The sequence below is a fragment of the Eubalaena glacialis genome, chromosome 12, assembly GCF_028564815.1.
Source record: "Eubalaena glacialis isolate mEubGla1 chromosome 12, mEubGla1.1.hap2.+ XY, whole genome shotgun sequence".
Classification (NCBI taxonomy): Eukaryota; Metazoa; Chordata; class Mammalia; order Artiodactyla; family Balaenidae; genus Eubalaena; species Eubalaena glacialis.
The window spans coordinates 72,233,285-72,305,373 of NC_083727.1; the positions used below are offsets into that span (position 1 = coordinate 72,233,285).

At 40.7% G+C, this 72,089-nt stretch overlaps 1 protein-coding gene across 1 annotated transcript; it reads left to right on the plus strand.

Annotated features, from left to right (window-relative positions):
- The first annotated feature begins 14,198 nt into the window (after nt 1–14,198).
- On the plus strand, nt 14,199–40,849 carry TBX18 (T-box transcription factor 18). Its single transcript, XM_061207338.1, has 8 exons — nt 14,199–14,505; nt 15,722–15,926; nt 18,103–18,204; nt 21,355–21,526; nt 29,236–29,403; nt 32,456–32,520; nt 38,147–38,241; nt 40,096–40,849. Exons 1-8 carry the CDS (start codon nt 14,199–14,201, stop codon nt 40,818–40,820), a joined length of 1,839 nt encoding a protein of 612 aa, XP_061063321.1. The 3' UTR covers nt 40,821–40,849.
- The last annotated feature ends 31,240 nt before the right edge of the window (nt 40,850–72,089 follow it).

Consider the following 72,089-nt stretch of genomic DNA (forward strand, 5'->3'; position numbering starts at 1 on the left):
AAGAGGGGACCTTTAGAAGGAATGGCCAGAGTGCATTAGCTCACTTTTACGGCTGTGTGGGTGAAGGCAGCGAAGGAAGAACCAGGAGAATCCACAGCAAGAAGAAAAGACAAGTGATCTGGACCATCCCAGCCCAACCCCACACAGGCAAGAAGGAAGCACTTTAGCAGGGCCTCCAACATCTAAGACCCAAGCATGTATGCAGGCCCAGCGATGGGAAGTTCGGGTGACTGTGGAGATAGTATCAGTAACCAAGGCAACAGGCAAGTTCAGCAACTTGATGGCAGCAAGCAATAGTAGCAGAAGCTCTAGAAGCACCAGTTTTCCAGGGAGGAAATGCAGGAGTGCTGCACCAGCTGGCCCAGGCTGAGGCTCTGGGTGGGCCACAGCATGAAGGGCTGCTTGGAGGAGCTCCAGTTAAAGGTAAGCGTAGAGGACGAAGGGAGGGGCTGGGCTGTAGGCTCAATGACCCAACTGATAGAGGAAGCAAGGAAATGCCTTATTGTGAGAATTTACTGTATCCTTCTCTCACAGCATTGTTCTAGAAAACAGTCCACTGGTTCTGCCTTCAGCCTTAATTCTGGAATCCATTAAAACCAGCAGAGGAATTCAGATTCATATACTTTAACAGAGTATAGCTGTCTTCTCACTCCTTCTTTCCCTTCCCCTGAGAGAGCTTCAGAGAGTTGGCAAACGTGGCCACGAAATCCATGCCACAGGAACAGGTAGGCCTCTCTAAACCCCTTCCCAGGACCAGGTGGACCCCACTGCTGGCTGCACACCACACTGCTCAATACCCACTATGCACCTAATTAGCTGGGAAAAAATCCATCACAAAAAGCCATCATAAAGCCTGCTTCCCTTCTGCCATATTCTGTGCATCTGCTAAGGAGAGAAGCTGGAGATTTATTCTGGATCATTTGGCCTGTACTCCACAAACAACAAGCACAAGTGTGCTTCTTGGCATCTTAGTCTTGGGGCCACCTCAACCTGAAACAAATGATCTGCTGTTCCAAATTCAGTCAATGCATAAACACCATGACGTTTTTGACCTTGGGATGCTTACAATCTTGTAGAACAGGTCACACATGCACATATACACCTCCATTCTTTTCTAAGATACAACTAACTTGGAAAATATAAAGACTTAGATACACTAGATTGATATTTAACCCATTATCAACCTGCAAGCTTTAGCAGGAGAAAGGTGAGAGTTTAGTGGGTACTGAGCAGGTGAAAGAGGGAAGAGAGACAAAAAGAGAGGACCTCTTGGAGGCCAACTGCCTGGATAGTCTTAGGTGGTGGATCCAGGACAGCGAACCTGTCTCCATAAAACCTAGAGCCACTACTGGATTCTTCACAAGTACTCAGTTTAGAAGCTCTACACAGTAAGAGGCAGGGTGAGGGAGGATGGGGGAAAGGGGAGGGTCACCTTCTATTTAGCTCCTGCCCCAAATCCTCAATACTTACGAGATTACTGACTTTCTATAGTGACCTGCAAAACTGTAGTGCTCTTTTCCCCTCCAAAAAAATACTCAAGAGATCTATCTACCTTCTCCTGGAACTCATTCATGGCATGACTCACCTCATTATCAAGGTCATCCAGACAGCTGCCATCCCCACTGGTGACTAGGAGTGGCGCTGCTGTATAGAACCCACCTGTGGACCTGCAGCCTCAGGGACTGACGCCCTCTTACACTTGCTGGTTTAAGACAAGGTCCATCTTACCAATACCCCTTTCTCTCCCCAGAAAAATACTACAGGTAAGTAGGGAGAGTAAAGGACCTCAGAGACCTTGCTCATATAACTGTACTGACAGGTCTTCAAGTCTAAAGCCTGGCATTCTCATTTGCTCTGAGGCCCAAAGGTAGAAGTGCCATTGAATGCTGTGTAGCTGTGGAAAAGGGGAAAGGAAGCTAACATTTGTGTTATGTGAAGGAAAATAAAAACAGCAACAGCCTCACACAAAGAGTTTCTTAGTGTCAGGATGTAGAAAACCCTCTCCTATAAGCCTATGGGATAAACTGTCTCCACTTTATAAAGAAAAGTGGGTCTGAGAGAGAGAGAGAGAGAGAGAGAGAGATTAAATGCCTTGCCAAGCGTTACAGCAGAACCCTAAGTGCAAAAGCCAGTACTGAATTCAGATGTCTCTGATTCCAAAGTTCCTTCCAGATGCTAAACTGCCTCTATGCAGAGAAGCAGCTTTTAGCCTAACTGTAACAAAGTAAAAACAACCCAAGAAGAGTATCTGAATGTGTTGGAATTTGGAAGGCAGGGAGGGGAAGGGCAGTTGATCTCCCAAATGGAACAGCTGCTGCTGCTAGCATCGTTACTATCATTATCATTATCATTTTAGGGAACTACTGCTTACTATAAGGAACAGATTAGATTTCTCCCTGTGCACTAAAAGGATCTTGTTTTGCTCTTTACTCTTGCTGCTAGGAAGCTCAGAGACAAATCCAAAGTTCCTGTTTAATAACTGTGTAGTACTCCACATGCATATCAGAGTTATAGTCTTCTTATCTTGATCCTGGATTGTGATTTCTATTTTACTTGGTTCTAACCTTTACTTGCCATTTATATATTTATTCATTATATATATTCTCAAGAGACTCCTCGAAACTTTAGTGGAATAAGGTAAGGTAGGCATGACATTAATTTAAAAAATAATTTACCTGGGTACAGCTTTCATCTGTAGCATCACACACATTCTTTAGTCCTTTGAATTCTATTGCTAAAATATCTGAAAAAAAAATCAAGACACCATCTGGTGCCTTTGGAAAGACAGAGGTAATCAGGTCTTTGATCTGCTCTGCACATGGACTGGGAGAGGGAAAGAGGACCAAATCTCCCTGACACAGACAATCATTTGCTTTATTAAACAAGTGTCTTGTATTATACACAGAGTAGTGCACTATTTGGATGCACAAGAAAAAATTATGAAAAGTAGATACTGAGCATACTGAGCACTTTGGGTTTTGAAACATTAACATCACAGCTGTTTCTAATAATTTTTCTCTAACTGCAAGCTTATTTCCACAACATGTACTAATGTAACTGTAACTGCCCCAAAATGTTTTTCATTTTTTCAAATGAAGTCTTCTTAGAAATAACTATGCAACTGAGAGCCCATAGCCATCTTAGCTCACTACCCCCATATACAGGTTATTTTGTATTCATTTTTTCCTCTGCTATATGATTCAAGATGGGACAGTTTGCAACAGTTGACCTACTTACAAACTTGTGAAATGTGCCTTTCTAAACAACAAAACAAACAGCAACAAAAAACCCAAGAGAACCTCACTAATGAGAAAAGTCAAGAAAGTTCATCAGTAGCGTGCCCTGCAGTTATAAATGGAAAATGACAATGAGAAAGAAGCTCATTCCTCGCCCACTATCTGGAGCACTGATAATGGTAACAGGTCACGGGAACTGGCCTGGGAACTACGCGCTAGCAGGCCTAGGGCCTGGAGAAATTTAAGTCCTTTTTTGTTTGAGAGTTAACCTGAACTCAGGTGCAAAGAAAATGTACATTAATATTCCTTTCAAGTTCCTCCTTCTATTTACCTTTTAATTCTCAACTGTTTCCCTCAATCCATGTGGACGCTTCCTTTTCTAGATGGTTTTATAGTTCTGTTAAGAGTTGGTGGGACTTTTTCCTTTGAGTCTCTCCGCGGAGGTCTGACCATCAGAGGCCAATGTCTTCTCTGGGATTGGTTTTCCTGCGAGACTCAGGGTCGCCTCCACTGCGTCCGCAGATCAGGACAACCTACAGGGCTTCCCCTTCTGCCTGGGTTCAGTCGGGGACGCTCAGCTCCAGATCTGGCCAGAAGTTCCGGAGTCTCCTACGGCTGCTGCCCGCGGCGAGACGGTGGAGTCCACGCAGAGCCGAGTACAGGGTGCCGAGAAGGCTGCTCCGCCCCAGGCCGAGCTCGGGACAGTGAGGCCGAAGGTCCCCAAAGGCGCCACGTGCCCCCGCCGGAAGCGTGGCGGGCTCTGCGCAACCTCAACGACCACGAGCCCCTTTCTTCCGGGAGGTCGCAGGCCGGGGGCGAACTACCCCCGCCCTCCACCCTCCAATCTGGGAGGGCTGTGAACGGCCACCCAGCGGAATAGCTGACAGTCTCTGCCAACCCTCCTCACTCCTCCACCGGAATATATTATCCAGCCACCACCTGGCGGGCGAGCCGGCAAGGATTATTATCCCCGTTGTAACGCTGAGGAGGTTAAGGCCGGGACACGGCCAGGGTCCCGAAACAGATTTGTGCGGAATCGCGTCAGGAGGGGAGCTCAGCCCGCCTCCCCCCGCGCCCAGAATCCTCAGAGCCGGGCGGTCCGCGGGCCATGGCGCAGGCCGAAGCCCGAGGCCGCAGTGGATTCGGGTTTATGCCCTCGGGGGAGGAAGCGGTGGGCGGCGCGGCTGCAGAGGTCAGGGGCCCGGGATTGCCGAGCCGAGCTCGAGAGGAGACCTGCGCCGTGGAGTCCAGGAGCCGCGAAGAGGCCCAGGTGCCCCGGGATGCGGCCGCCCGACCTCAGCAGCTGACGCGGTGGGCGACCAACTCCCGTGCGCTAACCCCCGGAACTAGAGCTTCCTCCGGGGGGAGGGGTGGCTTAGGTTTTCACTGACTTTGTTCTTTAACCCATTTTTAAAAGGAGAGTCTTAATTCGAAGCTATAGAAGACAAAAATGGCCTCATCCCCTCTCCTCCAGACACTGCCCGTCTCCCACGGCCACCGGGACTGACGGCCCGCGGCGAATCCGCTCACACACGCACGCTCACGCACGCACACATGCGCACACGCCGCGCACGCTGTGTCCGGGCTCTGCGGCGCAGCTCAGGCTCCCCAGGCAGGGTGGAACGAGGCCCGGGATGTTGTCAGCGTGGTTGTGCGGTCTCCTGGGTCTGGGGACGTCTCTGAGGGTTTTGATGATCCTTATTATTAGTTCCCCTCGGAGGAGCTAGCGCCGCGCCAGGCGAGTGGTGCGCAGTGGCCGGGGCAGCGCGCCCTTCTCAGCCAGCGAGCACAGGCGCAGGCGCGGCACGGCGCGGGCGCCCGCTCTAATCAATAGCCCTCAGCGGGCTCTGAACAGCAGGGGGCTGAGAGGCCTTTCCGAGAGAGCCGCCCCGGGAGGTGATGTATTTATTCTTCGCACTTACTGTGCACTTAGCACCGAGAGGGCTGTTCTTTGCTCTTAGCAACAGAAACCCGCGGCTCCTCAGCCTTGACTCCCTGTGGCCGCTGAGCGCGAGTCCGCCCGGGGGCGCGGGATCTTAGGCTTGGTCTCTCCAACAGGTGGCGAGGGCCGGCGGCAACCGACCCGAACACCTTCCGCCCTGCCTGACCCATGTCTCCTGGGTGTCGCGGCCAGCCGCCTCGCTCTGGAGAAGGGGGCGAGGACTCGGAGTGTGCACTGGGGAGTGAATATGCAGGCGGGCTCCGGACTCCAAGCAGTTACAGCGCTAGCGCAGAGAGCTTTCCAGGCGCCTTCCTTGATTTTCCGTAAAATAGGTTTAATTAATAGCTGAGACGAATCTCCTTTTCAAGTGACTTGAGCAATGAAAGAAGCTCCTCTGGGATCCAGAGACAGTCGGGGGTTGTTACTCCCTGCTCAAGCCCCCACCCCCGAGTTTGCCTTCCTAAGTCCTCTTGACTTCACTCGCACACAACCCACTGGAGAAGTCTCAGTGATAAATTACGGAGTCGCTTAGGCGTGGCCATGCCTTTCTCCCCTAACATGTCCCTTCCTCGGATGACTCTGAACTCGGGGTGGAATCCGATTCCCGCTCGGATCCCCGTGGCCGAGCCTCGCTCACTCAAGCCAGGCGAGCCCAGCGGCTGCTGGAAAATCGCGGCTGCAGCGGGCGCGCGGCTTCAAGCGCGCTGCTTCCCGAAGCTGCCAGGATACTGATTTATGCTCCAGCCGCTCGCGAGAACCCCAACGCTTTGGCTGAGTTAATTTTTGTCAATTGTTCCTCATCACACTGAGATAGTTTGCAGCTTGAGGCGTGTTTTATTTATCACCCTGCACATTTGAAATACAGTCAGACATAAAAATAACTGACTCTGGGACTCTGGCGCAATATTGGAGCCGTCGGGGAATAATTTGGCTAACTGACTTGGACGTTTCACCTTCTAAACAGAAATGCAACTCTCAGTCAAACTGTAAATCAGATTGTCTTTGCAAATGGGGGGGGAAAAAAAAAAAGGCACCAAACCCAGGAGGGAACGGAAACAAAATGAAAGAAAACGCAGGTATTGACCAAAGCAAAACGAGCTTCAGACACCCAGACTGGATTTTAATTTTAGGCGTGGAACCTCATCGAGAATGTGAATTCGTAACTGTTTTACCAGTCGGATCTGCCTTGGGGTTTCTAGGGTACCCCTGGAAACTGGACTGATTTCTTTATTTCTTTTTACCGTTACTGCTGTTTTTGTTATTAAATAACATATGCTATCTTGGGGGGTCCCCTTGAAGAGCTCCAATTGTAAATGTTAACGAGAACCGTCTGGGCAGGACAGGGTGGGAGCTCTGGAAACGACCTAAGACTTGGAGAAGGAAACCAGAAATTTCTCGGCACTTTCCATGTTCCCAAATTTCTGTGAATAAGCAGAAAAGAATCTGATAGTCTTTTCTGCGCCTCAGGCATTCTTCTCCCCCACCTGTCTGGAAGCCCCCAATAATGAAAGCTCGATATCTTACCGCCGCACATAGATCGAATGGTCTATAGCCTGGGCAGGACTGGCCTTCAGTAAGGCAGTATCTGGAAAAGAGAAAACCCACTCAACAATTGATCACTTAGGGGAATTCAAAACGCAACCAAATAAAAGTTCTGCCAGGGTGGAGAGCATCTGCTATTATTTTTGCATTATTTCACACAACCCGCACCCCAGCAAGTAAATTTCATTCTGACACAGCAAAGCGGAGATCAGGCACGAGCGTTTCCCTAGCTTCCACAAGGGGAATCTGAAGACGGTTTTCTTGACGTGAACCCACAGCGACCTTAAATGTAGGCACCTGCCCCAGTCTTAGGGTATTAAACAAGTATATGTTTGTTTAAACGTCTTTTTGACCAAGACCATTCGTATAACATGCTTCTAACATTTCTCCAAATAAAATGGAACAGGAGAGCTGTGACTCTTAAAATCCACAAATTAAAATTAAATTTAAAGATACCAAAGGGGGCTTCAGGTAGAAAGTCGGAGGGATTATTTTCAAATAACTTTGAAGGTTTAAGAGAAGATACCTTGGTAGTTGATAGTGCTTGGTATCCATACCGAATATATAATATTAAATTACGACTTCAAACAAAACGTTTCAAAGGCGTTAAATAAAATAAATTAAATCTAATATTTTGATGGGGAAAAAGATCAGCAAGTAGTTGGAAATTTTTCTCAAAAACAAATATATTGGTGTGGTTTTGACATTTGTGTGATCCAGTTCTTAATCTGGTGTTTTTTATATCGACCCCAAACTGGTTTTGCTGAGGTTGACATCTCTGCTTCTTCAGAGCTGGAACTCAGTAAATGCAGCATGCTCTGCTGACGGGCAACTCCTGTGTTGTGAGTAATCCTTTGCCAATAGATGGTCTGAAGTCCTTTTCAGTGTAACCAACTGGGAAATTAAAAGAAAAATGTTTGCCTCTCCACATGTTTATTTTTATTTGTTGTTTTTTCTTTATTTCTAACACATCAAGACAAGTTCTTTCTCTTAGAATCCCAAACCACAAATTTCTCCTAAAAACATGTATTTCAAAAATTAAATCTACAGGTGTAATACATACTGTGAACCCTATAAAATGCATTTACAATGCTGACTTAAAGAAAGAAATTTATAACTTTCATATGTACCTTCCTTTTGCAACAGGCAACTGCCATATGTTTCCGACTTCCATAATTCAGTTTTTCCTGGACATCTGTAGCAGGTAGTGAGTGCTTCTTAAAGTACATTTTATGTAATTTGAGAAGGAACCTGCACCAAAGAGTAAAGGTTAACAGAAAAAAGCACAAGTCTTCTAGAAATGCTAGTTATTCAAAATTTACATCACCTATTGTGCTTGGCCTGGATAGCTTTTTTCCTCTCCCTCTTTCTTCTTGAGACTGAATTTGGAAATGCAGTGTTTTATATGCTGAGAATTCTTTACAAGCAACATTTCCAAAATTTCTAAATGTTTAGGTAAAGATCCTCTTGTTATTACTATTCTTTTGCTTGACGATTCTAATTTGGCTCTTCCTGAAAACCCAGGTTGGAAGTGTATTCCAGTAAGATTATTTGAGAAAAATTTTAATATTTTTATATCCAAAACGGGGAAAACCTTAAACTCTTTCATTTTTCAGCTATCTTAATTGTTCATCTTACACTCGTTAAAGGATGGAAAAGTTTACACAATTAAAAGTGAAAACAAAGCAAAACCAAAAGTAATGTAGAAAAGTCAAAGCTTGTTCTCAAATTTTTTGCCCATGTGTTTAAATTCAGGGTTCATTCTTAATACTATTTTTCAATAGCTCACTTCTTTTTGTGCAGTTCCAGTGCTAGCCTTAAATTAATCTGTTAAAAGTCTTTTCACTCAGCCAAAACTGAAATGCCTCATCTGTCAGTACAAAAATATGAATAAATTTCAGCCACATTCTTTATTCATACTTTCAGCAGATTATATAAATGCCCACAGAATTTTCACTGTTTAATAACTGTGGATATCTACAGATGTGAAATAGGACAACAGGGCCCAATTTACAGCCAATTAGAGGGTGTAATAATTTGTATAAAAAGCTAAACATCCTACCTAGTTACTGGAGCCTCAGGCACTCAGTTCCCTTTTCAATTCATTTAATTAAACCAGCAGACTCAAGAAAATCTTTGTTTATGGGGGAAAATAGCATTAAATATTTAATTCAAAGAATATGAAGCTGCATATCTTAAATATCAATTTAAACATTTTATAAAGCATAAACTATTAAAATGCCCATTAACTATTTAGAGAATATTATTTAATTTCCCCATTCATTGCCTCAGTTTGATTTATGTCCAAATTGACCTGTTGCAATTCAGCAATGTCCATCTACCCATCTTTGGGTATCCATTTACATCTAGGTGTTAATTTCATTACCTCCTTGAAGCCAGCTTATATTTGGATCAGGTATTAGTGATCGAGACAAGTGTTTCCTTCTTGGACATTTCTGTTACTAACCCGTTACTGTAGTAGTGTCGTCATAGGAGTGTAGGTCAATGAATGAGGAAGTGAAGGGGGCGGTTTTTCACGCACAGGGTGAAAAATAATTCCAGCATCGTCTGGAGGTAGAGCAGATACTGCAGGAAATTGGACATGAGTGGCGAAGCTCATTCGTCCAGCCGAGTGAGTTTTCTTCCGGATACATTACAGGTTCATTACGTCCTCACAGCCCCTCGACTTGGTGGGTCAGAGGCCTCACTTCTCCCTTCCTTTACCTTTCTCTGGAGAACTGGAAGTGGAGGGAGGGAGGGAGTAATGACGACAAGCTTACCATTAGAGTACACGCCTTTTGCTCTCTCCAAACAGCGCACCTCCCCTAAACCTCACCGAGACATGAGCATTGATTGAAAAACCAGCACTAAAAGGAATCTCTCCGGACCCCAAACTGAGTTTGGGCGCTCGGGAGCCCCGAAGAGCACTTCGGTGGGCTGCGCGATTTCTTTGCTATTGAGACTCGGTCTCAGCTGATGAGAATACTTAAAGAGACTTGTTGTTGGAGGAGGAGAATGGTAAACAATCGCCAACATGTTGGATAGTGCTCTGTGTGTGTGTGTGCAAACCCACGACAGAAGCGAGCCGCGAGGAATCGCGGTTCTGGATCGCTTTCTCCACGGGGCCTGGGTTTGCAGCTGCAGCCGGAGACCCGGCAGGAAGGAAGCCCTCGAGAGCGCAGCGGTCCAGCCCCCGGCCGACTGAATTTACTCCCGTAAATTACTCTTTGTAAACTTATACAGGTTATAATTATTGTTTTTATTAACCCAGATCAGAGGGAGAGGCGAGAAGAAGAGCAGGGCAGATAACGAAGAGAGTGGAAGACAGTAAGGGAAGGAAGGGAGGAGAGAGGGAGCCCCAGCCAGCGAGTAAGGTACTGCCTGGTGACTCGGCGGCTCTGACGTCCACGCCCCCAATTAGGCTGTACCTTCTTCCCAAATTGTTACAAATTAAGGCAGCCGAATAAGTACCCCCCTTGGTGCTAGGATTGGGCCCTTGCTCACCCCCACTCTCCCGTCTATTTCTGTACTTCTCGCTAGGTTAATCTTCTAGCTAATAATAAACTTTTTTTTTTTTTTTTTTTAGCGCATGTAAGTCCGGATCCCGCCTGTTTGGAAACTTGGGGACCACCTGAAGCAACTCCCATTCAAGGGCCAAGAACAGACTCTCTTGTAGCCAGGGCTCACCTCCTGTGTCATGTCTTGAGTGTGGGAAATTAATCGTAAGGGTTAGAAACTCTTATGGCCACCGTCAAGTTTAAAAGAAAAAAAAAGTCTATCTAGAGAATGAAATCCTAACGCATAGGATTTTTAAATTTAGAATTTAAAAATAAGTAACTGTTTATAAATACAAGTAGCTACATCAGGTAAGTGGAAATAGCAAGCTCTCTCCAAACATATATATATTACACTATATATAATGTAAACAGTCTCTAGGCTGAGAAAGCACAGCGGGAACCGACAGAATGCGTTTAAAAAAATCTTTCGGAACTGTCCAATTTTAAAATGCACAGAGAAAAATAAGAGGAACTGACTATGCTTTTCAACGCCCACCCCCCTCCCGCGATAGTTTTGCTAACTGGCTGGACACAGATTCCACTAGGTACCATTCGCAAGGCTCTTGTGTCCTTCCCTCTCTCCCCGCCCAAGTTCCTGAGAGAAGCCCACTCTGATAACGTTCTTCCCTGGATGACTTTTATTGGAAATAGAGCCGTGCTATTCTTGCCAGAGGCCTGACAGTTTAATTCAGTTTTAATCGTTTCCTTAACATAGCTCATACTGGGAACAGACATTTTCTCTCTTAAAATGACGAGAGGCACACGCTCCCCGGTACACAGGCCCACCCATGTTTACACCCTCGCAGGTGCACACACGCGCATCCACGTACATACAAGCACGTGCACGCGCGCACCCTGTCGAGTTTTTCTCCCGCCAGTTTGCGCCCTGTCCCCGCTTCCTTTGCTCTCTTGACTGGCAAAGTGCAAGGCCTTGGCTCGACTCTGGCACGCGCGTGCCACGCTTTTGAGAAAACGCCCGATTAGGGTGGTGGCTTCGCCAGCGCTTCGAAGGCCGTGACTCCGCCAGCCTGCCAAACCCGCCTTCCTTCCCTCAGGCTCCTGGAGAAGCTCGGCTTCCCCTCTCGGGAGCGAAGGTCGGGGGTGAGCTGAGGTCTGCGACCTTCTGCTTCGTGGGGTCGGGGGCAGCTGGTCCCGCTGGGTCCTGGGGTCTGAGCCGGATTCCATGCGAGCCCAAGGTGGAGAGCGGCGGTGCGGTTCTATCGCTGTGGTTCCCAAAGGCCAGCCTGGACTTGGACTAAGGAGACCAGAGCCTTGGTCCTGTCCCGGGCGCCCAGGGCACATCTGGATTATTTTTAAGGGCCACGTTCTATCTGACATAGTGGATGTGTGTGAGGCCCGGCTTTCCAGCTTGTCTGTGGGGCCCAAGTCCCCGGTGTCCGCGCGTCCCGAGGGCTGCGCCCCTCGCTGCCCGGGGTAAAGGAGAAAGAAGCGGTGTAGGGATATAGGAGGCCTTGGGGCCCTGCAGGCCCGTGTAGTCCCTTGTAAATCAGTTTGAGCTGCGGGGCCTGTAAACGGACAAGAACCCGTCTACAAAGCAGGCTTCGCGTCTGGAAAACCGCGATCGTCCCTGGCGGCCTGGGGTTTCTCCAGAGGAGCCGTTCCCCCGGAGTAGGCCTCAGGGCCCCGGCGACTCCACCCTTGGGCCTCAGCGCCCCACCTCTCCAAGTCCGCAAGGGCAGCTCAGAGGAGCCTCGGGTCGCTCCTCCTTGGGGCCACTGAAAGCCTGGGCGTGGAGTGGGGCGCTCGGTCCCCGCAGGCTGCGGATGCTGGCTTCAGATGCCCCGGCCGCGCGGAGCTCGGTGCGCAGCCTGCTGCCAGGTCTGCGGCCCTCCCTCCACCGCATCCCCCTCCCCACTCCCTGCCCCAGCCCTCCAGGCGGCCACTGCGCTCTCCCGGGCTTGCGCCCGTCTTCGGGCAGGCTTCAGAAACCAGGTTTGCACTTACTTTTAAGGCTATACTACCCGCCTAGGACGCCGCGGAGTCTGGAGGTCCACCGAGGTCCGGACCGCTCCAGACCTTTCGCAAAGCCTTTTTTTGCAAATGCAAAACACCTCCTCCTGGCTGAGTCTGGTTCTCAATCTTTTAAAAGAGGCCTCCTGCTCAGGTTGTTAGGGAGTCTTGTTTGACCCTGAGGCTGCCGGGCCCGCCGGGCGGCGCGTGCGGAGACGCCTCTGAGCACCGCCTGCTCTGGTTCCCGCTCTTCTGGTTTCCTTGGAGGAACCGCGAGTTCCCCCTGGAGCTACGGTAAAAAGATCGCAGTGGCGAAGCTACTGCCTGAATCACTGTACTGGAAACAAAGAGAGAAGTAAGAGATAATGGGGCAGCCAACAGTGTGGAGGTTAAACAGAGCGAGGGAGAGAAAACAAGCAAAAAACAAACAAAAAAAACCTCAATCCTTTGTCGTGTATTTTATACGAAAGATTTAAGAGTAATATCCATCATGAGTTTTATTCTACTAAGAGACTTGCTCTTTTTGCATCACATCCATTATTTTTGTTAATCCAGAGCAAAAGTCGAGTTGAAACTACAAAACAAACTGAGACATGTTAAGTGTTATTCAATTAAAAAGAGGTTTTTAAAAAAATTGTTTTAAAGAAACATGGTGGCTCTTTAAAAGCCTGAGAAAAGAAGTAGCTAACTGGCAAAAACAGGGCAAACATGAAGTTATGTTAAATCACAGAGACATTTTCTAAAACTGCAATGGAAATTTTATTGCATCTTAAAACTTATTTCACTCTGCGAAGTGTTTAGGGGTCTTAAAGCTAAGTCCTTATCATTAAAGACATAAAAATTAAAATACCAGGTTTAAATTAGCGATCATTGTTCGAAAGAAATGGGAAGCTCCAGAAAGAGCGTGCTTTTTCTGACTGGTTCATATAAAGGACTGAGCAATAATGGGGTAAAATTTTGCTCTCCTAAATATAAAGGATTTAAACGTATCTTGAATTCCCCCTCCCTCCCCAAGAAAAATCCACGGAGTAAAACAAATAAGTCTAGTGCCACGCCCGGCGCAGAGTGGGTGTCACTAAATGCAGGAATGTGTCCATGAGAAAAGACGGGCCTGGTGGCTGTGACTTCTCCCCACTCCTCAAAATGTTCTGAGTTGTAGCAATATTAAGAGATAAGGGAATGGGACTGGAACTTAAGGTTTCTTGAAAGATTCTTGATATTCTAATGTGGTGATCATTTCGGTTTAAAGCCAGGAGCCTCAGCCTTTCCAGGTCCCGGTGGGGAAAGCTGGAGACTCCCGGGCTGGACTGGCTGTGGGAGGCAGGGAGACTGACCCGGTTCAGGGCCCGGGCTGGCACTTCCAAGCCAGACGGCGGCGCTTTCCACTCTAGGTTTTTTGCGACCTTGTAAGGAAGTGGGCGCGGGCGGAGCGGAGTCGGCGCCTCTTGATTGGCTGGCCGTCTCGGTGATTGACAGGGACCCGGACTCCGCCCCCGCCCCTTTATTGACACTAATGAGCAAGTTCTTCCCACCGCTCTCCTGCCTGGAAGTGCTGACAGATCAAGGCAACAAATTTCAATTACAATCCCTAATTTGTGTCCGCAGAGTGTTTTTTACCCATGTTAGTCCTCTCTGGCGCATCAGTCGAGGCAGATCTTGGAGCTGCAGGAAGAGGTGGAGGGGGTGGGAGCGTAAGAGTCCATCACTGAGAGAGCGCGCGAGAGACCGAGGGAAGGAAACTTGGCGGGCGCGTCGCTGGTTCCTGGGATCCCAACACAAGCGCGAGAGAGGAAACGCCAAATTTGTTTTTGCCCGGGCGGGGAAGAGGGCAGATCTGGGCCTGCGGGAGGCCCCGAGAGTCGTTCAGATTTTGGTGGGGGAAGGAGAGCGAGTGTGTGCGTGTGCCTGCGCGTGTGTATATGAGCGAGGGGCGGGCGCCGGGCGGCGGGGATGGCCGAGAAGCGGAGGGGCTCGCCGTGCAGCATGCTAAGCCTTAAGGCGCACGCCTTCTCCGTGGAGGCACTGATCGGCGCCGAGAAGCAGCAACAGCTTCAGAAGAAGAGGCGAAAGCTGGGCGCGGAGGAGGCGGCCGGGGCCTTAGATGACGGAGGCTGCAGCCGCGGCGGCGGCGCCGGAGAAAAGGGCTCCTCTGAGGGAGACGAAGGCACTGCGCTCTCGCCGCCGGCTGGGGCGGCATCCGGGCCCATCCGGAGCTGCGCAGACCTGGAGCGGAGCTGCGGCTCCCGCGGAGCCGCGGGTGAGTCGGCCCCTTCCCGCCTAACTTCTTCCTTAGACGTCCTCTCCCGGTCCCGCGGGCCAGTACCGCCGCGGAGAACCTGAACTACTGCGAGTTGTGGGCGTGCGCGCGCGCGGTGTCCCTGTGCGCCCGGGGCAACTCAGCCATCAGCGCGCTAGCCTAGGTGTCAGGGCGCAAAGCTCGCGCTGCCCTGGACTCTCTCGCCGCGCAACTCGGGTCACCCTCCAGACAGTAAAATGCCGCTTTCAGCCTGGCTTCTCAGGCTGCTGCTGCCGCCGCCGCCCACTCACGCCGCGCCCTCAGCAGCTGAAGTTTGCGGCGCTGGGCGGTGCAGATCTGTGCTTTCCGCATCTGCCTCCCTTGGGCTTCCAGCCCCTGGGTGCTCTTTTTTCTTTCCTAACTTTTAAAAGCATGTGAGTGGGGGGAGCGACGGCATACCCCCACCCCCCGAAACCGAAACGAATGCCTAAACGGTTTGGGCAAACCAGGAAGAGGGCGGCGTATTTGCAAACGTGGTTTCCCGAGGGGGTAGCTGAGAGGTTTCCTTGCCTTCCTCTCTTGATTCCCGCTGCCAAGGCCGACGGCGATCGTGGGCTTGTTTTTCGTGCTCTTCTCTTCCCGCTGCTGCTTTGCTAAGAAGCTCCGGGCGGCCGGGGAGTTTGGCGAGAGCGGTGTTTGAAGAGTTTTCTAGAGGATGCCTCCGGCCGGGCCCGGAGCAAGGCGCCTCGGACGCCTATTGCGAAGGGAGGCCCAAGCGCTTGGGACCAGGAGCCGGGGCGCCAGGCGCTTTTGCTCCGTGCTCTCCATGGCGTGGGGTGTGTCGGGGCCTGCACTGCGGATCTGGACTCGGGAACCCATCTCAGGCTCCGTTGGGCATGCATCCCAGACTCCGGCTTCGGCACAAAACTTATTTTGGGGCCTTGACCGGGCGGAAGCAGGGAGGGTGGGGTGGACGCTGGCCGCACGCCTCTGCGGGACTTGAGACTTGGGGGCCGAGAGGGCCCTCCTTGAGCGTCGGGTGTCCGTCCCTTTGGCTGGCGGAGCGAGTATTTACCCACCCATGGGCCTGTTTGTTGTAAGGACCGGATGGCAAGAAAGCTTCCCCTTTCCTCGCGGTCCTTTTCCTCTCCCCAGCCGCCCTCGGGGGTTCATCTCCCCACCAGGCTTCCCATTTCGAGCCCTCACCGGTTACCCCTCTCTGCCCTTTGCTGCCCAGGAGGCTGTGAGGACGGCTTCCTGCAGGGCGCTTCCCCACTGGCATCCCCAGGAGACTCCCCGAAGGGGTCCCCGGTGCCCGCCCTGGCCCGGCCCGGGACCCCGCTGCCGTCGCCGCAGGCCCCGCGGGTGGATCTGCAGGGAGCTGAGCTCTGGAAGCGCTTTCACGAGATCGGCACGGAGATGATCATCACCAAGGCCGGCAGGTAAAGGGCACGCTGGCGCGAACGGCCCCGGCTCTGGCCTCACCCCACCTCTTGGTGGGTTGGGAAGAAGGACCAGCCAGAGCGGTGGGGTCTCTCGTTAGCAGTTTCTGCAGACAAGGCCCCGGGTAGTGGTTCATTTTTGAGACTGGCTTTGCCTACCTAACCCGGAGTGCAGTCGGCGAGGGGCACAGCCTGGCCGTCCTCTCGTTGGATGCTAAGGAGAAAATCACTGTCGCCGCGGAGGCGGTAACGGTTACTGTTGATAATCCGCATGCAGGGTAGCTATAGATTCGTGATCATACTTAATATCTGTTCAGGCATTTATTTAGGCTTTAGTTATGTTTCTGAAATTAAGGAACAGATTATCCACCCCTCTCGTTTTTAAAAAAACGCAGTTTACTCTTTAGCAAACTATCATTTGCTTTTTTAGATTCGAAACTTCTAGTTGGTTCTTTATCAAAAGATTTGCTGGCAGTATGAGAATGTGATGTGTTATGCTATTTTGATATTAGATTAGGATGAAAATTAGTGGAATCACCAGTAATACATGCTTAATCCCTGCAAAAACAATTGCCCCGATTTTTAAAAAACCATTCTTTTTATAGATTCAGTTACGTGGTTACTTTTTTTTTCTAAATGAAATCCAACAAATTAGCCTAAATTTGCTGAGGAATACCAAAAAAATTTGTAAGTTATATCTATTTTTTTGAAAGTGTGAAATTTGCACATCCGTCAGTTAGTAAAATAAATTGATTTGTTGCACAGATCATGTTAATGTGAGGGAGGGACAGAAATATTTGCGTTTTAAAGTTTTCAGTTCATTTAGTGCAGTGAAATCGGTGAATACTATCTTCCTTAAAAGAAACTTTAAAAAGCACACACAACTCTTTCAGGGAGTACACATGGCAAAAACCTGGATAGCATAAAAGTATCCAAACTTATTAGAAATTACAAAAACATATTTTATTGAATCCATATGCTACCTTCTACATTTTCACAGAGCTTTTTATTAATGATCCAAATTCAGTCTTCAACAGCACAAAGCAACAGTTGTCTTATAAAGGATGTAGTTAAAGACCTTTACTCTTTATCTTACAGGTGCACTGAAATAACACTAAAACAGCCAGCGTATTAAACTGTTCTCATGCCTAGTTAGGAATAATGGACTTTCTTTTCTCTGGAAGTGGTTTTTAATGGCTTTATTGTTATAGGAAACATTTCTGGTAAATAACAGTACTAAAATTTGTGTTATAAGGTTAAATTAGCAAAAATTAGATTAACTGGAAGGGTCCTAGACATAAATCATTAGATGAAAGTTTTTTGTTTTTTTTTTAAAGAGAACTGCTTTATTTGTTTTTTTATATACAATAATTTGCTGTTGTATTCCTTACTACTCTGCCCTTTTTAAAAGATAGGTGCGTTTATTTTAGCATCTCCTTTTATATGCATCTCTGGGAAGCCAAGAGAAATGTGGATTTTCATTTGTTTTAATTAGCAACGTTTTGAGTAAGTGTGGTTAAATAAGAAAGTATTTTCAGGGTATGGTGGGGGAAGGAATGATTTGGTAAATATACACTGTGTTTAGTTTCTGCTTTCAATAAAGAAGTTTTACTATACCTTTCAAATTTAGAGCAACTTTTGCACTTCACCTTTACCATGCTGCAGACAGGAAGTCCTGTCTCAATAAAGAACATATTGTTTGGTTATGGCATGGCACATTGGCTCCTTGTGCTTTTTTTTATAACCGTTTTAAAATTTCACATTATAATATATTTTATCACTTTCAGAAATTCAAATTTTCTATTTCTACCATTTGGAACACTTTATTATTTGTATTATTAAAGTCAATCTGCTTACCGGTTTTTGTTTAAAAAATAAAGTGCTTTCTGTGCCATTATTTCTTCAGTGTACAATTTTTCTTTTTTGCTTTTAGCTATACTGACATTTCAGTAAACATGGAATGCAGGTACAGGGTACAATAAATTACATTTAAATGACTCAGTTTTGATACGTCCTGTGTTCAGATTCTTTGAATTACATTACCAAAGTGAATGTTATAAGTTTTTCCATGTGAAAAATACAGATTCGAGAGTTTTCTTTGCTTATTCATTCTCCAAGCGTAATCATAAACAAAAACAGAACCCAAACTGTCTTTCCTCCCCTCCCTTATACATAGGCGCATGTTTCCAGCAATGAGAGTGAAGATATCAGGATTAGATCCTCACCGGCAATATTACATTGCCATGGATATTGTGCCAGTGGACAACAAAAGATACAGGTACAGTGATCAGATGGGTACAGAGGATAAGAAAACGCTGGGATTTTACAGGATAAACCTATTTAATCTGTGCTGATTATGATATTTGTTTCCAGAAGCCTGTAGAATTATCACATCCATAATCCAAACCCTGTCACTTCCAGTAGTCTAGATGGTGCCTTCTCTTGCAATAAATGTGAAAAAAAAATTTGTTTTGCTTTTAGTAGATACAGAAATGTCTTTAAGTGTTGAGGAATTTTAATAAGGGGTCAGTTTAGTGTTGCTAAACTAAATGTGACTTTAATGTTGATTCACATTTTGATTAGGATTTTGAGACGAAATGTTGAGTCAAGTTTGTAGATATACATAATAGTTAACAAATTGTTCCATTTTCTTCGCAAATTTTTGGACATTTAAATAAATTCCCTTTATTGTGTTACATACAAAATCATAACTCTTCACAGGCTTTTTTCCCTTTAATTTGAGAAAATTATTGAAGACTTTTTACAATTTAGAAAAAAAAATCTCAATTCATTACTATATTAAGACATCTTTAAGCTGGCAATGAATTTGTTACCGTACTGTTGTATTTTTGGCTGGTAGTTAACACAGTAATTTTTTTAAAGTTTTGTAGTGTTTGGATTTTGAGAGAATATATTTATCTAGATATCAAGTAAAGTTGGAAAAGATACTTTCTTCAGTATCAAACCAACCTTTGCTTTTCCTTCTGCAAGTAAGCAAATCAATAGTCGTCAATGGCAATTCTTTTTATTTCCCTGAGGAGCTGAACTGATTCACTTTGTTATAAAGCAGAAACTAACACACCATTGTAAAGCAATTATACTCCAATAAAGATGTTTTTAAAAAAATGCTAACATTTAAAAAAGGAAATTCTGAGTGGAAAATCGGAAGATGCTGCTTTAAATAAACAGCTAGAGCATTTAGTAAGTTTTTAAATGAAATCAGATTTGGTTTTTATTACTCTTTAAGATTTAGGGAGTCGCTTTTTTGAAACAGGTTTATGGTGTCAAAAGTGTACAGATTTTAAAAAAAAGTGTACAGATTTAATTAGTACAGGCACATATGGAATACTAAAAATATGGGTAATAAAAAGGACAGTTTTATTATTTGTGTTTTGTGTATAAGTTGTATCCCTTATTTTAATTAAATAATTCATTAGGGAGCTTTGCTAAAATTATCTACTACATGATAGAAGCTAGAAGGCATTGAAGTTTATTCTTTAAATATACTTGGTTTAAAATCCATATTCTAATTTGGGTTTTGCGCTTAGGAAGACAATGTACTTCTAATGAGCTTAGAAATTATTCCTTTTTCTTTTAAGTTTGTCTTCTATTTCTTTCTCCAAATCTCTTCCATATATTTTGGATGGTTTATTTTACTTAACTGATCCTTATTATTCCCACATAAAGCAAGAAAAATTTCAAGTATTAGTATTAAGATGCCATATTATAAAAGATCAAATTATAAAACATAAATTTGCTTTCACTTATATTGCTTCTCAAGAAAAAAATTGTTTTTAGCATTTGTGTTGAGAATGTTTCACAAAGAATATGTAACATGTAGCATTTATTCTCTTAGTGGGTGTGGATTTTTGAACTATTCAATATGCATACTTTTTCAAGGTTTTGACAGAGCATATTACTCTATTTATTTTGGCAATAGCTCTATATCCATTGTGCTGCTTTTCTTGCATTTCTAAGATTTGCATTTTATTTTCCAACTTTTTCAACAATGGTAGAAACAAATATTTTTGGCTTATTCTCTGCTATCAAAGAATGGTATTTGGTGAAATGAAAGGTGATTGTGATTTATTAGAATGTAAAATTAATATTCATAAAAGGCCATGCATTTAGGAGCTTATTTATTGAAATTGCATTATATCAATTAAGGGGAATTGTTTTTATTAATTTTGTGATAATGTATTTTTTCCCAAGAAAAGGAATTAAAGAATAGAAGGCATATTGAACTCAATAGAGAATGAAATGTGTGACCATATTGAAACAGTGAGCCTCACTGGAGATATTATGAAAATGTTTCATGCTATTTTAAAAAGAAATTTGCCAATAAACTGGTAGAATTCTCTGAGACTATTTGTAAATTGTTGCTTTAAATTGTATGCCATATTTTAAAACAAATGGAAGAAAACCATCCAAGTATATAATTTCATTTTCTACCCTTTTCTAAGTCAATCATCAATATACTAGTTTCTAGTTTTCGAATTAGTGTATTTTAAATTAACATTAATAAATGATGGTCTGAATATAAGATTAAACATTATTGTCTTATATACTACTTGAAACATTGTTATTTAAATGATTATTTTTACAGAGTCAATATAGCTGACATACACAAACAAATAGAATAAGATATTTTGTCTCTTAGAAAGGTAATGTTAATTACATATATCATAATTTTTAAAGTTTGATGTGTATTTTAATTAGTGGTATAAAAAATTTAAAGAATTTTCTTACAATAGTCAAAAAAAAAGAGAAATATAGGAGATAAAGGCCTATGTTTTATGATTTTACAAACTTAAAATTGAACGGAATATCCTCAGTTTATAGTGTAATAGAGTTAGAAAAAATAATTATAAATGATAATAGATGGAACTTTTTTCCCTATGAAAATAAATTTACTGAAAGTTCTGACAATTTCTTCTTGCCTTTCTACCATCTATCTCATCAGTTTGAACATAAGCCTAAAATGGGAAGCGATAAAGAAAGTGGGACACTTTAAGATATAACTCTCAAGTATTTTTGAGATTTCCTTAAAGGGGAGATTGACAACTTAATAGTTTCTTCATGTCAATTGAACATCCAGATGAAAAATGGAAAACATCAGAATACAGACAGAATGTCTAATGTGTTTAAGTGTGATTCATCCAAATTAAAATACTTGCATTTATGGTGCGAATAGTGTGCATATTTTTCACTAAATCCTTAACATACCGCTTTGAGTGGTCAGTAGGTTACCACTGCTTCAGAGAGTTTTAAAAAAGTGCTTGAGTTCTTATTTTATATGCATTGAATGTAAAGAGCAAATCGTCGAATTTTAGACTTTTTAAAGGGTGCACATTTTGTCTGAGTCTACTGAGTTGGAAATTCCAAGAAAGCAACAGTTCACAAACTGAGCCTTGTCATTGTCTTCTAGGTATGTTTACCACAGCTCTAAATGGATGGTGGCGGGCAACGCTGATTCCCCTGTGCCACCCCGGGTGTACATTCATCCGGACTCGCCTGCCTCAGGGGAGACTTGGATGAGACAAGTGATCAGTTTCGACAAGCTGAAGCTCACCAACAACGAACTGGATGACCAAGGCCACGTGAGTACATGGCCTCCCTAAGTTGCCTCCATTGGATGGCATGGGCCGTATCTGTACTGTGCCTGCCTGACGGAAATGAACTTTTCTAAGATCATGAAATTCCTCTCCTGGTTGACTAGCCTGAGCACAGTCTGTGCAAAATCTAGGTTATAGTTGCATCAGAGATTATGCCTGTGGCCGGAGTATTCTATGAAGCATTTAATAGGGAAAACTAGATATTGCATTTGTATTGGAATGGAAGAACCTCAGGCAGCCATTTTTAGCCAAAACATTTGTTTGAAATCCCTTGAGGTGCCAATTATTATACTCTGAATATGAATTCTTGGCAGTTGGGTGAACAGTGATAATAATTTATTGTGTCCTGCCTGCATCCAGTTCTTTCTCCAGCAGAAGCTCATGCTTCTCAATAACGGCCCAGGCTTATGCTGTTTGCATGTTCCACCTGCAAGCTCCCAATTGTTTTGTAATGACATCTAAGGTGTCAAATACGTTGTAATAATTCCTTTTTGTCTTAAAACTGCTGAAAAATGATATATATGCTAAAGCCAGCCATTTCAATAATATAGTCATTTTTAACACCTTATTAATTTTTACACAGTATTGTTCCTAGGCAAGACTACCCTTATTATTTTAATAAATAAGTAACTCTGGATACATGCTGATTTCCACTCAATGCTAGCATTTCTATTAGGTTTCTGTTATTTGAGAGGGTTTTGAATGAAGCAGGATCGAAATGCCTTTTTAAGAGCATATATCGTACATAAAAGGAGTACCAACTAGTTCATTTCTCAAAGGGGTGACATGAATATAGCATATTTATGGGCCAATCTTTTCAAACGAAAATGCAAAGTGTCATAAGCTAGTAATACAGCGATGACAGGATGTGATTTGTAAGATGCTAGATAATATCTTAAGCAAATTGACCTTAATGAAGACATTCAAGTACAAATTTCATTGTGGTACAGATGCAGCATCTGGATTTTTAAGACTCATCTCTCTCAAACTGCCAGTGCTTTTGTTTATTTGTTGCCTTTCATATTCTAAACCAGAATCAGAAAAGTAACAGTGTACAGTTTATTTCTGAATCCAACTTCATGCCCTGTACTTTAGTGCATTACTTTGCTTCTCTTCTTTTTTTTCTGTATATACACAGTCAGGTTGTAACAGTTATTTTTCATTTGATTTCAATGAAAGAACACTAGTTTCTTCTGTCTCATTGAGGGAGCCAACTATGAAATTTTGCCAGTGCATCCATTGAGGAGTCTTTAATTTTTTTTACAGTAAAAATTTTAAAAATAAATGGCACTAAGTGTTACCTGTTTTCAAAGCTTAAACATACCCTGCTTTTCTGAGTTCTATAGTTTGAGAATATATCTTTTAAAGAGATAAGTGGGTCTAAAAACTATACACTGTCATATATAAGGGACAAACTCCTTTAAATAATTTAAATAAATATAGTCATTCTATAATTCAAATTCTTTCAGATCAAATTACTGGCTTTATATCTAATATCTACCATATCTACAAAATTAGATATAGATCTAGTAATTTATCCATCTATCTGATTTTAACTTCATAATTTCACTAGACTTTATTTAAAACAGCATTCTCTAGAGAAACAGAACCAATAGACTATATAGATATAGTTATAGATATATATATAGATATAGATAGAAATAGAGATAGAGATAGAGGAGGGATTTATTTTAGGGAACTGGCTCACACAAATGTGGCGGCTGGTAGGTGTGAAATTTGCAGGGTGGGTGGGCAGGCTGAAGACCCAGGGAAGAGCTGATGTTGCAGCTTGAGCCTCGAGGCAGTTTGGAAGCAGAATTTCCTCTTCCTCAGGGGACCTCCACCTTTTTTCTCTTAAGTCTTTCAACTGATTGGGTAAGGCCCACCCACATTATGGGGGGTATCTGCTTTACTCTACTGATTTAAATGTTAATCTCAACTGAAAAGTACCTTCACAATGACATCCAGACTGGTGTTTGGCCGAACATCTAAGTACCATGGTCTAGCCAAGTTGACATATAACGTTAATTATCACACAGCATTTGTTTAAAATACAAAAGAATAGATTGCAACTTGAGCCACAATTGTTTATACCTAAATAATTATAACATTTCACTCTTAAAAAAAATAAAAACATAGCAGAAAACAGACAAAATCTATAGAAGTGTGTCATCTTCCAGTAAAATTCTTTTAAGGTTGTGACAGGATGTAATACTTTAATAAAGAAAAGTAATTAGTGTGCGCAGGGAATAGGGAGAGAATAATATGTACCTGTGCATGTTGGAAGCAAGGAAATTGCCTTTGCAAATAGTAAAAATGTACGTATTGCTTGATACTAGAGGAGAAGGTAGGAGGGAAAATGCTCTTTTCTGTTCTTTATTTAAAAACAAAGTTTCGAAGACTTTGTAAAATGTAGTAAGAAATAAGAAGCCATAGTCTCTGCCTTCAGTGATCTTCTAGCCTAGATGGGGAGAGAAGACAGGCATACAGGTGATCGTGATGTCAGAGCAGTGCAGCTGCCACATTGTTCCAGCCAGGAGAGATTGGGAAGGCTCCGTGAAGAAGGTGTCTGTTGTGTTTCTTTGCTCAGTTGATGACCCTAAATAAGGTTAGATTAGAGATTAGGAAGTCATTTCTTATTCTATTGCTGATGTGATTCAGCGTCTGAGAAGACAGCAGTACCATTGTGATGGGACTAATTCAGCAGTCCCTTTCCTGATGCAGAGACCTCTCAGGGACTCTCACCTCTCTGCCCTCATACAGTTGAGCCTCCCCGCCCCCTAATTCTAAAGGAAGTGACACTAATCTGTAACCAATCAAGCTGTAGATTCAAATGCGAGGTAATTTTCTAATTTGCTTTCTAAATTAGTTTCCTACTTTTTGTCCTCTCAGTTCCCAGTTTTATTCTGCTAAAGATGTACAAGTGTTCAACATGGTGACTTGAGAACTCCATGTAGACCTGGGACTTTTATTAAACACAGAGAGATTGGAGGAAACAAATTGTCACGGGGCTGTGAGTGGACCTAGGGCAGCACAAAACATGAGATTATGTGCCATTGTGATTTTCCCCAAAGTGATTTTTCATCTTTCCAAACACCAAAAATTGTTTAGAGAGGAATATTGGTGAGAATCTAGAGATGTAGAAACGTCCCACCACTCCACAGCTAATCTTTTTTTTTTTTTCTGTTTAGCATGTCAACTTTTTATTAAAGTTAAGAAAAATTAATCTTATAATTTTTAGGACTACACATGTATGTCTTTTTAACATCTTTATTGGTGTATAATTGCTTTACAATGGTGTGTTAGTTTCTGCTTTATGACAAAGCTATACATATACATATATCCCCATATCTCCTCCCTCTTGTGTCTCCCTCCCACCCTCCCTATCCCACCCCTCTAGGTGGCCACAAAGCACCGAGCTGATCTCCCTGTGCTATGCAGCTGCTTCCCACTAGCTATCTATTTTACATTTGGTAGTGTATATATGTTCATGCCACTCTCTCACTTCGTCCCAGCTTACCCTTCCCCCTCCCCGTGTCCTCAAGTCCATTCTCTACGTCTGCGTCTTTATTCCTGTCCTGCCTCTAGGTTCTTCAGACCATTTTTTTTTTTTTTTAGATTCCATATATATGTGTTAACATATGGTATTTGTTTTTCTCTTTCTGACTTACTTCACTCTCCACAGCTAATCTTGAATGTTGTGAAGACTTTATAATCCCTACTTGCCCTTTGGGGAGACCATAGTCAGCTTTGTCTTGGATTGTATACAAACCAAGACTGGTCCTTGGGTTACCTGGGGGCAGATGGTCAGCATGCTTGGGTGGGGTATTTCCTTCTCATCATGTGCATGTTTCACTTGGAATTTGCTGTCTGGAGGGAAACATTTAGGTGAACATTTCTCTGCACAATTAGAAGACATTTGACAGGTAATGGTGCACCTTAAACCGGGGCAGGACTTGTACCCACAGTGCTGGTGTACTTTGGAAGGAAGCACAGTCAGGCGTCCACAGCCAGGAAACTTGTCGGAGGGTCTGTTCTTCCAGCTGCTGAGGATTCACTGATACAGTCACCCTAGCTCTGAGTTTGTCCTCACCCTCTTCCCATTTCTGCTCGAGAATCAGATGGGGAAGCAAGAGGTCACAGGGGAGATTGCTAGATCTCCCTGATGGAAGGAACTTGCCATGGCTCAGAGGTCTAAGGTTCATAAGCAAAAAACTTTGACTCTCTGGGCCTTGGTTCTCTCATGGGTTATATTGGAACCAGAGAATTCTGAGTGACTCAAATGAGCTGATGAATTTGAAAGTCCATATTTGTAAGGAGTGCTTCATACACAACGTCACACTTGAAACAAAACCCAGGCCACTTTGCTATGGAGCTTGCGACCCTGTGTAACTACCCTGACCCCTACCATTGAAAGCAAGTCCACATCTGGTATCACCAAAAATGCAGGGAGCCAGGTTTTTGTTATCTTCTCCTTCTTGGTCCTTTGCTTGACTTGTTCCAACACTGGCATTTAGGTCATGTAGAAAATTTCCAGAGCCAGCAAGTAGTGTTTCCCTATTGAGCTGTTTTGTAAGGGACAGGTGGTGTATCTGTCAAACTACAGGCACTTTAGGCCCATCAGATCAGAAATACGTAACATCGTGCTTCTTTTGACTCAAACCTAGTATCTTTAATGTGGGAAAAAACTGTATTAACCTTCACATGGGAAAACACCCCGTGTTTATGGACAGAGGTCCATATGACTATCTGTGCTACTAGGTAATGCCCCAAAGAAAAAAACATCCTCCATCTGAACAGAACAGAGAGCGTGGAACATGCAGATCAGATATAATTACTTGAGTTTCAGAAATGGGCATTATCATTGTGGTCTCCTTGTTTATAAGGCCAGTGGCTCTCCTCGTTCTACTTGTTCTATTAAATAAGCAAAATATTCTTGAACACTTGTCATTATAACTTTGATAGTTCATTAAAAAGCAAATAATGCTATTTTATGAGAATAACTAGGGCTCGTTTAGCGTTCTCTTAAAATTTACAGGGATATACTACATTCCTATAGATCATATTGAAAGTATATTATTTTTCTTGAATAATTTTCAGGTTACTATTGGCAGTTACCCTTTAATGTGCAAATATAGGCATGCCTCAGCTATTTCTGTCCCCTACCCCAGTATACCCCACCTTAAGTCATTTTGGAGATTCCGTAAGGATATAAACAAATAAATGAAATTAAAGTGTATATAGCTATATAGAGAAATCTGCTTGAGAGAACAAAGACTTCATAAAACAAGAACCCACTTTTCATTGACTAGTAAACAGAAACCCAAATGAATTTTTGTTTCCTTCACTACAAGCCAGTTCACTCTCGTCTTCTTGGCTATGCACTTTATTTTTGTTTGTTTAATGTAAAGTGGCTTTTTCCAATTTTTCGTCTGCTCTGGAATTTGCGAATCATTAGAATTAAATCTTGCTTTTTCATACTTTTTACCTGACTCACAGCCAGACATACATTTCATGTTAGACTTAGTATACACACACACACACACACACACAGAAAACAGACAATGTTTTGGAAAACAGTACCTATCCTTACTACAAGCAGCACACTCTATTTTTCTGCTTTATTTTCTAATTTTACTTATTTAAAAAATTTCCAGTTGCAACACTTGAAACTGATTTTGTGAGCCATGAATGAGTTAGTTGAAATTCTGTCCTTTTTTAAACCTGGAAAAAGACTTTTCCAGAGGTTGCTGATTTGCGTTGTGTGTCCCTGGGTGATGATGAAGGCTATTGTCCCCTCTTGTCCTTTCCTCAGACTCATGCTGTCGTTCCATCAAGAACGTCTGGTGGGTATCATCATTAGATCTGCTATCCAGGCATTTCCTCCACTGATAGAAAGAAAATTTTAGGGTTTAAAAAACCCCAAAACTGTTGGTTAATAACAGAGTGTAAAGACATCCTTTTGGGGCAGCAAACACACTCTACAGGTAGAGGGCTATTTGTGTTTGGGCTGACCAGTGATTCTGAATTTGGCTTATTAAACTGCGCACATCCTGAAAAACATGAGGCAGGTCAACCAACCACTGTGTTTTTCCCAGACCTTTGTTTAAGCATTTCTCCAAACTCCTAACTCCTCAAAACCTGAATTCAAATTGTATAGTTCAGGAAAGATATAGATTCATTAACTAAACTCATTAGCAAATACCTTAATTTGGATTCCTGGCAGCAAATAGAAAATCCCATGGGATAGGTCTATTTCTTTCTTTTTTTTTTAATCATTGACATATACTATTTTTAATACACAGTCCATATTCAAAATTTTCCAGCTGTCACAATAATGTCTTTTTAGTAATGTTTTTTCCTGTCTGGGTTCCAATCCAGAATCACACATTGTATTTATTTATTTATTTATTAACATCTTTATTGGAGTATAATTGCTTTACAATGTTGTGTTAGTTTCTGCTGCATAACAAAGTGAATCAGCTAAATGTATACATATATACCCATATCCCCTCCCTCTTGCGTCTCCCTCCCACCCTCCCTATCACACCCCTCTAGGTGGTCACAAAGCACCGAGTTGATCTCCAGAAAGTAGGCATAGAGGGTTAGGGCTATTTCTTTACCCCACCTCCTCAAGCTTGACAGTATAAAACATATAAAGAAGAAGAAAACATTCACGCAGAATTCCATCATCCAGAGCTGTGACCACTCTTCATATCTTTGTATGGGTCCTTTTTACTGTCTACTTTTATGTAGTTACGGTAAGTTGAAAACCAACTTGGATCCTTTATTCTAATTTAAGATTTAAAAAGAAGCATTTCATTATGTGGTTAAAAATGTCCTAAAAGCGTTAGTAATGGCTGAATAATGCTGTATCCCACTGTGTGGACTTTCATTTACCTAACCAATCTACTCATGTCAGTGGTTTATAGTTTTTCCACTGTTATAAATGGTGCGCCGCATATCTTTGTATATGAAACGCTTTTCTGGATTTGGAATATTTCCTTAGGATAAATTCTCAGAAGTGGAGTCTTTGGGCAGAAGGCAGTTGAACCATATCATCAGATTCCCCTAGCTGAGTCTGAGAGCTTTTGCATTGCCAGGCATCTGGGTTTTGAAAGCCTTGTTATGATGGGAGCACGGACACTGGGCTCTCCAGGCAAACCAGAGACTTTGTGAGCCACACATAAGTCACACCCCTGGGGTATCCTTAAAATCCCTTTGCCCTTGAATAGACATGTTGTGGTCACCAATAAGGGAAAAATGTTTCTGAAGAAAACCTTGGTGTGCAGACACTTATTTTTAGGGGATGGGTGTGGTAGAATTCAAATAATCATTTCAATCTCATTTTTAGTTTTATTGTTTTGGGCTCTGTGTTCCATTAGGCTCATTATAAATAAAAGGCTTATGAATTTATTCTTGTGTTTTCAAAAACAGAAAATTTGATGTTACATTCGTATGGTTATACACAGGGTTCCGCCAAAATAGTGATTACTTTCTTTTGTTTGTATTTTTATGCACACTTTGCAAACAGCTTCCTAGCAGTCTCAGTCCAATTTTGATATACTTTATTAAATTGGCACTTTCAGAGCCTTGGATATTTTTATTTCCAACTGGGATTCGTTTTGCACGTGTTAAATATTTAGTCAAGGCAGAAGTTGCTGACAAATTTGGCTTTTCTTTCCTTGACATAGATTATTCTTCATTCTATGCACAAATACCAACCACGAGTCCATGTCATCCGTAAAGACTGTGGGGATGATCTTTCTCCCATCAAGCCTGTTCCATCTGGGGAGGGAGTGAAGGCATTCTCCTTTCCAGAAACTGTTTTCACCACTGTCACCGCCTATCAGAATCAGCAGGTACTGTTCTCAGAATTGGGATCTTTCTAGACTTTTAATTTCATGTACAGATTGAAAGCTAGCTCTTCTTTTCACTGTATCTAAATGTTATGAATTTTCATAAAGCATTTGCCATGTATGACATCCAGAATATATATGTATTGTAATAACAATTATTTATCCATTATTCCCCATGTAAAGCTACTCTAGTGAGGATTTCTTTAGACCAGAGTGTGTCTCATGATTGGCAGTGTAGGTTTACTTTCCATTTTGAGACATTGAATCCTGATGTCATAATTAAAATTAGAAAGCATGTGTATTGACTAGGAAATAGACATGTAGGATATGAAAGTGAGTTGTGTCACAGGGCATGGGATTTGACAGCTCACTTTATTTTAAAGCTACCATCCATATATTATGGGAAATATTTCAGAAGCATTTATCCTATGCAGTCATTTTAGTATATATACAAAAGGGCTATTTCTTTCAAGATATGCTTTAATTGTGATAGAGGGTGATGCATATACTTATAGTCCGAGAGATGAGCGATTGTGGAGTAATCCTCTCATAAAATTAGAAATAATTTGAGAAGTGAAATACATCTTTTCTATATGAGTAAGTATATGTACTTCTTTAAGGCTGTCAAGCAGGTGGAGAATTGAATTGAGGCAATTATTTGATCCATGCAATTCTGGCCAGTTTTCATAAGAAATAGCGATGGAGTTGAGGCTGATGTGGTCTGTGGTAGATTTTATTAAAATTTCAATGGTCAGCAGAATTATTTCAGGTTTCCACTTCTCTTTACATTTATATACATCTCAGTTAACAATTTTAGGCTTTATAAACTCTCTGTTGTGTTTTCTGTTGTTTTAAAGCTTCTTAGGAGATTCGGACCCTGTCCTGTGCGTCCTCCTTTAGGGCTGAGAGGCTCATCTGTTCTCGTCCGTGTGGCGACACCTGTCCCACAGCCCAGGCTGTCCTGTCCTCTCATACTCACGTTGTCACACTTCTATACAGGCTTTTGGGAGGGAACATGAAATTAACCTTTAAAAGGGCTGGAGATAATTAGGAAGATATTCTTAAAATATGTCAGGTGTAGAAAATGAGTTTTTTTTTTAAAGGAAAAATATATAATGCATGGGGAGAAAAGAGCAGAGTCATTTGTTACCCAGTCAATCTTTTTTCTCTGTCTGTCTGTCTGTCTGTCAGTCTCTCTCCAACACACCCAATTAACTGTATTAAAAGTGTATTTTCTACTAGCCTCTGTGATACAATAAACGAGCTGCAGTGGGCTTTTGGTACATGTTGGTGACTAACACCAATTCACAAATGTTGACAAATCAATTAAGAGGATGGAAAAATTAGAAGAAAAGAAAATTGATAATGAAAAACCATGTTCATTTTTTTAAACTTCCTGGCTGCTATTTTGAAGAACTTCTGGAAAATTGGTAAGCAGCCCATGCATGGTGGCTACCGGCGTGGGCTCTAAAGCCTGGGGTGCTAGCCCAGTTCTATGGCCAGTTAACCTTATGATCATAGGAAACTTAACCCAGTATAAAAGAAACATAAAATTGGGATAATAACTACATCTAAGTTGCTATGAGAATTCAATAAAATAATATGCACAAAACTCATATTACAGCATACATGGTATGCACTCAACAGATGTGATGTCAGTAATAAAAATCATTATAATAGTAATTGTGATAAACCTGTATTTAGACAAGGCACCATTATATAAATCTGTACTCTTTTTTAAAATAGTATTTTAAATGAACACTTAAGTTATTAAATGTTCTTTAAACATGATTTAAATGAACAGATAATTGAGCTATAATGAATTATAAAGAATTCTTTCAATGGCAGAGTGGCAGACATGGTGAATTACTTAGCAGACTCTTACATTATCTCATTTATAATGTAGTTTTATCCACAAACTAAGACAGTAGCATATGGAGTACACCTACCTCAGGTGTTGCACGGCTGATTGGCAGATGGTTGAGAGCATGCACAGCATAATACAGGGGGATTGCAGACGACTTTCCAAGGGTGCCTTTCTTTGCCTTAGTGTCGTCCAGCAGTGTTCATTTGTCCTTGGCCAAAATGGCACAATAAGAAAGAAGGATGTTCATTAACTTTGGAGATTCCACTAAACCAGGGAACACAGAAAACAAAGCATGATGTGCTTTTTAGAAAATAGGCTGTTAACTCCTTTGGGCAAAGTGGAGATCTGGTAAGAAACAAATGGGATGTTGTTTATTACTGTCAATTTCAGGATGGTATAACTAAAAAAAGTTGTTTTTAATGGAGAGGATTAGACCACTTGCAAAAATGTTTCCCTCAAATCTTGGGGTCTTCCTGGGCAAAAATCTGGTTGTAAGTCAACAAATTACAACTGTAGTTAAAATGAAGCCATTATTTATTTCTCCTACATATATAAGATTGAATCCCATTAGAACCTTCAAGTCATGGTTACCTCTGGTTAGACATTCACTGTAGTGCTCTGACCAGGTCACGACGACTCCACAGATAAAAGAGGAGATGAGAGCCATAAAGATGATTCAAGGAGAGACAAAGTTAAAGGAATGTATATTGCCTATTTCTGAAGAAGGTTAACAACATTCGAGCGTATAAATGGCTGTTAAATAGAAGCTGGATATTAGCTGTTCCCCATCACCACTACTGCAAGAGAAACAGACACATGTCACAGAGTTAATAAAGGGAAGAACTTTAGTTTAGAGAGATTGTCAAACAAAGGGCAAATTATCAACAGACAATTCAGAATCTCCTTCTCCAGGGATATTAAAAGCAAAGCAAACTTTATTACAGAGCTTGAATAGAGGCGGGGGAATGTCCTTTTCATAGCAAATGAATGTCTAGATGATTTCTGAAATTTTCATGTAGCTTTGCTACTAATATAATAAAATACCTGAGAAATAGGGAAGAAGAACACAGTACATCCTCTGACAGTTAATTTTGGAGTTACTTATAGTTCTTCCATCATTTCCATTTTTAATAACCTTCCTTGACATTTATAATAAGACTTGATGTGATTTTTTTTTCTGCTCTGCAGATTACTCGCCTGAAGATAGATAGGAATCCCTTTGCCAAAGGCTTCCGAGACTCTGGGCGTAACAGGTGAGTCTTAGTGAAAAACATTCTGGCTGTGATAAATATATTTGATTTTTTATTGTGAATTTTCCATTACAAAGTAAACAGTTAAGTTTACTGACATGGTTTTGAAATCACTTCTGATGAGGATTTAAATTTACTAATATCATTGAGCCTTGGATGTAACTTATTTTGGGTGTGGCATTTTGCCCATTTCTAAGGTTAATGTTGATGTGAAATGCTGGGGTGAAAACGGAAGTTCTCAGGGTGTACAGTGCATGCTGCCTCTGAAGGGGCCTTGTGGAAACCTGCCCCTCAAGATCCAGGGGCTTTAATATCCCAAATCAAAATACTCTCTGCATCTGTTCTTGGTTTAGAATTTGCTTAGTGATGTCACAACTATGTATTGATCTGTCTTCGAAATAGGACACAGATTCTTGTTCACTCAGATTTCCAACTAGAATATGAGACTACTCCTCACTGCCAAGACAGCTGATGTTCTTTGGTTTCCAAATTTGTCTTGGCTCTACTGACAGCCACACACTTGTTTATTTTTTCTGTGTCGTGTTTTATGGTGTTTGTACTAAGTGGGAGAGGTACAATAATGAATTCTACTCTATTACTTTTTATCAAAAAGCAGACCACCCTAGTCTGTGTGCCAAGAGTTTTTGAATTTATTGATATGATTCTATCCCAATACAGTTCGGTGCAACATTTTCTAAAATAACTGTTGATAGTAATAATAGACTAACGTTCTCCAGATGCCCTTTCAGGGTAAGACTGTGACTTAAATGTTTTTAAAAGCACTGTGTTTTTAAAAAATATTTGAGATATTTTTTATCACTTTACTCCAGAAATACTTCTTGAAAACTTGGTATTGATGGGCGGTGTCTACATGAGGTCAAAATCCCTGATTATCTTATTTTAGGAACAATTTCACTTAAAATTGTAGAGAGAAAACAATCAAGCAGCAGTGCAGACTTTTAGTTCTTTCAGCTGATTAGCTGGGCAAGGTAGTGTAGACAGAGACCTTTTCTCAGAATAAACTCAAATGCTTGCAGAAAGACTTGATTTCATCTTCATATGCAATGATTCATTTAAACACCATGCAATGTGAGGGCTAAAATGTATGAGAGTGGAGTAGCCTTTAACTTAGCGCAAGCAGATCAACAAGACTGACTAATAACAGGGCTTCACTCTGTAGGAAGATTTGCAGGTATTCCTACTATACATTGTCTGCTGTATTGAGATTATTCTGTCATTTTAGATGTCTCTTTCCATGTGCAGAAAAACTTTGTTTGGCTTTTGTTATGTTGCATTAGTTCCTGGTTAACTTTGCTTTTCAGAGGAGTTTCTGAAAGTTGAATAATCTAGTAACTGGGGTGGTCACTGGTAAGGTGACTGAAGGAAGCCCCTGGGATGACTCCTTTTCTACCTTGCCAAATACTTTGATGGAATATTCTTGTGGTTTTGGTTATAGCAGAAGAGTATTTATCTATTTATAACCCTTGCATTTCTTTCAGTTCTTTTTTTTTTTTTAAGCAGAGAATAAATTTATTAAAACTCACTGAAACTCCAGGAGGGCAGCATTTAGGCTTGAGACTATACAGCCAGGAAATAAGTCCATGCTCTCCCATAGGATGGCTCTGGCAAAGACCTCACCGCTGTTGACATTGGGGGGTCACATGGCTTGTACGCAGTATTTTTTGTTTCTTCCACTTTTATTGAGATGCAGTTGACATACAGCATGCCTAAGTTTAAGGTGTACCGCATGATGATGTGACTTACATACATCATGAAATGATGACCACAATAAGTTTAGTGAATTTAGTGAATCCATCATCTCATATAGATACAAAATTAAAGAAGTAAAAAAACAATTTTTTTCCTTGTGATGAGAACTCTTAAGATTTCCTCTCTTAATAACTTTCCTATATAACATACAGCAGTGTTCATTATATTTATCATGTTGCACGTTACTGTCAGTTCGTTTTTGAAGCAATAACTTTAAACATATTTTTAAAGGTGTATTTTGGGTAGTAGTCATAGTGGATAAGCCTATAAGTAGAAGTGAGATGATAAGATACATATTACAAGGTTTCAGGAAGAATTCTAGATAAGTCAGCACAATGAAAAGACGTTAGTTTTTTAAAATTTGATCAGTGAAAAAAACTCAGAGGCACTGGTGAAAATAAACCACTAAGTCTCTTGTTTGGTACCATGAGGTCAAATGCTAGGTTTGATAGAAATTTTTTCTTCCCTTTGGCTGTTTCAGGAGTATATAAGCATGGCATCCATGGTGCTTGCTACTGTTTATTGCCTGACTCTAAACCTTTTAAAGTTTTTAATGGACATGCAAAAAATAATAAATTATGTTTTAACACTTTTTAAAGGTTGTTAAAATTTTAAATTTTTATTTTACTCCAAATGTTTAAACAATATCTTAGTATAGGAAAAACATGTTGAACTTATACATAGCTTTCTTGTTAGTGAAATGAATAGTTTCACTTTTTTCTCATTTAAATGACTTCTCCTGCTTATCGTAGAAAAGCTCTTCAGTGCCCATTTTGGAATGCTAAATATCTATGAATAAGTATTCCCAGTTTTAAAAAAATCTGATTTTAACATTTTCCACTGATAAATGCAAAAGACACATAATGAAAAGAGAGAATTTGGTCAGCTTTAAAGATTTCTAACTTATGTATTATTTTCCTTTAAAAAAAAAGTTTGTAAGACCAGGAAGGTGCGTTGGTGCTGAGGACTTGGGGGAGGGGGTGATATGTTTTCATATATTAATAGAGAAAAAAGCCCATGAGAAAAAATTCAAAATATTTCTTTAATACCCCCGGTTTTCTTGCACTGTTGTTACTGCTTTTTAATACACATTCTGTTTTTATTTTTCCCTAGACATGAAATAAACAAATTATGCAGGACAAGAAAGAAACTTGGACTTGTGATTTTTTTAAACTTTATAAAACAATTTAATTAAAAATTATACCTTCCTGGCTATTTATGGTTCTGCAGCCTATTTTATAGGAATCAGTAGCTTCAGCCCTTAAAAGCTCTCCTGCAAGACATTTGTTACGTGAAGGAGAATTTATGTGCTGAGAATAGTTTCATTCTTCAGTTAGGCCTTAGGGTTGACCCTATAAAATGTTTTACTCAGGAAGGTACAAAAATTTCTTCTCTTTAAATACTTCAGGAAAAACATAACCATTTTACTAAATAAACTTGGCCATTTGATAGCATAAATTAGCGAGGTGATAAAATGTGGAAATTGTTCAAAAGCATCTTGTATAAATTACCGTCTTGGCTACACTCCTGCAGGAGGTGTCTTTTATCTTTTCTTTAACTAGATGGGAAAAGTCTCCATTACTGGAGAAAATGAAGGTTTTTTTTTTAAAAAAAAGTCCAGATTCAGCTAATAAATATTTTATAACTGTTTCCTGCAAAATATCTGAAATCCTTTCTAGAACTTGCAGTGTGAAACAACAGCTTCAAGAAAAATATCAATAGGTCCAAATCAGATCACATGTAGATCTGTCACCTTCAGAGCATCCCTTTAAAGCTTAGGGTTATATATATGTGAGGATCAATAACTTCTCCCTAAAAATTTGGTCTGTGGGTTTGTATTTGAAGCATCATAAAGTTTACACTGCTAAAGCAAATAATGCACTGATGCTCATCTCTGCAGCTAATAAATTTCTAGGTACCATAGATGCTCATGAATTACCTCTTAGTAAATTCCCCTTGAGATCACTCCAGGATTACTTTGGTATCCTGAATATTTAAAACTACAATTACGAAAACTCATCTATGTGGTTTAACAAAGCACTTTATACAAAACTGTGTCCTAACTTCTTTAGCTTAAAAAAGCTTGTTTCTAGAAAGTCATAAAAATTGAGTATTAGTACAAGCTAAAAACAGAGTAATCAGCTAAACAGCACCCAGCATTCATAAGTTGAGTATTAAATGAAACCTGCAGGTTATGTGGGGCTTTGGGACTGACCAGGCTGCCAAACTTCTCCCCAATCAATACTTTAATGTACATAAAATATTGCTGAGTAGAGTGGTCTTGGATCTGGTTTGTAGTCAGCCACAGATAGCATGTCTCGTTTGGAAAAAAATCACTTAGTGGTAAACAACTTTAGAGCTAGGAGAGGGTTTAAAGCTTTGTATTCCAATCCTCACTGTGTGGGAAACTGCAGTCCAGGGAGCTTCAAACATTTACTCAAGGCTAGTGGGTTGTAGTCACAGCCCAGTTCTCCTGATCTCCAATCCAGTGTTCTTACCGCAAAACAGTCCTCTCTCTGGGGCACACTGATTCCATCCGAAGCCAGACTCTGTCCTTCATGCTCAGGGCAGCCCAGGGCAAGCAGGGGAAGATGGTTTTATCTGCACGCACAGGTCACTTACCATGGGTCTTTAGAGAGCTCTCGCCATGTTGTATAGGGGGTGTGACTCTGTGAGGGGGGTTTTCTCTAGTCTTAGCTCATAGCTCATGACTTGGGGATGGAGGGAAAGTAGCACGTGGAGTCTAAGCTATTAAAGATGGACCCTGTCTTTAATATCAGCATTAAATACAGATTATCTGTATTAAATAAAACTGTATCTGACAATCACAAGAGATGTTCGTGTGCTGTTTGACACTCAGGAATCAGGCATTTCCTACCGTGGAGCTATATATTTCATGAAAAGCACAATGTTACCTAGATTAACAAATTGCTTAGCACGGAGATGGTTGAGGAAATAGTGGTGAGGCCTTGAGAATGTGCTAGTTGAGTGAAGGGCCTCATTTCTATGACCTGGAGGACTTAGTTATCTGATGGATGGAAGTGATATCTGAATCACTTACGGTAGGAGATAGATACATTTATTATGTATTCAGAGTAGTCACCCTTGTTTTAAAATATACATATATCCATGTAAGTAGCCCATAATGAAGTTATCCTGTCTCTCTAAGTGTCCATTCATTAAGTGTATGTAGGGGCTTTAAAATAATGTCTGATGCTGATACTAGCTCCGTATACTGTAGCGCCCTGTGAGATCACCATCCTGTGATCATCCTGCAGGCTGGGCTGAGAAGCCAGGGCTGCCCCCTCTTCCCCAGAGCCCACCCTGGCTGCCCTGGGTGTGGTGATCATGCCTCTGAGAGAGAAGTCAGTTTTCTTTGGATGAGTGCTCTTCTCAGCTGGCTGCCGAGGCACCGAATGATGGATAGAAATGCCTCTTTACAGGGCGTGCTTTTGTGGCAGAGCTCTCCGCATCAGAGGGGGAGTGGTGTAACAGGGAGAGAGGATGAGCTCCAGATCACAGCAAAGCCTTGGACTCACAGCAGCTAGGATGGACTCTCTTCACCCCAACTTCCTAGTACGAGGGGACAGCTCTTTATCCCCTGAGATCAGCTAAGTTTTCTGAGAACGTTAACGGGACATCCTGGGTGGTTTCCATCCTCTTGTGCTCCTGGTGACAGAACGGTAGCTCATCTCTGAACCATTTTTTTTTTCTGTTTGTGCCAAGCTCCTCACCTGCCAATGTGGGGGGCCACTGTCAACACCAGTGGTGTTTTCTGAGCTGCTTATTATGGGTGCAAACTCCAAATGCTCCTAACTGGGCTTCTTGTGTTCACCCCCATCCTGACCCTTCCATTTAGAATGGGTTTGGAAGCCCTTGTGGAGTCATATGCATTCTGGAGACCTTCACTACGGACCCTCACCTTTGAAGATATCCCTGGAATTCCCAAGCAAGGTAAATCACAAAGTCTCCTGGGTCAGGGACTTCTCTGGTGGTCCAGTGGTTAAGACTTCACCTTCCAATGCAGGGGGTGCAGGTTCGATCCCTGGTCTGGGAGCTAAGATCCCACATGCCTCCCGGCCAAAATACCAAAACATAAAACAGAAGCAATAGTGTAACAAATTCAATAAAGACTTTAAAAATGGTCCACATCAAAAAAAGTCTTAAAAACAAAAAACGAAAAAAAAAAAAAGTGTCTCCTGGGTCATGTATACAGCCAGGTCCTGCCTAGATGCTCAGGCACTGAAAAAATGCACACGTCATTGCTTGTCCTCTGTAATGGCGACCTCATTACCAACATCCTCCCATTACAGGATCCCTCTCTTTTCTGTCTGGTATGGGGATGGGCCAGGAAAATGGCCGGTGTGGTCAAAGGTTAAGTCTTGGATTTTTAGTCTGTTTATATATTTCATAACCTTTACTTTACCCTAAACCTCTTCTTAAAATTAGAGGTAGACTCGTTGGCCCTGGTACCAGGCATACTTCACAGATAATTGCCGGGTGCTGGTCTCGGTTCACCCTTTCTTGCCAGCTTCCTCTTCCTTCAGCAGAATTGCCTCTAGGCAGCGTTCTCTTGTATTTATGATGAGAAGGTCAGGCACACTGAGGCAACCTTCCCTGAGCTCCCCTTTGAGTATTTCCTACAAGCACAGGGCTGGTGTTTCCGCAGAGGGAGCAGCACGGAAAGGGATGACACTTCCTTCTCTACTTGGTAGGTAGGACTCGCAGCCCACTCCTGCACTCAGGCATTTTACGCCTGATCCTGCCCAGCACACCGTTGAGAATTTAGCATGGCTGGGTTTTAGATAAATATCATTGGGCAGATTGGGCTTTTAGATTATTTTGAGAAGCTATATAAAACACTGTCACTACAGCAATGAAGGTTTTACAACCTATCCAACCCACTGGAATTCTCTTCTCTCCCTAAGTTCCGTCAAGTTGCAAACATCAATCTGTCAGCAAATCCAGAGCGGGGAGTCAGCCGCCACCACTGTTATTGATTGGATGCAGGGTTAACCCCCCTCTCTATTTCACAGGACTGTTTATTTGCTGGACCTCTGCTCTTGTGTTAGCATGTGATTCACCAAACCATTGTCTGTTTGGAAATGAGATATGTGTACATGTAGCTGATTCACTTCGTTGTACAGCAGAAACTAACACAACATTGGAAAGCAACTATACTCCAATAAAAAAAAAATAAAGTTCTAGACCGTTGCCTTATTTCAGTAGCCCTGAGTGGTACAGTCATTGATGCACACAAGCTTGCAGTGGGAAGTTGCAAGTTTGTTTGAGGCAGGATGTGTCTTTGACCAATTTGGCTCTTTTCTTTGAATTCCTTCTTTTTTCTTGCAAGAAAATATATTGCTCCAGAGGAAGCTCTGCTGAAAGAAAGAGTAAAAGTTGGGTAGAAGTGAGGTGATGGAACTTTTGGAACAAGATACAGAGTAAGATGAAATTTATATTTTCTAAAGTTGCCAGGAAAGTCAGTATTTGTAGTGTTTATTATTAAAAAATGAGAAAACTTTGAGAAAGCTAATTGAGGGAGAAAATGTGAAAATTCTATATGATAGTGTCCTAATATCTTCTGGAAAAAAAAAAAAATCACTCCTTGGGGAGATAGTTTCCTTGAAACTATTGAGAGGATCTGTGTTTAAAATATTTCAGTCTGAATTCAATTAAATTACAATTCCTGAGAGCAGAGACCATCTCCTTTTCGTCTTTGTACCCCCCCTTGTAACAAGTCCGTCTAGCTCGTGCGTACACAATTGAAAGGAAAAGATGCTCTTTACATTTCAATTTCTTTTGTAGGAAATACAGGTTCCTCCACCTTACTCCAAGGTTCTGGGAATGGCGTTGCGGCCACCCACCCTCATCTTCTGTCCGGCTCCCCTTGCTCGTCTCCAGCCTTCCATCTGGGACCCAACACCAGCCAGCTGTGTAGTCTGGCGCCGGCTGACTACTCCGCGTGCGCCCGCTCCAGCCTAACCCTCAACCGGTACAGCACGTCCTTGGCCGAGACCTACAACAGGCTGACCAATCAGACGGGCGAGACCTTCGCCCCGCCCAGGACTCCCTCCTACGTGGGTGTGAGCGGCAGCGCCTCGGTGAACATGTCCGTGGGCGGCACGGATGGGGACACCTTCAGCTGCCCACAGACCAGCTTATCCATGCAGATTTCTGGGATGTCCCCCCAGCTCCAGTACATCATGCCTTCACCCCCCAGCAACGCCTTTGCTGCTAACCAGACACACCAGGGTTCCTATAACACGTTCAGGTTACACAGCCCCTGTGCCTTGTATGGATATAACTTCTCCACATCCCCCAAACTGGCTGCCAGTCCTGAGAAAATTGTTTCTTCCCAAGGAAGTTTCTTGGGGTCCTCACCGAGTGGGACCATGACGGATCGGCAGATGTTGCCCCCCGTGGAAGGAGTGCACCTGCTTAGCAGTGGGGGTCAGCAGAGTTTCTTTGATTCTAGGACCCTAGGAAGCTTAACTCTCTCATCATCTCAAGTGTCTGCACATATGGTCTGATGAAGCCTTTAAGTTAAACTACATTGGAATCTGGCTAATGTATATTCTTTCTTCGTTTTCCTTGTCTTTTCTTTCTGGAAGGAAATATGAAAAGAAACTTATCAGTAGCTTGTAAAATGTACATATAATAGAAAATGAAGGCTCACTGAGTTTTTCTGACTTTCTCATGGTGAGATTGTAATTATCTTTGGTACATATGTATACTGTATATGGCATGTGGAGTTTTGCAGCCTACAAAACCACATCCTCCCTCTATTTTTCCCCCAGTTACACAGAGTATTGGCATAAATGTAGTATGTTTAACCAAAGTTCTCATACTTTTTAAAAAACCAAACAGCAAACTTAAAACTTGGCAATGACACTAACCAGACTAAGACGTATAACTTAATTTATCAGGAAAATGCTCTACACAGTTTCCTACTTGAGGGTTGATAACCAGCAGTAACCAGCACACAGAGTCTTGTGATTTCTGTTATTCTTGGGCACAATTTGAGAACCTAAGTCAGTAGAAGTCTTAGCAATAGTACTGAGGTATTTGTAATCATGAAGGATTCGCTTTTGTGTTCCTACTTGCTCTTATTTATCACAGGTATTAGGTGACTTTGGTCCTATAAAAATTCATAATCCATAATAATTACTTTCTTAAGGAAAATGGAAAGGCTTGTGATTTTTTCATTTTCTATTGGACATGTAAGAGGTATTTATTCATCTGCAGAGAATAAATTTCCAGTATTTTGGATTTTTTGCTCATTTTATTTAGTATCAAGTAGACTATTAAAGAATGTCCTATAGACATTTTTAAATTCCAGTTTTCACCAGGGGAGGAATATATGATATGACTGGAATGGCAAAAAGAAAATAAATCCACCTCAGATTCTTTGATTCCAATGAGAAATGTCTAGCTTTTTAAATCAAGAAGAATAATATTGTTAGCTATCCCTTAGGTTTTTATAGTGGTTTTTCTTTTTTTTAATTCAGGATTTTTTTCCGTCTTGCTTTGTGATTCCTGACCCATGGTCTATAAGTAAGGGAAAAAGGCATTTATGCTACTTATTTATGTCTCATAACTCCTACAAATTGAAACCTTCCCCCCTTCTGAACCTTGTCCCTTTGTCTGAGTCTTTCTCAAAACAGATAGATTCTAGGCCTTCATGGTGTTAAATAACGCTGTAAGGAATTTCAGGGGGTTATCTCCAGCAATCTGTCTTTTGGGGGTTGCAGTGCAAAGGCCAAAGCCCATTACTATAAAGTTCCTCTTGGAAGACTAAGGAGGAAGATACCAATTACGATAAAGGAGCTGTAAAACTTTTAACCTCAACATCATTTTTAACCTCGAAACTGAAAAAAAAAAATGAAAACAGCATTATTTTTTAAAAACCCCTAAAACAATGTATACAGGGTTTTGAAGCATGTAGTAACTTTGATAGCACATAATGAGATGAATAAGAAAGGCTAAGAATGCAAGGTGAAGAGCATTACCATATGTCTATTGAGGATAAAATCATGTGTCTGTCCATTGACTCACTACATTTCATATATTTGCCAAGCGAAAGCAGTGTGTTTCAGTGCTAAACAGAATGGCTTTAACCCATCCCTAGGTTAGATGGGGCTAGGGCGAAGCTCCTCGTTTACTTCTTTACTTTAAAACAACATGGCTGTTACATCTTGAGGGAGATTACTATTTAAACAGTATTTGCACAGAATGTGACTCTGTTTATATATACTGATAAATTTCCTCATGAGTTCTCTAACAGTTTGTCAAATTAGTATTGATCTTTAAATTTAAAATTAGCATGAAGGCACATGACATATATCCAATAGGTAGATCTACATAAGATGTTTGTGTATGGTATTAATAACGACAAAGATTTGGGAAAAGTCCTTATTATGAGTACATCCCAGCCTCAGTGCTTGGTATAATTTAAGGAGAACAAGAGAGTTTTCCATCTGGAGAAAACATAGAAAGTAATGATCTATACCTATATGCATTAATAAGATGAGAATTTTCCTTTTTGCTCTTTGTGATTTGAGATGACACTGCAATACAAGTAGAATTTTTAATTAATCTTTTCTTTTCGATTTAGCAATATTGTACAAATGCTGTTTCCTTTAGATTTTACTGTAAATATTAATCATCATGTCACTTCAAAGACTAGCCTTTTATCATTATATTAAATGACATACAGGCATTGATAATTATAATTATATATCTGTATTTTATTAAAAAATGCTTAAGAAATTATATATTAAAGTGTGTTACTAAACCCTGTTATGGCTTTGGAGGGGAATCATTTGAAGTGTCTATAAATGTTGTTCCAAGAATAGGCCCACACATGCATACTCCAAACACAAATTTTGTAGCTTATGATTACAAGGCATGGGGAAATGGGCCTGGTATTCATTTCTGATGTGTTAAATATAATTTCTTGGTGCCTTGACCATGTCATTGAAGGTGAAGACCTGACAAATGTTGAACACATGAAAATTCAAAAGTGAGAAGAGGAGGGCAGAGTGGGATGTTTTGTTTCAGGTCTGGGGGGGAAGGGCAAGGATATAAGAATGAGCTGCTTGTACCGCTGACCAGTGATGACAGATCACTTTTAGACCCCTTACTCAGAAAACATTCCAAGGGACATTGTGATGAGGTGAGGTTGCTGCTATCACAACCAGTCACATTTTGAAAATTAACACTTGCTTCCATACAAGCTTCCTCCCAGAGGTCACCAGCTTTTCACAAGCAGGGCACCCACTTGCTGACCCCTGATTTCTGGAATGTAGGGGGTCAGGAGACTTTGGTGGCCCCCAGAGAAGGTTGGGGCACAGTGTTGCTGATATAGCAAAGGATCACACTCACTCTATATTAGTGGAATTTTGAGCAAAATGCACCTCACTTTTAAAATGTGAATTCCTCTTGAGACTTCACTCCCTAGATTTAAACCTATTAGCAACTCACACCTTAGTATGAAATAGATAAACAGAAGTTTTAGAGATAGCTGGAGGTTTGATTAAGAGAAGGGAGTAATTTTTGGAGTAGGGAAGTTCTGGGAAAATATGAATGCGAAGGAGAAGGTGCAAGAAAAGTGATCACTAACCAAGCCTGGTGTAAAGCCATTACACCAGCCATTAGATATCTAATTTCATGAGTTTCTTTCAGGAGTCATGGTAGAGTTGGTGGATGCTATGCCAATGCTGTCTTTAATTAGACAGATTTGTAAAGAATCCTTTATTTCAAAGTGTAACTCTGCTGGGTTTCCTCATGGGGAGTTTATTGACTCATCTGCATGGAGATTTTCTTAAGCCTTCCATTGGTAATTAAGTCATCTTATTAAATTATTACCATATTGTGTTTTAATCTCATTGATCATCATTCCTTAAAATATGTGCTCAGATAAATAGTAGGTGAAGTTGAACATGTGAACAGTTAAGTAGACATATGTGATTACGGCCTTCTAGGAGCTTAAAACTTGAAAACAATATCAGTGATGGAAATGAATAAATATATATATGTATATATTTTTTTCAAGTATAGAAACATCCAACAGATGTCTATAAACTTAGTATCCATCTACATGCTGATTGATTTTCAAATGGTGAATTTTCCTTTTTTGGGATTTTGCTATGGTGAGATCATCACTTCCTTGAGAATAGGGAACTTGGTTTCAGACAATGGGTTTCCCAATCATGATTTTGGACAAAACGTAACCACTTTAGATCTCAGTTTTTTTATATGTGAAAGGAGTGTCTGGGATGAGAATCTGTACTATTCCTTTCAGTTTCAAATTCATATGACCTTAGTGCATAAATAATATTCAGCTTGATAGTAGGAAAATAGCTTTATAAAAATATATCTTTGGGAGATATGTACATATATTTGGATATATATATTTCCAAAAGGTATGTTTTTATAAAACTATTTTAGATATATATCTATCTTTATAAAGAACATTACACCACCAGGATTATTTTAAATTTATTGGATTACTTAGAATTTTTTAAAAATGGAACGGTGCTTTATTTAGTTATAATATATAAGACATACGTTTGTATATTAGTATTTGAAGGAAGCCGCCTTAATTATGTATTTGCTACTTTATAGTGAACAGAAAAGGATGTTAATAAAATTTCCTTTTCATGATGCTCTTAATGGCATGGCATAAAATTGTTTCACTTTGGAAATAAGTGAAATAATTATGGCATCTAGTAAAATATTTAGAGATCATTCCAAGCCATTCAAAATTCATTTAAATCTTCACTGAGAAAAAAACCTGAATTTGTCTTTTTGAAGGGTTTTATTCATGCTGAGACTCAGATTAAAAATATTAAAAAGTTGATTACTCTGCAATTCACTGAGTTTACACAAGGCTGGATCAACATACCAATCCTTTGTTCATTTAAAAAATTATATTAATTTTAAAATAATATTTTAAAACTATATTAATTTTAAAATATTTGATAATTTTAAATTTTTAAAATTATATTAATCAGGTCACTAGAATAACTTAATAATAAGCGAAGACATTTTTCTAAATAACAGCTTTATTGAGATATAATTCACAAACCATACAATTCACCTGTTTAAAGTGAACAATTCAGTGGTTTTTAGTGTAATAAGAGTTGTGCAACCATCACCACAATCAATTTTAGAGCATTTTCATCACCCTGCAGAAAACTCCATGCCCATTAAGTCACCCCTTTTCCCTCTACTCTTTCTTTAACCCAAAGTCCTAGGCAACCACTAATCTACTTTCTGTCTATAGATTTGCCTATTTTGGGCTTCTCATGTAAATGGAATCATACAATATGTGGTCATTTGTGACTGGCTTCTTTCACTTAGCATAATGCTTTCAAGGTTCATTCATGTTGTAGCATGTATCGGTACTTAATTTCATTTTCTTGCTGAATAATAGTCCATTGTAGGTATACACTACGTTTTATTTATCCATTCATTGATGGTCATTTGGATTGTTTTCATTTTTTGGCTGTTAAGAATAATGCTGGTAAAAACACTGGCGTACATGTTTTTGTGTGGACATATGTTTTCATTTCTGTTGAGTATATGCCTAGGAATGAAATTGCTGGATCCTGTCGTAATATTTTGTGGAACTTCCAGACTGTCTTCCCAAGCCATTGCACCATTACACATTTTTACCAGCAATGTGTGAAGGTTCTGATTTTTCCATATCCTTACTAACAGTTGTTATTATCAGTCTTTTTGAGTATAGCCATCCTAGTGGGTGTGAGTGATATCTCATTGTGGTTTTGATTTTCATTTCCCTGATGACTGACGATGTTGAGCATCTTTTCCTGTATATCTTCTTTACGGAAATGTCTGTTCAGATCCGTCACCCATCTTTAATTGGGTTGTCCTTTAATTATTGAGGTGTAAGAGTTCTTTATATATTCTGGATACAACTCTCATCAGATATATTTCTTGCAAATATTTTCTCCCATTTGGTGGGCTGTGTTTTAACTTTATTGTTCATGTCCTTTGCCTCACAAAGTTTTTAATTTTGAAGAGACTCAATATATCTATTCTTTCTTTTGTTGCTTGTACTTTTGTTATGTGGGCCAAGACATTTTGATGAACTTTTAAAATCTGCCTTTTCATATTCTTAGTAGAAGTAGTAGTAACAGAACTGCATTTTAGCGTGCTTTTCGGGTGTATAAATTTAATAGTACTTGATAAATTACACCTCCTCCCAACATACCTGAAATGTTGTCCTTGGGTAAATAATTATACATCCTTAAGTGCCTTAAAAGGAAAGTGAAAAGATCCCAAAGCATCATGAAGTTTTTATTACCATAGAAAAAGGCTGGCACATTCAGTATTTATTCAATCAATAAATATTTATTGAGCATCTACATTGGCATTATTTTAGACATTTGAGGTATTGCAGTGAAAAAAAATTTTGGTGTCTTCAAATGCCCTGTAAAAGTTGAAATGCTGGTTTCCTAGGGAAGAAAACTTCATACTGTAACATATCACAGTTGGCAGGAAAAAAGTGTTGCCTCTTGGCTTCTCTGTGAGCTGGTGCCCTCGCCCTTAATATATTACATATTCCAGATGGTCACTGCAAAATGCTTGCTCCTATGCCAAGGTACAACAGGGATGCATTATCGCCTTAATTCTGAGTTTGTTCCGTGGTTTTCTTTGGAAACCCTAACATCATTTAAACGCAATTGTTTCAGTTTGGCTCTGTTTACAGAACTGTAGTAAGATATTTCCCTATTAATAACAGGAAGGGGAAACCTTACTTGTTTAGGGTTTTGGGAAACTCCTGCATATTTTTCTTAAAGGTATTTGGTGAAATGGATTGCAGAGATTTGCAGATTTCTTTTTCTTAATTTGCCTAAATGAATTTCAAGGGAAAATTAGTTGAACCCTATGTTTTTCAAACAATAGAAACTCTTACTCATCAATGATAAAGACAATTTCAAAAGTCATTTCTATCAAGGAATGTTACAAAGTTCCAGTAGTCCCTGGCTTTAGGGACTAAGGAATGAATGAACATCATGGCAGGTCCCTTGCAGCTTCTGCTCGTTTTTTTTTTTTTTTTTCTGAATTTGATGACCTTGGTGTGTGGAGAAGAGAGGAAATAGCAATTGCCTATGTTTAAATGTCTGCTGTCCACTCAATTTTACCTTGGGAGGGCATGATGGGGAGACAGAAATATAAAAATTAGAGCTAGAAGGGCCTGAGTGGTCAAGTAAGAGAGTTGTATGTGGAGAAGCAACTGACCTTCAGAGGTAACAATGTTGACCCATCTACAAGCTTCAGACAAGCTATTCAGAAAATTTCAGTGACAGCCTCCATCAATGACATTAAACACTTTCAAGCTTCCTTGTCTTTCTTCATGGTTTCCCCTCAGCCCTGAATGTCCTTCAAGCCTACATTCTCATTTTTTAAGGAATTACTTACTCTTTCTTCAGTGAAGCCTTTCCCAATTTCCATTCTTTCCATATTCCTTTCCCCAGGAGAAATAAACTTGCCCTCTAGAATGTTACCACAGCACTCCATGCATACTTCTCTTAAAAGAAAATACCTCAATATATGCTCTGCATGTAGGCCAACCAGCCCAGCTACAATGGGAGATCCATAAGGGAGAGAGCTGTATCTTGTTTGTTTTTGTCACAGCATACAGTGAAGATAAAAAAGTGATTAATGAAGCAGTGGATACATGAATAAATATGTGAATAAATTAATAAAAAATTGAATAAATTTTGTAGGCCTACAAAGGAACCTAAAATTTGGTAGGTCTGGAGGTTTTGCTTGGTGAGCTGCCAATTTGCCATTATCAGCAGAGACACAGAGGTCAGTAGTTCCTCACAAAAGGACAGGAAAGGAAAGACTTTCTCCCTTCTTTCCTTCCTTCGTTCCTTCCTTCATTCCTTCCTTTGTTTCTTCCTTCGTTTCTTCGTTCCTTCCTTCCTTCGTTTCTTCGTTCATTCCTTCCTGTTAGCATTGTGGCTGACACCTACATAAGATACTCCTCCCCATATTCTACGTATTTTATCATGACTGTCTTCAAAAGCTATTAGGATATTATATGAATTCAAAGGGGAAATACTCCTAAGGGGAGAATGTATTATATGCAGCATGGAGATCATTCATTCTAGGGAGCTTCAGCAGGCAAAGCTATAGTTTCAGGAATTGACTGTTTCTGTTGTAGGCATCCCTAGAGTCTAGTCTAGAAAAAACAGGAGGAAAGTGGGGCTTTCTACATCCTAGGACACCCAGCTGGACACAGATGTGTTGTTGATTGAAGTGAGATGGGTAGAGAAGTCCAGGCTTCACAGGTGATGGATGTATTGTATCCTGGGAGCTATGGGCCCAGGGGCTCTAAAGGGATTGCCATATGAGGTTACTAACATAGTTACTTGTAGGTTATTAGTTGTACATCTGTGCAAGTGAGTTGATATTACAATAAATATCATTTCATCTAGAAAAAGCGCCTATTTTGTAAGATTAAAAAATAAAATTACAGAAGAGAACCTAGAGATCTCTCCAACTCACATGGATTAGGGGGTGCTCTGTCAGGATAAAAATGTTTTCTCTGTTGGTGGAGACCCAAGACACCTTGGAGAAAAACTTCTTTGCTGTGAGGAAACCCGTAACAATGACTGTTGACCTAGAAGCTGGTGCCATCTTCGGGGTGAACAGCTTAGATGAGCGAGGCACTGCATATTGGGGCACGCATGCCCCTTCTTGCTCTCTGCCCGTTCCTTTTTCTCTGGTATACAGGAGAGAACTTGGCTTGGTTTTTCTTCAGATTCTAGTAGTAAGATCTACCTAAGAGGTTGGGGGTGACATAAGCAAAGACTAGGGGAAGGGAGCATCCATAAAGCAGGCAGCCCCACTGTGTTCACAAAGTAACTTCTACCATAGTTGTGCTTTGGGGGTACCAGCTATCTGCCCAGATTGATAAAATTGTACTTTGTTTCTGTTTTTTTTTCTATTTTCCTGTGTGTGTGATGCGTCTGTCAGAACCCCAGGGAGAAGGCTGTGAATGACACCCTGCCCTCCTAATACATGTGTTTGCTTATTTACATGCGATTCAATCATTAATTCATCCCTGCATTTAGTGTTTGTTGAACACTTGCCACATGCCAGATTCTGTTGCTGGAGATGTGATTAGCAAGGAGAATTTGCTCTTTGGGGGGTGCTCAGAGCCTCATCAGAGGGTCCCATGTGTTAAACACAGAGTCCTGACACAATGTAGTAAATGTTAAAATAGAGGTAGTACCAAGAGCTGTGGGAACGTTGGAGGGTGTGACTAAGGTTATACGGGGGACAAGGAAGTGATCAAGAAAAGCCGTGAAGATGAGACACTATTTGATAAAGGCCAGGGAAGGCTGGTGGAAGTGAGGAATGAGTATTCTGGAACAGAATACTCCAATAGTCCAAAAGAGCTTTCTGCAACAGTGACAATATTCTCTATCTGCACCAACCAATACAGTAGCCACATGTGGCTACTGAGCACTTCAAAATGAGGCTAGTGGGATTCAGGGACTGAATTTTTAACTTTATTGAATATTAATTATTTCGAATTTAAGTTAAAAAAAAAAAAAACCACACGTGGCTAGTGGCTACCACGTTAAACAGCGAAGCTCTAGAAAACTCTGTGAAACAGAAAGCAATGCACGTCCTAAGAGAAATGTGGATAATGGGCAATGGAGAGAATAAATCTTCCTCAATACGCAGTTCACCCCACTGTGTGGATGATACTTCTGGAGGGTTACTACCAGTAGGTGGTGACTGTACCATCACTGAAAACTGAGTAGGCTGCAAGACTCTGCCTGGCGACCCATCCATGATGTACATGTTAATTGAGCACCTATGCAGTTCTCCTCTGTCCTCCACATGGCTGGGCTGGTTGCACAGTCATTTGGCGACGAGCCGGGCCTCAGGTAATTTCCCTTCTATCAGGCAGAAGCCAAGAGAGTCCTTTCGGGGGCATTTACACATTGTAATTCTCTTTGACAAGGCTTGTTTGGGGAAGAGCGGTTATTAATTCTGAAGCAGGAAAGACAGTTTCTGGTATCGGTGGCTCTCTTCCTGGCTGAGGAGACTTGGACGCCCTGGGCCCTTTCTCCTTGCTCTGCTCCTTACTCTCTCCGTGCAGTACCCATTGGTGAATTACAGGGTGAAAGGTTGTCATCCTCTTCCCTTGATTAAAGCCCAGATAATCATTTATTAGTGAATGCGATTCTTTCTCTCGCCTTACCCCCATTAAATGAATTAAGAAGACAATTCCTCCTAGTGGAAGATGGGGAAAAATTAATGCAAGATATTCCTCATATGAGATATTAAAAAATGACTAGCGTTTGCATAGCATTTTTTAGAACATACTGCATAATCACATACATTATTCCATTTAGTCTTTACAACACTCCTGTGAGATGTTTTGATCCTCAATTTATGTGAGGAAACTGGAGCTCACAAAAGTTAAGGACTTGCCCACAATCACTGGGCCATCAGGTGACAAACTGGGGTTCAGCCTGTCTGCTGATGCCTAAAGAGCGTCTGACAGCATGGAAGGAAGGAGATTGGGGCAAAAATAAAGACTGAGGGGAAATCCTGACTGGGAGGGAAGGGAAGAGAAAAAGGGAAAGAAAGTGCTCCTTGCTGATTCCGAATGACCGAAACTCCTGCCAGGGGAAGCAATTGGTTGGCAGGAATAATCCCCGAAACAAACCCTTCAGCACAGCTTTCCTCCCTCTTTTCACCAGCTTCCCGGGAACAGCCCCTACCTTGGATGGGTAACTAAGGGATTCAGAGCCGGCTCGAAGCCAGTGGGAAAGTCTTGGTTAAATTAAGAGTTGTTAAAAGATAAACTGAGGCATATTAAATGTTTTAAGAGTTTATTTGAGCGAAAATCAGTTCTAACCTGGCAGTGCTAAACCGAAGTGGTTAGGAGCACTCCACAGACAGGAGCTTGGGGTCAGACTTTTATAAATTCCAAAGCAAAGCAAAGAGAGGGAATTACTGCTTGACTATTAGCTTACAGCCTAGCCTAGTCGGCTGTTTGATTGGCTGTCCCTAGGAGTTTGATTTTGGAACCTTGAAGCATTTGCAGACTTAGATTTGGGTTTGCTTACATAGGTGACCTTAGAGCCACAGCAGTCTAATGGCCTCATTGTGTAATTAATTTAAGTTTACTTCAATTTAAGGGATTGAAAAGAGGAAAAATGAAATGGTCAGCTTTTCCTCTTATGATCCCCCTGGAAATATGTGTACAAAATGTCAAAATGCTATGGGGAATTATTTCTGAAGTCAAGCCTTCATCGGAGAAAATTATTTTTTCTACGCCTCTTTAAAAAGGGAGCAAATATGTGGAGATAGTGAAGATAGAGTGGAGAAGAATTGTATCAAGTTGTTTCTTGATGGAAGAGTTGACCTCATGCCAAAGTTCACTGATCTTGCTGTATTGGCTCAGGGAAAACCGCACCAGCTTCAAATTTAAATATTATGATGGTTGGTGTCATTGCCTGAAAATCTTTTAACATGAGTTGTGATCCCAAAGTTCCTTTACGTGTTTTAATTTTTAAATCCTAACAAGTAGTATTTAGTACAATTTTATAAATAAGCAAACTGAAGCAAAATAAGGGTCTGACCTAGCCAGGGCCACCCAGCTGGAAAGGAACAAAATCAGGATTTGAACTCAAATTCATCTGATCCCAGATTTGTTTTTGCAGTAATCCCTGTGTTACAAAACATAATGCGAGGCAACAAAAGATGAAATAGATAAATTGGACTTCATCAAAATTAAAGCATTTGTGCATCAAAGGACACTATCAACAGAGTGAAAACATGGGAGAAAATGTTTGCAGATCATATATCTGATAAAGGATTAATATCTGGAATATATAAAGAACTCCTACAACTTGACAACAACAGCAACAAATTTAAAAAGCAACCTACTTTAAAAATGGGCAAAGGACTTGAATAGGCATTTCTCTAAAGCAGATATACAAATGTCCAATAACCACATGAAAAGACACTCAACGTCACTAATCATTAGGAAATGCAAATGAAAATCACAATGAGATATTACTTCATACCCAACAGGATGGATATCATTTAAAAAAAGAACAGGTTGGCGAGGATGCAAAGAAATTGGAACCCTTATGCATTGCAGGTGGCAGTGGTGCAGCCACTGTGGAAAAAGGTATGATGGCTCCTTAAAAAATTAAAAATAGAATTCCCATATGATCCAGCTATCTCACTTGTAAATATATATCCGAAAGAGTTGAAAGCAGGGACTTGAATGAATATTTGTACAGCCATGTTCACAGCAGCATTATTCACACATAGCCAAAAGTGATCCCAATGTCCATTAACAAGTGAGCAGATAAACAAGGCGTGGTCTACACATACAATGGAATATTATTCAGCCTTAAAAGGAATGAAATTCTGGTACATGCTACAACATGGATGAACCTTGAAAGCATTATGCTAAATGAAATAAGCCAGACACAAAAAGGCAAATCTTGTATGATTTCATTTACACGAAATACCTAGGGTAGTTAAATTCAAAGAGACACAAAATAGAGTGGTGGTTGCCATGGACTGGGGGAGAGAGGAAGGGGGAGTAAGTGTTTAATGATACAGAGTTTCAGTTTGGGAAAATGAAATTGTTCTGGAGATGGACGGTGGTGTTAGTTACACAACAATGTGAATATATTTAATTCTGTAGAAGTGTACTCTTTAAAATGGTATATTTTATGTTATGTATATTTTACTAAAGTAAAAAAATTTTAAAGCATAATGCTAGTACATTCATAGCACTGTACTAATTCGGTAAGAAAGACTAAAAATAATCCTTGTAGCTTTTAGAAAATAAATCTCACAATCATGTGTGCATTCATTCTTTCAATCTTTAACAAATATTTATTTAACATTATTTATGAATCAGGTCTCATTCTAGACATTGGAATACTAAGTATTGGAATAAGACACAGCTGCCTTGCACACATAGCGTGTATGATCTAGCAGAGGAAACAGACATAATCAAATAATAACAAATAAATATAAAATCACTATGGCATAAGTGTTCTCCATGAAAAGTGCATCCAGGGTGCTATGAGAGCATAGACTAGGAGAAACGTGATTGAAGAAATGAATGTTTGATTCTTGATTTTAAGTTTTAAGATTAAAAAAACACACACATTTGTGTACAGGACACACTATACTGTGGCTCCACATATAACATGAGTGGCACTGGTTTCCCAAGTTCCTCATTTCCATGAGCCAAGTGTATTTGTGAAATTGCTTTACTAAGAAAGAATGGGGAATGTTTCCTGTGCAACTGCCAGAGTATGGTATTGAAAACATAAGCCTGATACACAAATGAGCCTGATACAAAAATGCAAATGGCATGTGTTTGAGTCTTATCTGTCATCTAACTAGCAAGCATTTGATTCTCCTGGCAATTAAAACAGCCTATCAATATTATTTTGCAAATCTCTATGGTCGTTCCTATTAGACCTTAAGTAAAGAAGAAGGGAAGATTAATTTTGTTTACGGGCAAGAGGGCACAGGAAAATTTCATCATTTCTGTAATTGAACGTTGCTCACCTATAAAAAATCAAGTGATTCATATTTTAAAACGGTCATTTAAAAAAGTAAATATATAAATTTACCCAAGCATTCCCTACGTTAGAAGGGAGGACAGGGAACAACTTATTATTTACCAAAGACAAAGATGTCTCTTAGGAGTGTATCACTGGGGCCCAAAATAGGCTGAGGGCACAGTTCTTCATGACTTTCTGTCTATATATTTACTTACACATTGAATTTTTTGGAAGCTAACATGTGTCGTCATTTTTTTGAACCACTAAGGAAGAAAAAAAGATGCCAGTTCAACTTGACACAAGGCATTATCCATCGTCCTGGGCAACACATGAATCAATCACACCAGTCTCTTGTTGCTTTGCAATTTCTTCTGCCTTCCACTGCATTGTCTGGCATGCAATAGGATATTGTTTTGTACATGTCTCCAGCAAACTAGAAGGTGGCTTTTTCTGCTTGTTGAGTTCCATAAAGCACTTAGATGTTGCTTTGTAAGAGAAGGTGGACTTGACCTCATTCCTCCAATGATGACTTCACTAATATCAATTTATGCCCCATCTTCCTCTCTCTCTCGATGCTTTTTATGAGCACAATAGCTTTTTTTTTCTTAACATCTTTATTGGAGTATAAATGCTTCACAATGGTGTGTTAGTTCCTGCTGTATAACAAAGTGAATCAGCTATACATATACATATATCCCCATATCTCCTCCCTCTTGTCTCCCTCCCACCCTCCTTATCCCACCACTGTAGGTGGTGACAAAGCACCGAGCTGATCTCCCTGTGCTATGCGGCTGCTTCCCACTAGCTATCTATTTTACATTTGGTAGTGCATATATGTACATGCCACTCTCTCACTTCGTCCCAGCTTACCCTTCCCCCTCCCCGTGTCCTCAAGTCCATTCTCTACGTCTGCGTCTTTATTCCTGTCCTGCCTCTAGGTTCTTCAGAACCATTGTTTTTTTTTAGATTCCATATATATGTGTTAGCATATGGTATTTGTTTTCCTCTTTCTGACTTCACTCTGTATGACAGACTCCAGGTCCATCCACCTCACTACAAATACCTCCATTTCATTTCTTTTTATGGCTGAGTAATAGTCCATTGTATATATGTGCCACATCTTCTTTATCCATTCATCTGTCGATGGACACTTAGGATGCTTCCATGTCCTGGCTATTGTAAATAGAGCTGCAATGAACATTGTGATACATGACTCTTTTTGAATTATGGTTCTCTCAGGGTATATGCCCAGTAGTGGGATTGCTGGGTCATATGGTAGTTCTATCTTTAGTTTTTTAAGGAACCTCCATACTGTTCTCCATAGTGGCTGCTTCAATTTACATTCCCACCAGCAGTGCAAGAGGGTTCCCTTTTCTCCACACCCTCTCCAGCATTTATTGTTTGTAGATATTTTGATGATGGCCATTCTGATTTGTGTGAAGTGATACTTTATTGTAGTTTTCATTTGCATTTCTCTAATGATTAGTGATGTTGAGCATCCTTTCATGTGTTTGTTGGCAATCTGTATATCTTCTTGGGAGAAATGTCTATTTAGGTCTTCTGCCCATTTTTGGATTGGGTTGTTTGTTTTTTTGATATTGAGCTGCATGAGCTGCTTGTAAATTTTGGAGATTAATCCTTTGTCAGTTGCTTCATTTGCAAATATTTTCTCCCATCCTGAGGGTTGTCTTTTTCTCTTGTTTATGGTTTCCTTTGCTGTGCAAAAGCTTTTAAGTTTCATTAGGTCCCATTTGTTTATTTTTGTTTTTATTTCCATTTCTCTAGGAGCTGGGTCAAAAAGGATCTTACTGTGATTATGTCATAGAGTGTTCTGCCTATGTTTTCCTCTAAGAGGTTTATAATGTCTGGCCTTACATTTAGGTATTTAATCCATTTTGAGTTTATTTTTGTGTATGGTGTTAGGGAGTGTTCTAATTTCATTCTATTACGTGTAGCTGTCCAGTTTTCCCAGCAGCATTTATTGAAGAGGCTGTCTTTTCTCCATTGTATGTTCTTGCCTCCTTTATCAAAAATAAGGTGACCATATGTGCATGGGTTTATCTCTGGGCTTTCTCTCCTGTTCCATTGATCTATATTTCTGTTTTTGTGCCAGTACCATACTGTCTTGATTACTGTAGCTTTGTAGTATAGTCTGAAGTCAGGGAGCCTGATTCCTCCAGCTCCGTTTCTCTTTCTCCAGATTGCTTTGACTATTCGGGGTCTTTTGTGTTTCCATACAAATTGTGGAAGTTTTTGTTCTAGTTCTATGAAAAATGCCACTGGTAGTTTGATAGGGATTGCACTGTATCTGTAGACTGCTTTGGGTAGTGTAGTCAGTTTCACAATGCTGATTCTTCCAATCCAAGAACATGGTATATCTCTCCATCTGTTTGTATCATCTTTAATTTCTTTCATCAGTGTCTTATAGTTTTCTGCATACAGGTCTTTTGTCTCCTTAGGTAGGTTTATTCCTCGGTATTTTATTCTTTTTGTTGCAATGGTAAATGGGAGTGTTTCTTTAATTTCTCTTTCAGATTTTTCCTCATTAGTGTATAGGAATGCAAGAGATTTCTGTGCATTAATTTTGTATCCTGCTACTTTACCAAATTCATTGATTAGCTCTAGTAGTTTTCTGGTAGAGACTTTAGGATTCTCTATGTATAGTATCATGTTATCTGCAAACAGTGATAGCTTTACTTCTTTGTTTCTGATTTGGATTCCTTTTATTTCTTTTCTTCTCTGACTGCTGTGGCTAAAACTTCCAAAACTATGTTGAATAATAGTGGTGAGAGTGGACAACCTTGTCTTGTTCCTGATCTTAGTGGAAATGGTTTCAGTTTTTCACCATTGAGAACATTGTTGGCTGTGGGTTTGTCATATATGGCCTTTATTATGTTGAGGTAAGTTCCCTCTATGCCTACTTTCTGGAGGGTTTTTATCATAAATCGGTGTTGAATTTTGTTGAAAGCTTTTTCTGCATCTATTGAGATGATCATATGTTTTTACTCCTTCAATTTGTTAATATGGTGTATCACGTTGATTGATTTGCGTATATTGAAGAATCCTTGCATTCGTGGGGTAAACCCCACTTGATCAGGGTGTATGATCCTTTTAATGAGCTGTTCGATTCTGTTTGCTAATATTTTGTTGAGGATTTTTGCATCTATGTTCATCAGTGATATTGGCCTGTAGTTTTCTTTCTTTGTGACATCTTTGTCTGGTTTTGGTATCAGGGTGATGGTGGCCTTGTAGAATGAGTTTCAGAGTGTTACTCCCTCTGCTATATTTTAGAAGAATTTGAGAAGGATAGGTGTTAGCTCTTCTCTAAATGTTTGGTAGAATTCGCCTGTGAAGCCATACGGTCCTGGGCTTTTGTTTGTTGGAAGATTTTTAATCAGTCTCAATTTCAGTGCTTGTGATTGGTCTGTTTATATTTTCTATTTCTTCCTGGTTCGGTATCAGAAGGTTGTGCTTTTCTAAGAATCTGTCCATTTCTTCCAGGTTGTCCATTTTATTGCCATAGAATTGCTTGTAGTAATCTCTCATGATCGTTTGTATTTCTGCAGTGTCAGTGGTTTCTTCTCCTTTTTCATTTCTAATTCTATTGATTTGAGTCTTCTTCCTTTTTTTCTTGATGAGTCTGGCTAATGGTTTATCAATTTTGTTTATCTTCTCAAAGAACGAGCTTTTAGTTTTATTGATCTTGCTATTGTTTCCCACATTTCTTTTTCATTTATTTCTGATCTGATCTTTATGATTTCCTTCCTTCTGCTAGCTTTGGGGTTTTTTTTGTTTTTCTTTCTCTAATTGCTTTAGGTGTAAGGTTAGGTTGTTTATTTGAGATGTTTCTTCTTTCTTGAGGTAAGATTGTATTGCTATAAATTTCCCTCTTAGAACTGCTTTTGCTGCATCCCATAAGTTTTGGGTCATTGTGTTTTCATTGTCATTTGTTTCTAGGTATTTTTTGATTCCCTCTTTGATTTCTTCAGTGATCTCTTGGTTATTTAGTAGTGTATTGTTTAGCCTCCATGTGTTTGTATTTTTTACAGATTTTTTCCTGTAATTGATATCTAGTCTCAGAGCGTTGTTGTCGGAAAAGATACTTGATATGATTTCAATTTTCTTAAATTTACCAAGGCTTGATTTGTGACCCAAGATAGGATCTATCCTGGAGAGAGTTCCATGAGCACTTGAGAAGAAAGTGCATTCTGTTGTTTTTGGATGGAATATCCTATAAATATCAGTTAAGTCAGCCTTGTTTAATGTATCATTTAAATCTTGTGTTTCCTTATTTATTATCATTTTGGATCATCTGTCCATTGGTGAAAGTGAGGTGTTAAACTCCCCTACTATGATTTTGTTACTGTCGATTTCCCCTTTTATGGCTGTCAGCATTTGCCTTATGTATTGAGGTGCTTCTATGTTGGGTTCATAAATATTTATAATTGTTATATCTTCTTCTTGGATTGATCCCTTGATCATTATATAGTGTCCTTCTTTGTCTCTTGTAATAGTCTTTATTTTAAAGTCTATTTTGTCTGATATGAGAATTGCTACCCCAGCTTTCTTTTGATTTCCATTTGCATGGAATATCTTTTTCCATCCCCTCACTTTCAGTGTGTATGTGTCCCTAGGTCTGAAGTGGGTCTCTTGTAGACAGCATATATATGGGTCTTGTTTTTGTATCCATTCAGCCAGTCTGTGTCTTTTGGTGGGAGCATTTAATCCATTTACATTTAAGGTAATTATCGATATGTATGTTCCTATTCCCATTTTCTTAAATGTTTTGGGTTTGTTATTGTAGGTGTTTTCCTTCTCTTGTGTTTCTTGCCTAGAAAAGTTCCTTTAGCATTTGTTGTAAAACTGGTTTGGTGGTGCTGAATTCTCTTAGCTTTTGCTTGTCTGTAAAGGTTTTAATTTCTCCGTCGAATCTGAATGAGATTCTTACTTGTAGAGTAATCTTGGTTGTAGGTTTTTCCCTTTCATCACTTTAAATATGTCCTGCTACTCCCTTCTGGCTTGCAGAGTTTCTGCTGAAAGATCAGCTGTTAACCTTATGGGGATTCCCTTGTATGTTATTTGTTGTTTTTCCCTTGCTGCTTTTAATATTTTTTCTTTGTATTTAATTTTTGATAGTTTGATCAATATGTGTCTTGGCATGTTTCTCCTTGGATTAATCCTGTATGGGACTCTCTGTGCTTCCTGGACTTGATGGGCTATTTCCTTTCCCATATTAGGGAAGCTTTCAACTATAATCTCTTCAAATATTTTCTCAGTCCATTTCATTTTCTCTTCTTCTTCTTGGACCCCTATAATTTGAATGTTGGTGCATTTAATGTTTTCCCAGAGGTCTCTGAGACTGTCCTCAATTCTTTTCATTCTTTTTTCTTTATTCTGCTCTGCAGTAGTTATTTCCACTATTTTATCTTCCAGGTCACTTATCCATTCTTCTGCCTCAGTTATTCTGCTATTGATTCCTTCTAGAGAATTTTTAATTTCTTTTATTGTGTTGTTCATCATTGTTTGTTTGCTCTTTAGTCCTTCTAGGTCCTTGTTAAACGTTTCTTATATTTTCTCCATTTTATTTCCAAGATTTTGGGTCAACTTTATTAACATTACTCTGAATTCTTTTTCAGGTAGACTGCCTATTTCCTCTTCATTTGTTTGGCCTGGTGGGTTTTTACCTTGCTCCTTCATCTGCTGTGTGTTTCTCTGCCTCTCATTTTGCTAACTTACTGTGTTTGGGGTCTCCTTTTCACAGGCTGCAGGTTCGTAGTTCCTGTTGTTTTTGGTGTCTGCCCCCAGTGGGTAAGGTTGGTTCAGTGGGTTGTGTAGGCTTCCTGGTGGAGGGGACTGGTGCCTGTGTTCTGGTGGATGAGTCTGGATCTTCTCTTTCTGGTGGGCAGGACCGCGTCCAGTGGTGTGTTTTGGGGTGTCTGTGACCTTATTATGATTTTAGGCAGCCTCTCTGCTAATGGGTGGGTTTGTGTTCCTGTCTTGCTAGTGGTTTGGCAATGGGTGTCTAGCATTGTAGCTTGCTGGTCATTGAGTAGAGCTGGATCTTAGCGTTAAGATGGAGATTCTCTGGGAGAGCTTTTGCAGTTTGATATTACGTGGAGCCGGGAGGTCTCTGGTGGACCAATATCCTGTACTCAGCTCTCTCACCCCTGAGGCACAGGCCTGACACCCAGCCGGAGCAGTAAGACCCTGTCAGCCACACTGCACCCTCTGAAATGAACATTACATAAGCTGTCACTCCCAAATTGCAGGTGTAGATAGACCTGTCCACCTCCTTTGGAAGGCTCCAAGGCAAGTTTCAGGTATCATGGAGATGACATTCCTACAAAGAATGTATCTTCTTCTCTGTCCATGGCCTTCTACTTTGACCGTGACGATGTGGCCTTGAAGCTCTTTGCCTAGTCCTTCCTGCATCTCTGGCATGAGCAGTTGGAGAGGGTCCAGGGCCTGATGTGCCTGCAGAACCGGCACGGGGGCCTGCAATAGCCTTTCGTTTCAACACAGTATCCTTATGTAATCTTCTTAGAGACATTTTATTTTGCAGTTAAACTCAGCGCTTGTTGTACCAACAGTGCAAAGAACTCAAAGAGGGACTTCCCTGGTGGTCCAGTGGTTAAGATTCTGTGCTCCCAATGCCGGGGGCCTGGGCTCGATCCCTGGACAGGGAACTAGATCCCACATGCCGGAACTAAGAGCCTGCATGCTGCAACTGCAAGATCCGGTGTGCCACAACTAAGCATCTCATACGCTTCAACAAAGACCTGGTGCAGCCAAATAAATAAATAAATATTTTAAAAAATGATTCTTAAAAAAAAAAGAACTCAAAGAAAGTGATTAAAATAAAACCAGTATGACTGAATGGGCACACGGCGTGCAGGCAACAATGATTTCATCGTAGCTGCTGCCTGGCTACAGCGATTATAAGATGCCATCAATTCGAAGATGTATTTCTGTTAGGAAGATGTTAAAAATGTGAAAAAAAAGTTACATATCCTCAGATCTTTGAAATATGATCTACTATAAGTTACTTAAAACATGTTATAGAATCTCTATGGAAAGTCTTATATCCGACTGGAAGTTCAATGGAAGTGAAATTAAATGTGATATCTGATCTCAATTGACTTGTCCCCCTATGTTCCACCTCCACTTTGTCTCTCAATCTGTCCAAGACTTTTCTCTCCTTCTAGGAAAGCAGAGGCTTTGCAGATACCCTTGAGGTGTTGTCATGAACTTAAACCTGCTGCCGATTTTTGACTAATCTCAGTGAGAGAGGCCCCTACAGCAAAGGCTGAACAGCTTTTCTTCCTGCTCTGTGAACACTTGGCAGAAGCGTTGATGACAGTTGCAAGAACGTGATGCACAGCAGTATTCTTTACAGCAGTTTAATCTGTGTCATCAAATCCCCAGAAACCATGATTAATAGCAGCTCTTGAGTTTGTTCTCAAGTTGTATATTTGGCAGTGGTGAACTTTGATCTACGGTTTCACTTTAAAGAATCATTATGACACAAACTTTTCCTGTAATCCTTCCATCTAATCAAGCTCCACACAGATACCCTGTAGGGAAACATTTCATGCCATTGCTGTAAGCTGTGTGTTTATTATACCATTTGAAGCACTTTGATAAGAGGAGGGGACATGTCATGTCCAGGCATTTAGTCAGTGTCACACAGAACAATCTCAGCACTCAGAAGTGGCCAGTGAAGGGTTTTGGTTAGGAACATGGAATGGAAAATTAACCCTACAGGGAATTATGAGCCAGTGGTGTTGTCTCAAATAAAATTACTTTCCTATCATAAAGTTAGATGGGCTAAATTAATAGTTTCTCATTTTTCCCTCCTCTATCCTTCTCCCCCTGCATTTCAGTGTAGAAACTACTCTTTCAATTCTCTTTATAATTCTTTTCCAGAACACCACTACCCAATAGAAATATAAAACGAGCCACATGTGGATATTTAAATTTTCTAGCGACCACATTAAAAAAAATCAACAGATGAAATTAATTTTAATTAAGCATTCTATTTAACCCAATATATTCTAAATATTATCATTTAAAATGTAATTAATATAAAAACAATTAATGGGACATTTTACATGCTGGTTTTTTTGGACTAAGTCTTTGAACGCCAGTATCTATTTTACACTAACAGTGCATCTCAATTTGGATGCTAAATTTTCAGTGCAGCCCTTCCAAAACTAAAGTTTTGTTTAATGGAAAAATATTTTACATTGCTTCTGTTTTTAAATTTAAGCTTAAATTAATTAAGATTGAGTAAAATTTAAAATCTAGTTCTGTAGTTACATGAGCAGTATTTCAAGTGCTCAATAGTCACACGTGTTTAGTGGCTACCATATTGGACAGCATAATCCTCAAGCTTCAGTGAGAGCCAGATCTCTGTGATTTGGGAATTTAATTTCATTCTATTACACACTTGAACATATGCAGTCTTATAGCCAAGTTATTGGAAAAATGAGAAGTATGAGCATTGTGATCCCCAGGAGGGCTTGAATGGGACTTGGAGCTAAAAGGGCATCTTTTCTTTAGGAAGTAAAGGCTGAAAAGAGAAACTCATAGAAGCAGAACACAGGATCACTGTAAGTGATGGCTTAAAAAGCAGTAGCCATTACTGTGAATTTGTTAGCCTTATATTAATAGTATGAATGTAAGATCCTTGAAGTCACAGAATGGAACTGACACATAATAGGTACTTACTAAGTGTTAACACCCTTTACTTCTTTTCTCATATCCATTGTAGTAGCCATGCGTAACTTAATCAGTAAAAGGATAGAAACAAGCTTATTTATCCCAATGGGTGGCTAATGGCTGTGACTCAGGATAGATTCTCATAAAGACAACCACTGGAAGATTGTTGCAGAAAAGAGGAATTTCTTTTATACTCCATGAAAATGATTATTGGCTTATGACAAGTGTTAGGTATACCTGGTATGCTAGAGTGGTATGTATTTTGGAAAGAAAACATAGTTGAAACTGGATTTGGGATTTATTTGCCACTATAATAGAAGTGGAGGGGGTCATGATGGGGCAGTTGGTATGGAAGCAAGTAAAATTGCTCAGAGAAATGTGGAAATTTGTGGGCTGGCCAGTGGAGCTGTTTTGAGTGTGGCTGATTCTGATTCCCTATTGTTTGGACAGTAGAGGTTTGTTCCCAGCCTGAATCTTCCCAGGATAGCCCATCTTTGGCTTCTCTCTCTGCCACATGGTTTTAGATGTAATCCAGGCTTTCTGAGAGGGCACCATGCCAAGACAAGGCTGGAGGACAAGATGATAACTTTTGATGGAAATGTGTCCAGCCTGCACGATGCAGCGAGTTAATTAATGATGTTTAAAGTACTAAAATACCCTCAGCTGTAACAGTTACAGGAGCTGAGTCTCCATGAAGAACACTGAAGTAATGGAAATCCAATAAAAAGTAGAGTTGGCATTAGATAAGGGGGAAAAGGCAGCTATCATAGAGGAAGCTGGACTTTATGTCTGTTTTGCTGACCCATCATAAACTTCAAGAAAAATCTGCTGGGTCTCAACACCATCTTTCCTCCTGAAGTGAAAATAGGTTGGATAAGGAGGATTATCACTGTAGCTTCTAGAGACTATGATCTTTTTCTGCTGTTGCTGAATTTGTAGGAAGAAGAGAAAAATGTGCTGTCCCCAAAGTGACTCATTTATGGGCTTCCACACTGGGATGATTCTGTAAGTCCTTGAAGCACGTGAACCTGAACCATTCAACCCTGATGAGTGTCACTTTTTGAGAATGGAACAAATGCAATAGCTCGTGAAGATTATGATCCTATTAAAGTCATTCTTTAATTCCTCCTGCTCTGCAGCTCTATTGGCTATTTGGCTTGGGTTTTTTGCTTGTTTGTTTGTTGCAGGCACAAAGAACTGAGGTCACTGGCCTTTAAAAAACAATATTTTCTTCCTAAGTTCTTTGAAATTTGGTCTTCATGTTGATTCTATTAAAGGTAAGTCTCTTTTCCTGAGCAAACAGCCTGGGGTTTCTCCTTAGCCCATTTCTTTTCTATCAAGCATGAGGAGAAGGCTTTTTCAGTTGCTTAACAGTATCTGAAAGGAAGAAAGGCAGAGACCTGGGAGGTTTCCTTTCTCTTCCTTCTTCTTGGTGGAGGCAATTCCTTCCCTACACTCCTCCCTGACTAAGGGGTAGCCAGTGGCAATAGTCATAGCTGCTCTTAATTGTATACTTTCTATGTTTCAGATACTCTCTTAAGCCCTTCCACTACTTTATATGATAATATAACCTATGTAACTGTGCTAGGAGGGAGGAAATATCATTACCCTCATTTTACAGATGAGGAAACTAAGACTCAACCAGATTAAAAAATTTACCAAGGTTACACAGCTAGTGAATATTCAAGACAAGACTCATACCAGGTCTGATTCTCTCCAAAGCCCACTTTATCAAGGGTTCTTAAAGGTAGGAGGGAATAGCAAGTGAGAGTCTTAAACTTCAGTCTCCTTGGCCCCAGCCCCTTCCTCTACCTACTGCCTTCTCTCCAGGCTCCTGTGCTTCCTTTTCCATTCCTAATTTATACGTACAACATGCCCTTTGGGTTCTGCTCCTGCTTGTGTTTTGGGAATGGAAAGCTTCCAAAATTTATAATGCATAAAAAGTTGGCAAAGGAAGCTTACATTGATTAAAAGACACACACAAAGTTGTAAAAACAAGGGAATCAGGAAATCCAGGATAGAATTGGGCCAAGTGAGGGGTGAAAAGAGAAGGATGCAGAAACAAGAAAGGAAAGTTTTGATTTTCTCATCTGATGGCTTCAGCTCTGAAATAACACCTTTCTTTTGCGTGTGTGTGTATGTGTGTGTGCGTGCACGAGCGTGCAGATGTGTGTTTTAAAGGAGCAATCACTTATATAAGGCTTTCTACGTGCCAAGTAAAATTCTAAATGCATCATATGTATTAACACATTTGGTCATAAGAATAAACCTCTGTAATAGGTTATTGTTATTACAATTACTATCACCCTCATCTCATAGATGTGCACTGAGTATCAAGGAGAGATCAAATAATGTGCCCAAGGTCACACAACCTGTAGGTTTTGTACCCAGTTAGGATTGGCACCCAAGGACTCTGGCTCCAGAAATGATGCTTTTCATCACCGTGCTATCCCCCCACCTGTGCTATGTTAGAGAACGTCAGGGTTTCCAAAGCATCTGAGCAGTGATTGAGGCTCACAGAGCAGGGGGGCTGCAAGGCTGCGATTCAGTCTCAGGTCTTGTCCCTGTCCAGGACTCTGTGTACTTTTTGTCACACTGGGTTGTTTTCACAGTAATATGTGTTGAATAAATGGATATTCTAGAAAGGAGACAGGGAAAAAGTTTTTTTTGAACATTTTGATACTGGGAATAGATACAGGTATGCTGTGGGAATGGATGGATATTCTTAATTCCCAGCTGTAGGACACGGTCTTCATTCCCTCACTACACACACACGCAGACAATACCCTATTTCGTTTCCAACTGGTGCACTATCCAAAACCAGCTATAGGTGTCAAGTTCCTGCACAAATGCATCCCTTGAGCAGTTTCTTGCTGAGAAAGAATAAGTGTAATTTTCATGGATTGGCAAGAGGTATTTCTTATTTTATACCCTTTGCAGGGATCACTTGCCAGGGCCCCGGCATAGACCCACAGAGCAAGCAGAGTGGACAGAGAACGACGGTCCAAGCCCGTCCCTGATTCCCCAGCGGACTGGCCCGTCCCAGTGTCCGAGGACAAACGTGTGAGCCAAAACACACGAGCTCTTGAACGCAGCCTGTTTCTTTCCTGGCAGCTCTGTAAAATCAAAGTTTGAGGCACCACAGGAGCTCTTTTAAAACGTCCTGGCCGGCGTGCTGCAGCCCAGATGTTGTTCCAGCCCCGCCGCAAGCTCCAATCAGCGCACGAGCTGCTCCCCCCGGCTGCAGCCCCGCTCGCCTCCGCTGGCGCTGCGCCCTAGATGTTACAGATGCCACAACTCATTTCTTTGAAGTCAATGTGTTTTTTTAAAAAACACCCCTTTCCTCAGATTTGGCCCAACTTCTCATTATATAAGCTGATCTGTTGGAACATCTGTCACCATTGCGGCTTCAGCTCCCATCCTCCATTCAAGTATCATAACTTGACATTAATAAATAATGAGGCGGTGCTGGGTTTAACGCACATATTAGGAGGCATGGAGGCTAAAATGGCAGGCTTTCATCTCTCAGGAAGAGCGGAAGCCTAGATTAAGCAAACAGGGGAAACGCAGCTAGGGCCCGGATGAAGACTTCCAACTACTCGCTTAAAAAAAGAATGATAGCGTACCTCGTGTAATTGACTGTCTCTTGCTAAGACAGATGGACCCAAGGTTAATGGGAAGGACTGGAGCTTCGCAGCTGGAGACATATTAACATAGTAACAACCATTCTGCACCCTCTTGGTTTCCACTCCTCTAAATGCCCACTTCTGCCCAGAGAAAGTATTTTCTTAGCAGAAACAGCTGTCACAGTTCAGTCTCATGTTGACATCTATCACACAGAATAATGCCCTTGTGGTAATATGCACTTAGGTGACACCAACACGTTGAGAAATCTCGTTGGTGCTGTGAATGTCTGTCCTTATTCTTCCGTGAGGGTCATCTTGCGAACTTGCTATGTGAATACCTTCTGGGAACATCTTTGTGAATGCCCTTTGGGCAAATAGAAAAGGAGGCAGAATCTGGTTATGCTCTCCTGTGAACTCCAGGGCTTTGGAAATTCAAATATATTTCCATATATTAATGGTCAAAGATAACCTAAAATCGAGGCAAACACATGGAGTTAGAAAGGTGGCCAATGAGATGTAGCTCCAGGTATTACTCTCTAGTGCACAAGCACGCGCGCGTGCGCACACACACACACATGCACACAAATCTGCACACTCTTGCCCTGTACTTAAGTGCTCAGATTCCGCCTGTGTTTTGCATCACGAAAGCTCTTTAAAGCCAGGGACGGAGTCTGTCTGGTTTAGCCTGTACAGCTCCAACTTTGTGTCACGCATGTGGATGCTTAATAAATATTTAATGACAAAGGAAACAGCGCTGTAAGTGAGGACGGCTGCTATTATTCCCACTGCAGAGATGAGTGAATGGAAGGAAAGAGATGAATTGCCTGAAGCCCACACGGTGAGTCAGTCGCAAAGTGCAGCTTGGAAGCTGAGTCCCTGGGCTGTGCCTGCGTTTCTTCAGATCTGGGCATTGAACACTTACCTTTGGGGTTGGCTTAGAAGCTTGCTGAAATGAAAACAAAACAAAAAAGCCTGACATCTGGGAGCTTATATTTTAAAGAGAAGATAGTGCTGAGGCCAAAATAAGAGTACCAGCAAGAAAGACCAGCCCAAATTAGCAGATACTGGTGACAGAATGGAAGAAGGATGGGAAGGTTTCCTGCTGTTGCCACACCCAGGAAAGACTTCTCCAGAGTTCCTTTAAGGAATGCTTACACATAGTTCAAGGTGGTTATGAAAAAACTCCATTTTTTTTCCCTCCAGGTCACATTTCAGCATCGTCTACCAGAGTTCTTAGAGAATGTGACTCACTTGAGCTTGCAGGCAAAAGATCACAAAAACAATTGCTTCTGCCCATCCTGACGTCTAGAGTTGACCTATCTGAAAGCGACGGAGGATACTTTTTTTTTTAATACCACACTTGCATTTATTTTCCATTTTAATGCAAATTCTCATATAGAAACTGATTTACTGTCGTTCTGATTCTTTTCCTTCAGACTGATGCTATATAAATATACAATTTTTGCTTGGCTCAACGCAAAACTATCCATCACCTCAATGTGCCTGAGCTCAAGCTGTTTGCTACAATGCTGAGTGATTTTGATATTCATTTTTATTCCTGGACTAGGTTTCTTTTAATTAGAAAGAATAGTTGGGCAGTCAGTGTTCTGGTAACTTAGCTCATTGGGTATACCACCTTTTGTTTCTTAGCAATTCATGATTTGGTCTCAGAATTCAGAAAAGAGAACAAAAAGATTGTAAAAATATTTATATCTGGATGTAATAATTTTCTTTACATCCCATCTGTCTAGAGTTGACTGGTTATAACAAAATCCCTTGTCACTTCGTAGGCTGCTATGCAGAGCTTATCCCTGCTTGATTGATGTATTTGTCTAATTTCCGTTTACAAAATATATTGTAACCTCTTTGCACTATTGGCTTTGGGCTCTTTGGGAGACACTGCAAATTGCCTACCCAGTAACCATTCTGTCTTTCTTCCTCACTATCAGAACTTCAGTTTTCTTTTGGGAATTATTTGCCTCGCCAGACTCCTTTGCAGCTGTTATTGACTATGTGAAGACTTCAGGCCAATAAGATATAAATTGATGTGCTTGAAAGAACTTGAAAAAGTTTCGCTTTCCTTTGTGCCACAAGTGCCACCTTTGATTTCTTATTCCCTCCCACTTTTATTCTTCTGCTCACTTAAAACACAGATATAATCACAGAGGTGGAAGAGACATTTTGTGAACATCAAAATCAAGGCACACTAAAAATAAGTTTAAAATGGAAGATCTGAGCAAGATGCAGAGGTCTTGTATGTCAGACCATGAACTGTGGACATTTCCCAGGGGGCCAGACAGAACCACTGACAGCTTTAAGCATAAGAGTCGCAAGGGTAAAGTGGCATGTAGGGTCAGCTGTAGAGAGGCGAGATGCTACAGAATTGCAGGTCGGAGGTAGGAACGTGAGGAGGCTGGGCTTTAATCAAAAGACTCTAAACTAGGATCCTGAACCATATTATGGTGAACACCTGAATCACTAACTAAAACTGGGTTGGGGTGCCCTTGATGTAAAATTGATTGTTAATAGAATCTGGAACCTGACTTTTAGGTAGAGATGAACAATTTAGCTGAATTTTCGCTATATATGAAAGTCCTGTTTTTCCTTCTTGCTTTCCCCCTCCTTCTCTGTCTCCCTCCCTCCTTCCTCTTCACCCTCCTTATTTGTAGCTTTATTCGAATCCAGGAATGATCACTTTGGGGCACTTAGAGATTTCATTACATGCACACGTGTGTGTGTGCGTGTGTGTGTGTATTCACACATGCGTACGTTTAGCCATCGACCTAGGGTAAAAATTGATTGATAGGACACACCGAAGAGATACTATCCAAGGGCATTAGTGGTTTATGTTATGTTATGTTCATTAACATCAATTTACAGTCCCCAAATCTCCCTTCTTTGGCTCCCTGATGTTCGGAACTTCACTGTTAGCTGGAACCATAACCTCATGACCCCACGGTGGTGAAAGCTTGGCAAGCTAACTGGTAGATCTCGTGCTCTACTTTCAAACACTGCTCTTTGGTCTGGAGTGAATTTTTGATGGGAAATAGCCTAGATGTGCATAAATTAAACTGAATACTACTTCCTGCCCTCACCCTTCTCCCTCCAGATTAAGGAAAATCACTGTTTCTGGATTTTTTTTTGGCCTGCTGCATATTTGGAAGGCATTCATCCCCTTCATGGTGAGCATTTAGTTGACTGCTATTTGGGGGTGGGCTTGGAAAGTGAGAACATTTTTGTTGCCCTTTCTGTAGACAGTCAGAAACAAACAAACCAAGAAAATCTATAGGCTCCTAACAGATGGGCTTTAAAAAGTAGGTCATGTTTTGAGCCCACCAACTTTGATAACATCCCTGTAACAGAAACTGGATTCCTAAGTGTCAGGATAATACAAATGAGGTTCTAAAATGGTCTCTGGATCTGTTACTGCTTCCAAGTACAGCTGGGAAAAAGTTGTGGAGGGAAGTCTCTATGGATTCAGGAAAATAAAAACCATGCTGGGAAGCCCTGAATCCACTGCTCTGTCTCCCCTCCGCCCACTCCCCCCACCCCCCCATAGAAGACACTGGGATTGACTAGGTCCTGAAGGGATTAAGATGATATGGAGATTTCAGGAAAAGAAGTGTGCGTGTGTGCACATGTGTGTGTGTGTTGGGAGGGCTGAGGACCATTTTTCTCCTTTTCAGTGAGAAGCTTACTCAAACAAAGCCTATGGAGGGTAAATAACTAGGCAAAGAGATTGTTCCTGCTTTGCTTTATGGTGGTTTGTTTCTGGCACTGAAAAGCTAGAAGGATAAGGTGTGTGGCCTTTGACGAGGGAAGAAATTCACTCATCTTCTTCCTGGCCCGGGATGTGTGTATCACGGAGCCCTCTTGATAATAAAATTACATACAGATCAAGTTAATAACCTTGAAGCTCAGAGGAAGAGAGCTATAGGTCTATGAGAACTCACAGGACTAAGATAAAGTACCCTTGTGTATTTTCCACTCTACAGCCCTGGAGAAGGGAAATAAAATACCTTCTTAGATCCAAATATCTGTGGTTTCCCAGGCTTCATACCTCACTGCTGAGTGAGAACAACAGTTGGAAGCCAGGAGACACATTTATACATCAACACGGTTTTGCCTCCAATGGAATGAAGGACAAAGTGGCCTCACCATATTACGTCTTGTTGATTGTTTGACTGACCCAAATCCTTGTCCGTCAGAAATCCAGTTCCTACCTCAACTCCCTCAAAATATTGTTAGGCTAGAAATACTTTTTCATTACTTTTTGTCTTGTCTAAAGAGTGTTTGCCCTTCCTCTCTCCCTCATGATCAATCTGTGGCTGAGATCCATAAACATGTTTTCTTTTATAGCTTTGTCATCTTGAATATACACATTGACTGATACAGAAATTCAACATCACAGGATGTTTACCAGGCATTGTCACACATGTTGCCTCTAAGGTGATTTTTGTACTCTTATATTCCAACATTGATGCTTCTATAGAATAGGTCCACACTTATGAAGATGAGCGATTTTGTGTCATCAGTTTAGCCTTTCCTTTCCAGCCAATCCTATTGGTGGCAAGCATTTCATGTTCACATTGGGTGAGGAAAGAAGGGAGCAAGACAATATAACATTAGCAATAATAATGATAATATTTGGCTAAAAAAAATGTATATATATATAGAATCTATCTTGATGGTATTTGAATTGTTCTTAAGCATCCCCACCCTGCCTCTTTCCTCTTGCATAAAACTATTGTGGGACAGAGGTTTACCTGGTGTGTGGAAGCTGTTGTCCAATTGTATGGAGATACATTGTTTCATCTCTGAAAATCCTAAAGTGTACCTACAATTAGGTTAATGGCTCCTGAACTACTCTATGCTATTCACATGCAATTATTCAGGACCCATTCTGAAATAGCACTGTGGGAAGAATAATGATGATATAAGGTACCTGATTTCACCCCAACTTTCAACAGGGAATGTGTATTTTGTTTTTAATTTTGTATGGATACTTTCAGCTTTCCTATTCTTATAAATAGAGAATGGAAGACTCCGTAAGAGAAAGAAAATCAAGGAAAGTTGATAGTCCACATAACTTAAATTCTCCTGAGCTTTGACTTCCTTACCTGTTTTTAAAATGACCTCAATTATCATGTTTTTCATCTGACATTCTTGGATAGTTCTTTGGGTTCTATAGGTAGAGAAAAAATCACTTGGTTTCTGTATCACATTCTTATGAAAGGGACTTTGTGCTAAATTTGCAAGTGCACGTTCAGGTCCTTACACTTTCTAGCTTTGAGACCTTGCACAGGTTCCATAACTCCTCTGAGTTTCTTTATCTGTAAAAAAGGAGATAGGGACTTCCCTGGTTGTAGTGGTTGAGAATCCACCTGCCAATGCAGAGGACACGGGTTCCATCCCTGGTCCAGGAAGATCCCACATGCCGCGGAGCAACTAAGCCCGTGCGCCACAACTACTGAGCCCAAGTGCCACAACTACTGAAGCCCACGTGCCTAGAGCTCGTGCTCTATAACGAGAGAAGCCACCACAATGAGAAGCCCGTGCACAGCAACGAAGAGTAGCCCCTGCTCGCCACAACTAGAGAAAGCCCGCACGCAACAACGAAGACCCAATGCAACCAAAACTAAATACATAAATAAATAAATTTATTTAAAAAAGAGGATAATAATAGTGTCTACTTCACTGAGGTGTTGTGAGGTTAAATCATCTCATATATGTAAAGCAGTTAGAACAGTGCCTGTACGAAATCAGCATTATGTAAACACAGCATCACTAACTTAAGTATATGTACCAACCAACAGAATTTCTATAAAGGAGAAGTTTGGATGCCATT

What these genes read in the sequence shown, in the direction of transcription:
- TBX18 (XM_061207338.1), top strand. Translation starts at nt 14,199, where the DNA reads ATGGCCGAGAAGCGGAGGGGCTCGCCGTGCAGCATGCTAAGCCTTAAG. An exon ending in CGAGACTCTGGGCGTAACAG is followed by an intron (nt 32,521 to 38,146) that starts GTGAGTCTTAGT and finishes CCTTCCATTTAG; the next exon opens with AATGGGTTTGGAAGCCCTTG. An exon ending in CCCTGGAATTCCCAAGCAAG is followed by an intron (nt 38,242 to 40,095) that starts GTAAATCACAAA and finishes TTTCTTTTGTAG; the next exon opens with GAAATACAGGTTCCTCCACC.